This window comes from Quercus robur, chromosome 10 (genome assembly GCF_932294415.1).
Source record: "Quercus robur chromosome 10, dhQueRobu3.1, whole genome shotgun sequence".
Taxonomy (NCBI): Eukaryota; Viridiplantae; Streptophyta; class Magnoliopsida; order Fagales; family Fagaceae; genus Quercus; species Quercus robur.
Window position 1 is genome coordinate 12,951,416 of NC_065543.1, and position 60,948 is coordinate 13,012,363.

General features: G+C 34.8%; 2 protein-coding genes across 5 annotated transcripts in view; both read right to left on the reverse strand.

Moving 5' to 3' along the window:
• The window catches only part of LOC126701922 (uncharacterized), a 13,926-nt gene extending 7,849 nt beyond the window's left edge, over positions 1 to 6,077 (reverse strand). The window contains exons 1-2 of the mRNA XM_050400371.1: positions 4,890 to 6,077; positions 1,425 to 1,689 (exon numbers count right to left, since the gene is read on the reverse strand). Of these exons, the coding sequence (XP_050256328.1) occupies positions 1,425 to 1,689; positions 4,890 to 5,964 (1,340 nt within the window). The 5' untranslated portion in view covers positions 5,965 to 6,077. The remainder of the gene's footprint in view (positions 1 to 1,424; positions 1,690 to 4,889) is intronic.
• A 20,328-nt stretch (positions 6,078 to 26,405) lies between these two features.
• On the reverse strand, positions 26,406 to 47,580 carry LOC126701366 (PTI1-like tyrosine-protein kinase 3). Of its 4 annotated transcripts, XM_050399417.1 has the most exons (9): positions 32,149 to 32,390; positions 31,789 to 31,821; positions 30,594 to 30,771; positions 29,439 to 29,692; positions 29,193 to 29,319; positions 28,656 to 28,929; positions 27,189 to 27,321; positions 26,982 to 27,068; positions 26,406 to 26,851 (listed from the first exon to the last, which is right to left on the reverse strand). In XM_050399417.1, exons 3-9 carry the CDS (start codon positions 30,685 to 30,687, stop codon positions 26,732 to 26,734), a joined length of 1,089 nt encoding a protein of 362 aa, XP_050255374.1. In that variant the 5' UTR covers positions 30,688 to 30,771; positions 31,789 to 31,821; positions 32,149 to 32,390; the 3' UTR covers positions 26,406 to 26,731. The 4 variants fall into 4 exon arrangements, with proteins under 4 accessions (XP_050255374.1, XP_050255372.1, XP_050255373.1 ...); XM_050399415.1 differs by lacking the exons at positions 31,789 to 31,821; positions 32,149 to 32,390 and adding an exon at positions 47,561 to 47,580; XM_050399416.1 differs by lacking the exon at positions 31,789 to 31,821.
• Positions 47,581 to 60,948: the final 13,368 nt, after the last annotated feature.

A 60,948-nucleotide genomic window follows, 5' to 3' on the forward strand; every position in this document is an offset into this window, starting at 1 on the left:
TTATGCCACATAAGGTTATTCAATTGTTTGAGTCTTGACGGGGTAAGTTTAGGCGACATTGCAATATAGACTTTTGGAGACTTGTGCCGCAATGCTTGATGTGGTGTATATGGCGTGAAAGGAATGTTAGAAGTTTTGAGGGATGTGAACATTCTATGCTAGAGATTAAGTTTTTTTTTTTTTTTTTTTTTTTTTTTTTCCGCAAACTCTCCTTGATTGGAGTGTAGCTTTGTCTCATTCTTCTTGTTTTTCCTTCCCTGTTCTACTTGATTATTGTAATTTTGGTTCCTAATTTTTGCTCCCACAGTACATCTCCAATGTACTCAGGTTGGCTACCTTTTTAATAATATTTTACATTGCCTATCAAAAGAAAAAATTCCAAATGAGAGACCCCTTATCATTTACAAGAATCCACCCAAAGACTAACACTGAATCTGAATTCCTTTGCTAACTAACTAGCTCTCGACATACTTCTCCATACACCGCAGCCATAGATTTTCAAATAAGAACAGTATCTTAAACCTCAACCACTTATGCCATATTAAGCTACAATTCTAGATATTGAATATCTCACTTGACCCTCATCAAGAACCAACATCTTTCTCCAAGCAATTGCATTTATTTATTAATGTATGTATGTACACAGGGGTTTCCTATCCTCCCCCCACCTTCAGGTGAATGATAGAAGGCTTCCCACTTTGTTTTGGCTAAATAAGTCCCTGACTTCTAAAGCTAAAATTTGTAGCTTGATAAAATGAAAAGGTAGCAACATGTAGCCCCTTCAGCTCCCCTCAAGCCTCCCTTCCTTCTCTGGCCTCCTTTCTGGACTAAGGTTTTTAATAAGGTAAATGGCTCATGACTCGTTAGAAATAGCAATCTCCCATTTCCTACACTAGCATCAGGAAGGATTTGTAAAAAAATTTCATTTGGATTTGATCTTATATGAGATCTGGGAGGAAGCATCCACCACTGGAATAAATTGCAGCTAACGCATATAAAGATTATGATTTTAATATTTCCTACCTTCGTATTTAACCATGAACAGAAAAGGAAAGAAAGAAATACCCAATTCCCCTAAAGAGCAAAAACAAAATTGAAAATACTCCAATTCCTCCTATTCCAAACACAACGAGAGGTAGAGAGACTGAGAGAGAGAGAGAGAGAGAAAGAGAGAGAGACTGAAAATATTTGGATGTGTGTGACTTTTTCAGAATCAACTTGGCGCATCTGCTAATATGAGGCCAAATTTGGAACGTATCTTGCCATGTGGTGCAGAAATATAGCACACGCCAAATAATGCAGGGCCCACTTTTGACCACAACCACAGACCAGCTCCACATCAATGCTCAGGTATCAGCCTTGATTTACTTTTCAAAGAAAAAGAGTCTATTGAGAAAAAATACAAAGAAAGAGAGAGAATCTACCTGACACGCCTGAGATATTCTAATCCATCTTCTGGAGGACCAGAATCGAAATCGGGTTCTCCTTCAACCAAAAAGGCAGGTTTCTGAATGCTTGCATAATCTTCATCACTGTCATCATCTTCACTGCACTCTTCTTCTGGACCTGTGTAGCCATCTTCACCACTAACTATGTGACTACATGCAGGATCCAAAGGAGACAGACTTTCTGTTTCCATATTCTCCATCTTTTTAATATCACTATCCATATTTTCAGGACATGCTTCCCCTGAAAGCATCATAAAATTTTAGCAATGTCACATAGTCCTGAAAACCAAAATGTCTTGTCTAGAGGAAATACAGGGAAATGAAGTGTTCAACTCTTGACATTTATGCAACTAACAGTGAACAGGTAAATAATCTGCAATTCATCTATGAATTAGACAAACAATTGAGCTCACTTTATTACTTTTCCTTTACAAAAGAATGTAACATATTATCATCCACATGACCAAAGTATGTTTTCTAGAAACCAAAACCTAAATCTTCCAATATCAATGTACAAGACTGTACACAAGCAGTATACTACAACCATAATGTTCCCAAATGTACAAATCAAGGGATCTATGTGGGAAATGTTGTATGTTGCACATAAGGTCTTCTGCAGATTCCTGTAGGCCATTCTTCAAAGCACGAAGATGTGATTTGTTCCCCTTGCAGCAACCACGCCTGTGCACAATAGAATTAGAACCATCAAATCGACACAATTAGGGCCAACTACCAAGTGAGAAAGGGTGAATGAAGAAAAGCTCTTAGAAATGTCTATGACTCTCAACATGTTTTTAAGAGGGAAAAAAATACTGACAGTGTCTTTCAGGAAAGAGGAAAATCTCAGAGAAAGACTAACTTTCTTAGCATACGCAGACCAAAAACAAGCTGGTTATGCACAATAAATGGTGTGCGAGCAATTGCATAATTAAGAGAATGGGATACAAGAATGGAAAGAGAAGGGGATTGTTCATAAAAATATAAAATCACCATGACATTGTCATGATCAAAGAAAAAATAAATGTCAAAGATCCTAAACAGTAACCTGCTTTTTTTTTTTTTTTTTTAAAGTGAAAACAGAACCCAAAAGATATTTTGAGAAATGAACCAATTACAAAACTTGAGCAGCAGCAAGAAGTAAATGCAAAAATGAAGCCACTAGAAACCCTAATAAAGATCCAAATACTTTGACAAAGACCTCTGGAATTAGCACATCAATTTGGCTACACTTTATGGATTAAATCAAGCAGAAGGTAGATTCAAAACATGAACAATGCAGCTTTTGGTTCCAGTCTCACAATGAGCACTCCATGGCTCACCTGACAAGGTGAAGTAAATCCAGTTCACCTTAAACTCAACCTCCCCCCACCCCCCCCCCCCCCAAAAAAAAAAAAAGAAAAAGAAAAAGAAAAAGGGCAGCCAGTTCTAAAACTTGTTTTGAACACCTAAGTACTTCAATTTATACCTCTGTTTTGATGGAAAACATTTTTCTGGAAAATGACTTGTTTTCCTATATTCAGTCATAACCTTGAAAATAAGGCAGGAAACATTTCTTGTTGTTTGGCACGCATGGAAAACCGTTCATATTTTTTGTAATCCAATATCCAATTAACTATCTGAACAAAGACTTTCATCCAAAAATAAGAAGAGAGAGACTCCAAACAGGAAAAAAAAAAAAAAGCTTCTTTTATTTTTGGGAGCCTCAAGCCAACACACCACCCCTCCCCCCCCTCCCCCCCCAAAAAAAAAAAAAATCTACAGGAAAATTTAAGTAGGGAAGCAATTAGTTTGAGCAAAAAAAGGTTATTTGGGGAAAAATCAGTTGTCGGTCAACGACGGTCAAGGATCAGACCATGGAGAGAAAGGGTGCAAAGATAAGAGAGACCACACATCCTTTGAAGAGCTTTTTTGCGGAGTGTAGTTTATTCATGGGGGCCCATTGAGTATATACCATTCCATAAAACGTTTTAAGTCCTAAAAAGTATTTTTACCGTCGATTTGAATTTTTTCATCATACTAAACACCAAAAGAATGTGGAATTTCTGCCAAAACAAATGGAGTGTGTGTTACCAAGAAGACATATCATTGTGGAAGGTAGAATGGAACTGGTTACCAGTTATATGGTACACCAATTACCCAGAACACAATCTGATGGAGAATGCTGCTTACATCTCTTATGGATAGCCAAATTAGAAGGTAGAATGTTGATTACAGATAACATGCATAACAGCCCATTTGATTGCAATTCTCAAAATATACTCTCTTCTTGAAATAAGCCAGGAAAAAAATTGCTACGTGATTAATTGAAATATATAATGATGACTAATTAAAAGACAAAATGAACTGGAGGTAGAAGGGATTTAAAATAAAAAATAAAAAATCCATAGGACAACAAAACTAATAAAAAAGAAAGGGATTTGAAAGCAATCAAACACAAACTACACAGGTATGTTTTTACTCAAACAAAAGGATGCCCAATGCAATCAAACAGATTGCATACAAGGGGCTTAAACTTCCAGCATGTTCAGGATACAAGGGGCCCAAACTTCTACATGTTTCATAGATCCCTTGCCTAAGCATCGTGTTGAAACCAACTACACAAGCAAAAGTAAATATAGGACCACTGGATGGCCTCAAAACCAGGTGATATTCCTTTGCATCAATTTAATATCACAACAGATTTAATTTAGAATAAAGGTTTTCCAAGAAAATTAAAGGCAATGCAGGAAATTCTTTTAACATCAAATGGAAACTAATATATTAGTATACCTTACAACAATACAGTAGAGAACGATATCTAAGAATATTTAGAAGGAAAAAAAAAACTTAGGCCTTCAAGAGCAAGCTATGTTCCTTTACATTACATAGAGAAGAAAGATTATCTCATGCATGCTTTTTTTAAATTAACTGTGTTCCCAATTTTGAGCAACCATTAGATTTTAGACATCTAAGGTCATCTCTTGAACATGGCTTGTAATGCTTTTATCAGTATAGAAAGAAAAGAAGAACCAAGTGCACATTCTTGATGCTGCCATGAATAAATTTTCTTTTAAAAGTGTGCTGCCAGGAATACATTATATCGCATATATTTACTTTAACCTCTAAATGTTTTTAGACAATTAATCACAAACTGTACCACAATCTGGTACAACTCTTCAAGCTAGTGAATTTTCACTGACATGATTATATTGCATGGAAACCACAATCCTCGCAATTCTTCAAGCCAGCAAAATTGGCAATGATGGCATAGACTCTTCCAAACAATAAAGACTTCAAATGACACAAGATACAAGAAAGGAATTCTATGATTTATTGGGGAATTAATACAAAGATCCACATCAAAAAGTTCATTCATCATGGTTTGCACCAATCAAATAAAATTCTATGAACTAAAAATCCATAAGTAACAACAAAGAAAGTGAAAGAAATAACAAAACTTACTGAGAATAGGAGAAGCCCCTGCCTTCATCCCGAGGCGGTTTCGAGGATCAAAATTCACGCGGACATGCTTAGAGCTGGCCAGGTCTTCATACTCCCTTGCCACGACAGCCCCAAGCCCATTGTATATCTCTTTCCAAATCTTGCGCTGCTCTGCAATGTTTGCAAACCTCAAGGCCTCCATTTCCTTCCTCGAGTATACCTTCTTGGTTCCATCACCACTCTTCTTTGTTTCACCACTCACAAGAACATTCTTAGGCCTCCCTCCTCCATTCATCTCCAAAGCCTTTTTCGCCCTTCTACGTGACCGCTTCGCCTTCTTTCCATCCATTTCTTGCTTCCCATTCTTGTTCCCTTTCTTCTCTGCAGCACATTGATCATTCACTTCAATCAATGCCGTTTCATCAATCACTTCAATCTTCAAAGAACCCTCAAAATCAGAGACCTTTTCAGCATTGGTTTTATCTTCAGCCATCAACGCAACTTCAAGCTCCTTCAAAAGTTTCTTCTTTTTCACTTCCAAGAGACTTTCAGGTTCCAATTTTTTCCCCAACTTATCTTCATTCCCTTCAATAGCAAAGTCCTTCTCTTCTTTGCCGGCAGAACCAGAAACCAAGATTCCATCGTCAATCTTTTCAACAAAATCAAACTTTTCTTGCTTGGCCTCGCCATCAGAGACAACACCCACCTCGCAATTCTCATTCTTTGGCTCTTCTTGGCCAAAATCCTCAACCTTTCTCACAAAAGAGCCACACCCAGAAGGCAAAGAATCCAACACATTTGGACTAGTTTCAGCAGCGGAAGAAAAACCCAGTTCTTGATTTTGTTCATTGATTATTATCTCAGAAGAAGGAGCTTCAGAATGAGAAGAACACTTGGGTTTCTTGGAGTCGGAGAGGAAACTCAAGTTGTTGGTGTTGTTGTCGTTGTCGTTGTCAGATACATGTTGCTCAAGTTCTTCCACTTCCTTGGGATTGGTACAGGGTTTTGGCGGTGACTGTGGTGGAGGTACACTCTGTTGTTTGTCTCCAGTATCAGAGATTCTTCGTTTGAATCCAACGCAAGTATCAGAATCCATATCAAAATGCCAAAACTGTAACACAGAGAGAGAGAGAGAGAGAGAGAGAGAAAGAGAGAGATAGACAGAGAGAGACAGAGCTTTTGGTTTGTTTTCAATGTCTAGAGTCTTGAAGGGGTTTTGCTTTAACCCCTTTATATACAAGCTCTGAATGATCGCACCTGACACGTTTGGCTTGCACGTGCGGGTGATTGCGCACTACGGGTGTGGAGTTTGAACGGTAGAGTTTTTTTTTTTTTTTTTAATTGCAAATGATCAATTTGAACATTAATTTTCCTTTTAAAATAGACTAAATAATAACAGGTCATGATCAAAAGGAGTTCTAGAATTTGAACATCCTGTAATATTTTATAGTTTTTTTTTTTTGGGTAAATATAGGACAAAAAAATAAAATTTAAACTTTATTGATACTTATTTTCGCAACACATTTTCTACCAATCCGATTTAACCGAGTTTGACCTATGGACCCAATTCATGTATCATCTATTTATATCTATACTACTATTTAAGGGACATTTTCTATTTTGACTCCTAATTTTGTATATCCAAAATACCCTCAAATTTTTTCCTGTTTGGACTCGTAATAGGGTTAGATATGTAAAATAATATCTTAAAAACTCCTAAATTTTAGCTAAATTGAAAAAAAAAATTACAATTTCACGTTTTATACTTTAGATTTGGTCCTAAATTTTAGATTTTCAAAAAAAAAAAAAAACGGCCCAAACTTTCCACTAAGACACATTCTAAAAAAAGACTTTCCACTAAGACACGATTTTTTTTTCTTTTTCAAGACTTACGGATTCCTTTTATTTTTTCTTTTTCTTTTTTTCTATTAATATATCTAAATTTCAAAATTTTGACACTTTCTTTTTTTCTAACAATTAGTGTATACACAACCGACTCATCTTTTTCCTAAAAATTAGCATACACCATATTTATTTAAATATTTGGCACATGTATCTTTTTAGTTTCTTAGCATACACCATATTTTTCTGGATTGTCTCAACTTTTTGCTCACTTCATCATCATTTCCAATTTCAAAAAGGTTTGTTTCCTTTGACATGTTGAAATTATTATTGTAAGGGTTTGGCTTAGGTATAAACAGGTTGTTATCTTCTACTAGCCTCTAAGCAGTGCACATTGTGTCTGCTCATAAACCTTTTTTTTTTTTTTTTTTATAAAAGTTAATAATTTGCATCTATTATAATTTGAAAAAAAAAATTTCAAACAAATAAAAATGATAAACTTTAGAGTTAGGCAGTAACTTTAATTTCTTTTTTGAATTGTGTTTGAAAGTGGTATAATGGTATAGAGAAAAGTTTGGGTAGGAAAAATATGATCAGCGTGGGGTGAAAAAAAGCTAAATGTAAGGACTTCTCTTAGTTTTTTTTTTTTTTTTTTTTTTTTTTTAAAGAGAAGTTTTCTCAGTTTTTTTTTAATATACAAAATAGAGATTCTACTCTAATCAAATTCAAAGGTGTGTTTGTTTGAAGGTAAAACAAGGTGGATGGAAAGTTTTGGAGAGAAAATGAGAAGGAAAACATTTTTAAAGTGTGTTTGGTTAGGTGGAGAGGAAGGAAAATAAATAGTGGAGTTCAGGTATTTTCTCCCTAGGCCTACCAAAATGTTTTCTCTCCAAAATAGGGAGAAAATTGAGTGGGGATGCATTTTTTTTCTTGATTGACAAAAATACCCATGTACATGTGCATATTATAGGCTTCATTAGTTGCCTCTCTTTTTTTCTTTTTTCTTTTTTTTCTAGGCAGTAACATTGCCTCTTTTTTTTCTATACTTTTTTTTTCTTTTGATTTTCTAGGGTCTGGGCATGCCTCTTTTATTTTTTTTCCTGGGCAGTAATGTTGCCTTTTTCGTCAATTCTTTCTTCTTCTTCTTCTTCTTCTTCTTCTTCTTTTTATTTATTTTTTATTTTTTTTATTGCTTTTGATTTTCTCTGGCCTAGGCATGATATTTATTAAAAAAAAAAAAACTAGACTTGATTTTTTTTTTAGACATGATTTTTATTTTTTTTTAATAAATTTAAGTGATTGCTCTTTTTTTTTTTTTTGGTTATTTGTCACTTTTTTGTTTTAATTTGGCATCATTCTTTAATGAGGGTATATGAGTAAACTTATTTAAACTCATTTTTTTCCATTCCTCCACTTTTCCACTCTCAACCAAATAAAAATGAGAGAAATTAAAATATTTTCTATCTGCCCACTTTTCCATTCTCTAACCATTTTCTATCCTCCCACTTTTCCACCCTTCCAACCAAACGAACCCTCCCTCCTAGAGACTTGAACCATGACTCTTACCTCCATACCCCTCAAGCATTTATACTTATAGAGGACCATCATGACAAGGGTGTGCTTTTTTTTTCTTTTTCTTTTTTAATTGGGGGTGTTTTATTTTTATTCAAATAAAAAAAGGAAAAAAAATGCTAAATTTAAGAGATATTAAAAACATGAACATGAAGGGAAAAAAATCTTAAATTTTAGGAGTTCTATTTTTAGATTCAAAATGAAATTTTTTATCTGACGTTTATGACTCTATTTCTAAGAAAAGTTACTCACCATTAATAAGGGTATTTTTAAACCACATAAAAATCTAGTTCAAAGAGAGAAATCATCTTATGAACAGTATAGATATTGGAGTACTATTTAAAGGACTTCCTATTTTTGGACTCCTAATTTTGTATGCCCAAAATAACCATGTTTAAACTCTTAATAGAGTTAGATATGTAAAATTAACAATTTGAAAACTCTTAAAGTTTAGCTAAATTAAATAAATAAATTGCAATTCCACGTTTACACATTAGATTTGGTCCTAAATTTTATATTTGGTTTTTAGAAACGTCAGTAGTGTTTTTTTTTTTGGTGTATAAATCTACTACTGGGAGTTTTTGTAATGTGAGGACTGAGGTGTTTTGTTCCCAAAAATTTTGAATTTAATTTTTTTTTTGATAAAAAAATGTTGAATTTTGAACAAAAACAAAAGTAACATGTGGTAAGTATTATTATTATTTATTTTTTTATAAAAACTTTGTATTTATCTATTGTGAAGAGTTTTTATTTGTAGGTTTCTTGTTTTGATTTTTTGTTAATTTACTGTTTTAAATTTTTGTTAATTAAACTGGAAAAATTTTGGTAAGTTAAAAAATTAGTTTAAGTTTTTTTTTTTTTTTTTTTTTTTTTTTTTTTTTAAGAAAATATATTGAAGTTTGGATAAGTTTTTAAAAAATTAAACCTAAAATTTTGGTAAGAAAAAAAGACATATTAATTAGAGATTTTTTTTTTTTTTTGAGAAATAATTACAACATGCTGCTAATCTCGCAGCTTGAACCATTTTCCCCTTAAACCCTCAAACACTTTGTGCATAGGGAGGTGCCAAGTCAGCTACAAGGCCGTTGGCAATTAGAGAAAATATTAAACACACATCAAACTGACCAAATAAAAGAAAAGAAAATATTAAAAAAGAAAAGAAAAGGTAAGATAAGATAATAATAGGAGATTCTAGCCTTTTGCCCTTAATTTTAAAAAAATTTAGCAATATGCCCCTATTTCGAAACTATATAGGGATATGCCCCTGTTTCGATACTCGATTACCTTAAAATCGAGTTTCAATGAAATACTCGATTTGTAGAAAATCAAGTTATGCCCGATCAAACTTAAAAAAAAAAAAAAAAAAAAAAAAAAAAAAAAAAAAAATGCACGGAACTCGATTTTATGGAAGTCTAGTTCCAAAACGCCGCTATAGGGCTTTAAAATGTCACTAAAGGGCTCCTTGAACCATGTATGGGGAGTTATAAAAAAATTTTGCAGAAAAACGCCGCTATAGGGCTTTAAAACGTCACTATAGGTCCTAAAAACGTCACCATAGGGCTCCCTGAATAGAGGCAATGACACTCGTAAAAAATTTTGCAGGAAAACGCCGCTATAGGGCTTTAAAACGTCACTATAGAGCTTAAAAACGCCACTATAGGGCTCCCTGAATATGGGGTGAAAAACTTTTACATTGAACTCAATTTCCTGAAGCTCAAGTTCCATGTAAATTTTTTTTTTTTTTTTTTAAATTTGATCGAGCATAACTCGATTTTCTATGAATCGAGTATTTAATTGAACTCGATTTTAGGGTAATCGAGTATCGAAACAGGGGCACGCTCCTATACAGTTTTAAAACAGGGGCATATTTCCAATTTTTTTTTAAAATCAAGGGTAAAATGCTAGAATCTCCGATAATAATATGAAAAAGATAATGATAACAAAGTAAGGAAACCAAATATAAACCAACTACAGAAAAAAAAAAATATACTAAATGGAAACTCATAAAAGCAAACATAATTGAATGGCAACTCATAAAAGCAAATGTAATTTGCTGTAATATAGAGAACCTAGCACGCATGAGGCATCTAAATAGAGGTCATCAAAGATACTTACATTTTTACCATTGACTACACTTCCAAAGTCCAAATAGTCCATTGGAGTTGGAGGACAAAGCACACAAAATCTTGAAGATCCACACTCCATTGCACATTCTTTGAAGTTTAGATACAAAAATCTTAAAGATAGACTCCTCAATGCATGTTCCTTGAAGAAATATACCCCAGTCCTTGAAGAAATATATGAAAGAAATGACCCAATGCATGTTCCTTGAAGAAATATGTGAAAGAAATTAAAGGTGAGGTTTAAATAGAAGGTCTATTTTACACAAATATTTGATTTGTTTCTAAAATATAAGAAGTTGTTGATGAATTGGAAAACCAAAATAGAAAAGACCAATGTGCATTGAAATACACATTTTTGAGCAGTAGCAAATTTGAGCAGAGCAAATAGAAAAAACGATGATAATGGTGAAAAGAAGATTAACACATAATTGAGAGAATTGGAGTACTGAAAAAGAAGCAATTTGAATTTAAAAACCAATATGAGTGTACTGAGAGTGTGGTCCTATTTTATAGATAGTGTTTTACGTGGGAGTTAAAGAAGCTGATAATTTTTAGACCCCTTAAACAATTTATTAAACCTAGGTAATTAGCCAAGTTGTTACTTAGTCCAATTAAACAAGTCTAGGTTATCACAATAATAAAGATCAAATCATGCAAAGCAGCGGAAAATAAATAACACAAAATATGATCACCCAGGAAACCAAACCGGTAAAAAACCTGGAGAGGATTTGACCTAGCTATCCTCAAGGTAAACTTGAATCCATTATCTTGAAAGAATCGAAGTTCATACAATAAGACTTACAAACCCCCACGCTCGACTTCTTATTGCTACCAACTAGTAGAACTTACTGACACGACCACGTGCAAGCTCTGAATCCACGGACTCCTTCTTTCTTGGATTCACCACCAGATACAAGCACACCCGCTTGTGTTTTCTTTAAGCTTCAATGGCAGCAACTGAATTGATCATCAAGGTATAGATAAATCTTCTCCTTGAAAACCCTAAATTTGTGTAAAGGAAAGCTCCTCTAGATCTCACAAGAGATTTACACAAACCGCAATTATGAGCAACACTAAAACGTGGTTAGGATTTGCCTTTTATACTTAGGACAAATAAGAAACCCTAAAAACGTTTTAAAACACTTAGGGCTGAGTTGGACGAATCTGCAGAAAAACATTCTGCCCAAGCTTCGATCGATCGAGCCTGTCTATTGATCGATCGAGCCAGGCCGAAAGGCACAATGCTTCCTGCTTTAACTCAATTCCAACTTTACATAAAATCACAACTTTGAGCTAGACTAAAAACACTTCTAAAACATTGTTTTGATCATAGTTTGCCAACACTACAAATTAGAGTTCTAAATACATAAAATCCTAAGACTTTAGAACCTAATAAACTCCCCCTTTGGCAATCCGTGACAAAACACAACTAGAAGCTCAAAGTTTACAAAAATAAAAAGCCCTTTACAAAATAATGCTCATAAAACAAATTCAATCCTAACTACTATCCATCAGTTGCAAGTATAGACAGCAGCTCAATTGAATCAACCTGTATATTTCTTGAAACACTAAACAAAATGCATAACCGCATGTGTGGAAACAATACAAGTAAACAAAATAACTTCTTGATTTCAAACAACACACAAATAAAGACATATATCAATGAATAGCTCATAAATATAAATCAATAAGCAGTTTGAAACAAAAAACATATAAAGTACCAACAAAACATAAAACTCGCCCTAACATGAATATCCCATAAAAAACATGGCACGAGCTAAAAATGTAAAGAACAAAGTGAAGCACCTAGATACAATCTAAACTCCACAAGGTCCAACTAAAATAAATAAAACTCCCCCTGAAAGCAAAAATTCTACAAAGTACTCCCCCTTTTTGTGACGGAATGCCAAAGGGCAAACAGAATCCATCATTAAAAGGGAAGTGGTCTAAACTACGCCAACTCCGCACGCAAGGCATGGATCTCATCGAGCATGTCCACCAAAATCTGTCCATGAGCCGCCTAAACGGTCAAGACATGATCCAACGTACGACGAATGTCTGAATCATCCGTAGCAGTCGGTGGAGGAACATCATCATCAGCAGCAGCAGCACTTGATGTCTCGACAGCATCAACACCTGTAGAAGAGGGAGGAGGGGGAACACCACTAGATGACGCACCTTTAGGACGAGAAGGAGCAACTCTCAAGTGAGCAGCCCTCTGACGAAGAAAGGTGGCACCTATGGGAGCAACAACATGAACAGACTCACCCGACGGAAAACCATCTAGACCTAAAAAGAGCAAAATCCTATGAATGAAAATAGGATGAATTAGCGCATGCTCTACGGCAGAACTCCTATGAACCCCGTTCAAAGAACGAAAGAACAAGTGAGGAAAATTGATAGACGCTCCAGAAACAAAGGCATACAAAAACACACATCGCTCTAAAGGGATGGTGTGGAAGTGAGAAATAGGCCACAAGGAATGACATGCTATCCTAAAGAAAAGATAGGCCGTTTTAGTAAGCTCAGCGGACGTGATCCGAGGATCAGAACCCCACTAGATAGATGACCCAGTGATGTATGACATGACAACATCTAATGAGGGTGACTCATCATAGGGATAGTCAGGCTCCCGAACAACCGGAACTCCAAGAGCCTCAGCCACTACCCTAGGGGTAATGGTGAACTCAACACCTCGTATCCAACTCCTAACAAGGGTGTTGGAATCATAGACGTGGCAAGAGAGATTCAAGAAGAACTCTCTAATCAGGGCGGTCGAGGGTGGATGATCTATCTCTAAGAGAGGCAACCAACCTCTAGACTCAAAATTGGCCATAATGGTCGGATCAAGCTCATCTAAGACCACAGCTCGCTCAGCCCATATCTTACGCTTACGGTTCAAATTCTCAAAGGCCTCTCGACACTTCTCATTCCTAAACTCCTCAACCCTAGAGGGAGACACAAAGGAAGTGGAAGGGGTCCTATTGGCTCTAGTTTTCCTAGGCATGGTGCTAAGATAAGGACCAAAACATAGAGCAAAAGAACAAAAACACAAAACCAAGGACAGACTGCAAGTTAGCACAAAAAAATATAGAAATAAAATCTATATGATGCATGACAAATTTAAATGGTATGATGCATGTTCTAATGCAGTGAATTAAGTCCAAAAAGTTCAAATTCACAAAATTGACTTGAACATTGAGATATTAACACAAAAACCCCAAAATTTGGAAAACCACTTGATCAATTTGAAAAATATTGACGAATTGATCATCACACATGATAGAATTACAAAAATAATGACCAAATACATCAATTTGACAAGCCATTTTCATCAATTTAAGCCAATTAGACAAAAATCCCCAATTCGGAACAATTTCAAACCCTAGAATTTCCAATTTTTCAAAAACCACAAAATTGGTCAAATTAAACTACAAGAATCATCATTATAGCATCCTAGGACAAAAACCCATTGATAAATTTCACCAAAACAGGTTTGAATCATCAAAAACCCCCCCAATATATTGAAAGTGCTGAAAATACCCACACCAATGCATGAAAAAAGCATGAAAACATGAAATAAAATGCAAAAGGAAGGGCAAAAGAGACTTACCGGCCTTCAAGGACAAGAACCTTGCAAAAATCTTGGAGGAAAACGACAAAAAATTGATGGTGGAGCCTTTAGCCAAGTCGGAGAGAGAGAAAAGTTGAAAAACTTTTTGAAAAAGTGACTTTGAAAAGTCCAATCTGGCTTTTTAAAAAACATGTTTCACGAGTTTCAATCGATCGAAAAACAGCCTCGATCGATCGAAACAGACAGAGACTCTATAAAAACAATTTGAAACAAGTTCGATCGATCGAAAATCAGTTTCGATCGATCGAAACAGACAGAGGCTCTCTCTATCAAATTTAAAAAATTTTCGATCGATCGAAAAACAGAATGGATCGATTGAAATAGGCAGAGGCTCACCAAATTTTGAGAAAAAAACACAGTTTTTGAAAAACATTTAGAATTAACTCAAAGCATTAAAATTTAAGAACAAAAATGCATGAGTATGTGATGATATGATTTTCAAAATAAGAATTTTAAGCCCAAATTCCCAAAACAAAATTTCTTGCATTCTCCACAAATTTTCAAGCAACAAATTAATTTTGCACAAAATTCAAAGTATTTGCAAAACTTGGTTGGTCAGACCATAAACACACACAATAACATGTACAATGTTTAGCAAAAAGTAACTCGTGTAGTATGTGCAACTAGTAAAAACTTGAGATACATGTGAGGTGATATGTGAATAGAAATCAATCACAAAGTCTACAAAATTCATCACAAAGAATTTAAAAGAGACTATCATGAAAAGAGTTACATCATATAACTCCCACATCTCCTAGATCATAAGCTTGCAATCATGTAAGTTTCTTGTATTTATGCCTCATAATATACATACCAATTTTAAGTTATGTAAGTTTGGCATTAAGCCTAATAGTACACACCAATTTTGATTTTAAGAATTAAGCAATTTAACCCGAGGCTTCACCTTATGTTCTTTTTGTGCATGTGCTACACTTTCTCGAGCACAAAATCTTATGATATGCACTAAGGTGTTCATGATTGGCTAGTGAACAGTGGTGAGATGGTTATTTATATCTTTCTCTAAAAGTTCAAGTCAAACATTTAAAAACATGTGACTTCAAGATTAAGACATAGTAATCAAAAAACCATAAACATCTTTCCTACACAATATGCACTACAAAGTTTCAACTAGTAAAGTGTAATAAATAAGCTCATCAAAGTTAAGCAAGATACAAAAGACATGTTATGTGAAAATAAATTGACCAACTTTGTTCTCAAAAACCAAGAAGAATAGTACAAAACAAAATGTGCTTCCTTTTTCTTCCTTTTTTTTTATTTTAAAAAAAAATTAAAAAAAAAAAAAAACCTAGAATGAAATGCATGAATGTTATGTTATGCAAATCCTAGAAAAACAAAAAAAAACAAAAACAAAAACAAAACCAAAGAACAATAGTCACAAAAGGTAGAGTAATGAAGCACAAGGACCAAGAAGATCAAGACAAATCAGGGACACAGAATCACACCAATTACTTGACGAAGAGTCTCAAACTTACTTTTATCAAGAGGTTTGGTGAAAATGTTGGCATTCTGACGTTCAGTAGGAATATACTCAAGACACACAATCTTTCTTTCAACAAAATCCCTAATGAAGTGATATCTAATCTCTATGTGCTTAGTCTTAGAATGTTGAACAGGGTTCTTAGATATGTCAATAGCACTAAAGTTATCACAGTAAACCACCATGGTATCTTGGGATATCCCATAATCAGTTAAAACATTTTTCATCCAAAGAAGTTGTGAGCAACAACTTCCAGCAGCAATATATTCTGCCTCGGCAATTGACAAGAACACAGAATTTTGCTTTTTGCTCATCCAAGCAACAAGATTAGCACCAACATAAAAACATCCACCAGTGGTGCTTTTTCTATCATCAGCATTACCAGTCCAATCAGAATCAGAAAAACCAGCAAGAGATAGATTAGACTCTTTACTATAAAATAATCCATAATCACAAGTTCCAGCAACATATTTAATTATACTTTTGACAGCATTTAAGTGTGAAAATTTAGGATTAGATTGAAATCTAGAACAAACACCAACACTAAATGCAATATCAGGCCGACTAGTAGTCAAATATAACAAACATCCAATCATACTTCTGTATAATGTAACATCAACAGACTCACCTGATGGATCATTTGTTAATTTTGCATTAGCGGCCATTGGTGTTCTAGCATGGGCAGCATTGTCCAGTCCAAATCTCTTGACTAGATTCTTTGCATATTTTGCTTGGTTGATGTAGATCCCTGAATCCGTTTGCTTCACCTGTAATTCCAAGAAATAAGTTAGTTCGCCAACCATACTCATTTCAAATATCGCCTTCATTTCATCTGCAAAAGAATGAGCAAGAGAGTCATTAGTAGCACCAAAAACAATATCATCTCCATAAATTTGAATTACAACAAAACTGTTCTTATCCTTTCTTATGAAGAGAGTAGTGTCTGCAAATCCCCTTTTGAAGCCATGCTCAGTAAGATATGCAGTCAATCTATCATACCAAGCCCGTGGAGCTTGTTTCAAACCATACAGTGCTCTCTTCAACTTATACACATCATCCGATCTGTGAGGGTCAACAAATCCTTTAGGTTGTTCAACATATACTTCTTCTTGCAGCATTCCATTCAAGAAAGCACTTTTAACATCCATTTGATATAGCTTGAAGTTCAGATGACTAGCTATAGCCAACAATATCCTAATGGATTCCAATCTTGCTACCGGAGCAAAGGTCTCATCAAAGTCAATCCCTTCCACTTGTGTGTAGCCTTGAGCAACAAGTCTTGATTTATTTATGATAACAGTGCCATGTTCATCTGACTTGTTCTTGAAGATCCATTTAGTTCCAATTACATTTACACCCTTTGGTCTAGGAACTAATTCCCACACATTATTCCGAATAAATTGATGAAGTTATTTATGCATAGAGTTTACCTAATCAGCATCTTGAAGTGCCTCATCTACCTTTTTCGGTTCAAATTGGGACAGATAGCATGAGTGTGTAATTACACTTAAGGCTTTTGACCTTAATCTCATGTTGTCATTCAGACTTCCCAATATATTTGAAGAGGGATGATTAAGCCTTACTCTAGAGGTAGGACCTTTAACTAGAGATATGGATGTACTTCTCTGTTTTGATGAAGGACTAAACTCATGTTGAACCTGTTGAGTCTCATGAACTGGAGTGGATGGTTCAGGACTTGATGGCACAGAAATTGCATCATTCAACACCATTAGCTCTTCATCACTATGTTTCCCAACATAATCAACAGGAAGAGAGTCATTAACCTCCATAGGCTTGTCTTGAACCTGAGTAGTACTTTCTGAATGTGCTTCTGGACATACTTCATCATTGATCACAACATTTGACGATTCCATGACAGTTTTGGTTCTCAGATTATACACTCTATATGCTCTACTAGTAGAGGAGTACCCTAGAAAATATCCCTTGTCACTCTTTGCATCAAATTTCTCTAGGTGCTCTTTATCACGTAGAATGTAACAATCACTGCCAAATATCCTAAAATACTTAACGACCGACTTCTTTTCTCTCCAAAGTTTATAAGGAGTCTTCTTGGAATCAGGTCTGAAATACACCCGGTTGAGTGTATGGCAAGTAGTGTTAACTGCTTCTCCCCAGAAAGATTTTGGCAATTTTTTATTGTGCAACATGACACGTGCCATCTCTTGAACGACCCTATTTTTCCGTTCAACTATTCCATTTTGTTATGGTGTCTTGGGTGATGAAAATTCTTGATGTGTGCCTTGTTCATTGCAGAAGGTAGCTAACTTGGTATTCTCAAATTCTCTTCCATGGTCACTTCTGATTCTGGCTACCACTGTATCTTTTTCAATCTGCAATTTCTTACACAAATGTATCATCTTCTCAAGAGCCTCAGCTTTATCTTTCAAAAGCATAACCCAAGTATATCTGGTAAAGTTATCCACAACCACTAGAATATACTTCTTTCCTCCTAAACTCTGAACTCGAGCAGGACCCATAAGATCAATGTGCAGTAACTCCAGAGGTCTTGAAGTTTGAACACTAGCCACAGACGGATGTTTAGACTTTATCTGTTTACTTATCTGACATGGTCCACATATTGTACTTATCTATCTTCTCAAACTTAGGTAAACCAACAACAGCATCACATTTGGAAATCTTTTCTAACTGCTTATGACTTGTATGCCCCAACCATTGATGCCACAAATCAACTTGATCAATCTTTGCACTAAAACACTTGTTGCTTATGCTTGGTGTCAATCCATAACAGTTGTCCGCTGTCCTTACACCAACACACATACAGTCACCTCCTCCATCAAGTATCTCACATTCATACTTAGTGAAGAGAACATTTAGTCCATTGTCACAAATCTGACTGATGCTGAGTAAATTTGTCTTCAATCCATCAACATACCAAACATCTTTAAAGACCGGTAAACCTGGGATGTCTACAGTTCCAATGCCTCTGATGACAGATTTGCTTCCATCTCCAAAAGTGACTGTCCCAATCTTTCCTTCAAAGAGGATCTTGAATAATCCTTTGTTTCCTGTCATATGCCTGGAACAACCACTATCCAAATACCAAAGACAAGAATCACATGCCTTTAAGGCGGTTAAGGCAGTATAACACAAATAATTATTACCACATATGACAAGACCAAGACGTTCAAGGAAAGATTTAACAAACTCAACAAGAGACACATACACAAAGTAAGCAAGTTGATGAATAAGCAGAAAGAATTTCCAAGAGTCCATAACAAAGGGGTCAAGGATCAGCTCAGTGATCAAAAGATCAACAACAAAAGAGCTATCCGCTCTAATACCCCTTGATAGTTTTTAGACCCCTTAAACAATTTATTAAACCTAGGTAATTAGCCAAGTTGTTACTTAGTCCAATTAAACAAGTCTAGGTTATCACAATAATAAAGATCAAATTATGCAAAGCAGCGGAAAATAAATAACACAAGATATGATCACCTAGGAAACCAAACCGTTAAAAAACCTGGGAAGGATTTGACCTAGCTATCCTCAAGGTAAACTTGAATCCACTATCTTGAAAGAATCGAAGTTCATACAATAAGACTTACAAACCCCCACGCTCGACTTCTTATTACTACCAACCAGTAGAACTTACTGACACGACCACGTGCAAGTTCCGAATCCACGGACTCCTTCTTTTTTAGATTCACTACCAGATACAAGCACACCCGCTTGTGTTTTCTTTAAACTTCAATGGCAGCAACTGAATTGATCATCAAGGCATAGATAAATCTTCTCCTTGAAAACCCTAAGTTTGTGTAAAGGAAAGCTCCTCTAGATTTCACAAGAGATTTACACAAACCGCAATTATGAGCAACACTAAAACGTGGCTAGGGTTTGCCTTTTATACTTAAGACAAATAAGAAACCCTAAAAACGTTTTAAAACACTTAGGGCTGAGTTGGACGAATTTGCAGAAAAACATTCTGCCCGAGTTTCGATCGATCGAGCTTGTCTTTCGATCGATCGAGCCAGGCCGAAAGGCACAATGCTTCCTGCTTTAACTCAATTCCAACTTTACATAAAATCACAACTTTGAGCTAGACTAAAAACACTTCTAAAACATTGTTTTGATAATGGTTTGCCAACACTACAAATTAGAGTTCTAAATACATAAAATCCTAAGACTTTAGAATCTAACAGAAGCATTTTTACCAAATTTTGCCCCTGCTTAAATGGAAGCCCCTTAAATAGTAGTATAGAAGAGGATTCCTTTTTTTGAGCTGGAATTTTATTTGGTTAAAAAATACTCTCGTTAATGAAAGAAAGCTTCTCTAAGAAATAGGGTCATAAATGTTAAATAGCAAAATTCATTTTAAAATAAAAAAGAGAACTCCTAATTTTTTATTTTTTTTCCATTCACGTTCATCTTTTTATCCTTCACGTTCATCTTTTTATTCCCTAAAATTTAGCATTTTTTATTCCTTTATCATCATAATAAAAGTAAAACACTCCCAATTTAGAAAATAAAAAACTAAGAGAACTCCTAAAATTTAGCCTTCTTTCCTCTCATGTTCTTCTTATTTTTCAGACCCAAACTTTTCTCTATATCACTACGTTAGGACATATGTGATTCACTTGTTAGGAACATATGTCACTATTTTATGTAATTGGTTTATCATTTGACAAAACGCACTTTACTTGTATTTGGATAGATTTAGGATGTATTTAAATACTTCAAGAAACCATATTTCAAGATCAAGTGTTGAAGCCTTTAAGTCTGTTCAAGAAAACAAGCTGAAAGTGCAGAATTACTAAAACTCGACAGCTAACTCAATAGCTAGCATGTGCCAAGGTTTAAGAAGCTGTTTCAGCCCCGTGGCTCGACAGCTAGCTCGACAGATGCTCGACAGCTTCTATCTGTCGAGGTTCACAAAAACAGAAATTTTGATATGTTTTTATTGGGATCCGTAGATGTGTCTTTGGGCCTCCTTTTCTCCTAACCCTAAACATATAAAAGGATTGTTTTAAGGGTCATCAAAGTGTTCACAAGTTGCACAAGCATTAAGCAAACTCTGTTCAAGCAAATTGTGATCGGAGACTAAGTTCTTGCCTTAGTTCATCTCTTTCTCTTGAAGAAGTTGCTGTGTATGTGCATCGTAGGGTTTTGTGACCAAACATCTTCTTGATTTTCATCATGTAGATGAACTGAATAATTTTGCAGCCAACAATCTTCTTAGTTGGTGATTGAAGTCGCGTACTAGGATTCGCGCAATTAGTTAATCACGTACTTGGGAGCTGTGCATTAAAAGGAGGAACTATCACTGCAGAACAAGTCCAATTGGGTATTGGGGTAAATGTTCAACTGTAGGTTGGTAAGGTACTTGGGATTCCTTTACTTGTAACCACTTGTTTTAATAATAGTAGAGTTTCAGGAGTGGTGACCTGAAAATCACCCAGTGAGGTTTTTACCGTGTAGGTTTTCCCCGTTCATAAACAAATCACCGTGTTATTTATTTTCCGCTGCATAATTAGTTATTTGGTGATTTGTTTGTACTACCACGCATTTGTATGTTAATTAACTTAATTAATTCACTTGGTTAAATTAATTGGTTAATTTATTATAAGGAGTCAATTCGTTTTTGACCTATCACACTACACCACTTTTAAACACACATTCAAAAAAGAAATAACAGTTACTGCTTGTCTCTAAAATTTATCATTTTTATTTGTTTGAAAAATAAATAAATTTTTTTTTTCAAATTATAATATATACAAGTTATTAACTTTTACATAAAAAAAAGAAAAGAAAAAAAGAAAAGAAAAGAAGAGCTGTTGCACATGTTTAGACGCTAGTTTTCTATACTACTATTTAAGAGGCTTCCTATTTTTGGACTCCTAATTTTGTATGCCTAAAGTACCCTTAAATTCTCCCATGTTTGAACTCCTAATAGAGTTAGATATCTAAAATTAATAATTTAAAAATCCTAAATTTTAGCTAAATTAAAAAAATTGCAATTCCACGTTTTACCCTTTAGAATTGATTCGAAATTTTAGATTTAAAAAAAAAAAAAAAAAGTTTGATTTACCTCCAATATTTTTTTATTTAGAAATGTCATTTTGTTTTAAATATACAATAGTAAGTGGTGGTGGGTTTTAATATCCACATTTTATTTAGTTAGCGGGTGACGTGGCAATTTCTCATTAAAATAAAAGGAGATTTTAGTTAAAAAAAGTACTGGAAGTAAGCCAAAAAAAAAAAAAAAAAAAAAAAAAAATACCAGGCCCTAACTTCCTACTAAGACACGATTTTATTTTTCTTTTTTTCTTTTCAAAACTTAATGGTTCCTTTTTTTTTTCCTATTAATATATCTAAATTTTAAAACTTTAACACATTTTTTTTCCTAACAATTAGTGTATACACATATGACTCATCTTTTTCCTAAAAATTTGTACACATCATCTATACTATATATAAGAGAATTCTCCTCTTTCAATTAGACTTTTATGTGATTCAAAAATACCCTCATTAATGAAGGATAACTTCATTTAGAAATAAGGTCATAAATGTCAAATAACAAATTTCATTTTGTATTTAAAAAGAGAACTCCTAAAATTTAAGATTTTTTCCCTTCACGATCAAAAAGAAATTACAGTTACTACTTATCTCTAAAGTTTATCATTTTTATTATTTGAAATATATATATATATATTTCTAAATTATAATATATACAAATTATTAACCTTTACCCAAAAAAATAGAAAAACTTCTAAACACACGTATAAGCGCATGCTCAGAGACTTGTACTATATATAAGAGGATTCCTCTCTTTTAATTGGACTTTTATGTGGTTCAAAAAATACTCTCATTTGAAGGGTAATTTCATTTAGAAATAGCGTCATAAATGTTAAATAACAAATTTTATTTTGAATTCAAAAATAGAATTCCTAAATTTTTTTAGAATTTTTTTCCCTTCACATTCAAAAAAGAAATTACAATTTCTGCTTAGCTCTAAAATTTATCATTTTTTATTTTTTTGAAAAATAAAAAAAAATTATATTTTTAAATTATAGTAGATGCAAATTATTAACTTTTACTCAAAAAAATAGAAGAGCATCTAAGTACGCGCATGCTAAGAGGTTAGTCTATACTATATATAAGAAGATTCACCTCTTTCAATTGGATTTTTATGTGGTTAAAAAATACATTCATTAATAAATGGTAACTTCATTTAGAAATAGGGTCATAAATGTCAAATAACAAATTTTATTTTGTATTTAAAAAGAGAACTCCTAAAATTTAGGATTTTTTTCCCTTCACGTTCAAAAAAGAAATTACAATTACTACTTATCTCTAAAGTTTATACTTTTTATTTTTTGAAAAAAAAAATTATAAATTATAATTGAAACAAATTATTAACCTTTACCCCAAAAAAATAAAAAAAGCATCTGAACACGTGTGTGAGTGCATGCTTAGAGGCTTGTACTATATATAAGAGTATTCCTCTCTTTCAACTGGATTTTTATGTGGTTCAAAAAGACTCTCATTTGAAGGGTAATTTCATTTAGAAATAAGATCATAAATGTTAAATAACAAAATTTATTTTGAATTCAAAAAGAAAATTCCTAAAATTTTTTAGAATTTTTTTTTCCTTCACATTCAAAAAAGAAATTACAGTTTCTGCTTAGTTCTAAAATTTATCCTTTTTATTTTTTTGAAAAATTAAAAAAATTATATTTTTAAATTATAATAGATGCAAATTATTAACTTTTACTCAAAAAAATAAAAAAGCCTCTAAGTATGCGCGCACGTGCTCAAAGGCTAGTCTATACTATATATAAGAGGATTCACCTCTTTCAACTGGACTTTTATGTGGTTCAAAAATACTCTCATTAATAAAAGTAACTTCATTTAGAAATAGGGTCATAAATGTTAAATAACAAATTTCATTTTGAACTTAAAAAGAGAACTTCTAAAATTTAGGATTTTTTCCCTTCATTATAAAAAAGAAATTGCAGTTACTTCTTATCTCTAAAGTTTATCTATTTTTATTCGTTTAAAAAATAAAAATATATATATTCCTAAATTATAATATATGTAAATTATTAATATTTACCAAAAAAAAAATAAGATGTCCTCTGAGCACGTGCGTGAGCGTGTGCTCAAAGGGTAATATCTATATAAATATATCCACATGTATCCTTTTAGTTTCTTTGCATAGACGTTTTTTAGATTGTCTCAACTTTTTACTCATTTCATCACCTTCTCCAATTTCAAAAAGGTTTGTTTCCATTGACACATTGAAATTATTATTGTAAGGGTTTAGGCTAGATATAGGCAGGTTGTTATCTTCCATTCTTTTGGTTATATTTCATTTTATTAGGGTTTTTTTAGAAGTCATTCTATTAGTTGTTTTGGTTCGAAAGTGTACTTTTGTCTTCTACACAGTTTTAAAGTTAAATATAGAGGAGAAATCATAACCAGCAATGTGATTGTTTTTATATTTAGGAGAAGAATCATTACCATCAATGTGATTGTATTTATATTTAGGTACGTCTTTCCTTTTAAGAACTCGGTTTATACACCTTTACAATTTGGGTGGAACCATGGGAGAGTGTTATTTTTGCAATAAATGGTTAATGTGGATTTTGCATTGAATTAAAAGAGAAAAATGAATATAAAATTATAACACTAAATCAAAAAATAAAAAATAAAAAGTCACATCGCATGTGCGAAGTGCATTTGATAAGGCTAGTATTTTATTTTATTTTTTTAAGCATGACCCAAGCCCATGTAACATATTAGGGAATTGAGGGAGTGTGGTTTGGAAGGTATTGGTCAGTTTTTTTTTTTTTTTTCTTTAGACTTTTTGCATGAATAAAGTCCATGTGTGCCACCAAGTAGCAAGGGATGTTGGTAGCACTTCAAGCTCATGGAGGAGGGCTTGTGCCTAAAATTTCCACCTCAAATGAGATCTTATGCTCCTGCTGTTTGTAACCCAAGTTTTCAGCACTAACATTTTTTGCCTCTAAAACATGGTTGACTTTCATTGGCCAACTTTAGCTGCTAGCCCTTACGGTGAGCATTCTAATACTTTGAAATGGCTAATTTAAATCAACCAAAGAGAGCAAACCATTTTATTTCCCAAATTATGTAAAAAAACATGCTAACTCTCTTACCCATTTAAAGCAAATCTAACAATAACCTATTTAATTGATACATTTGGGGTTCAAAGCCTCTTCTATTGACAAAAAATCAATCACTAAGAGCACCCCAAATTCAATACAAAATGCCCTAATCAGATTCAAAACAAGCAAATCATGCTTTTACCCTCGGAGCTGAAACTTTAGAGTAAAAGTACACTCAACTAGCAGACATTTTCACAATTCTAAAGCTTGTGGTGGAAATATTGGTATAGAGGAACCCTCCTCTCTCTCACGACCTCTCTCAATTTCCTCTTCTTGCTGTCCATGGGTCAAAGTTTCAAACTTATTGGTTTTAGGTATTTTCCTACATTTTTGCCATTGGTATTTCAATTTTCTCTATTGTTAAAACATCATTAGTCTTTGTTCATCATACATTTGGGATTTTGGGCTTGACTTTCCACAATCACTTATAATGAACCCAAGGAGAGATTTTGGCCGTTCTTGCATATTTGGCCCTTGTCACAAAACATCATCAACAAACTCATATTTAAAAAGGCTAGTTTAATTGTTTATTTTGGCCATCTTTTTATTTTATTTTTATTTTTATGACATATGGGAACTTCACTTACGTTAGTTGCACGTCATAGAATATACTGTACAACAATCCTAATTCCTAACTATTAATCAAACTCTTACGGGCAACTGACCCCACCCGGTAAAAAAATATTATTACTATAAGGTTATCGCTTGAACCCTCATAGACATTGAAGTTGATCCTATAGTTTAAGGGGCAAAATGCAAATTAATCCAATATATTTTTATTCTATACTTTTGTTTCCCAAACCATTATAAAGGTAAGAATTTACGAAACTGTATTGATCAAAGATCCAGTACACCAGGGGTGTACACGGGTAACAATACATTAAATTCTTAAATTACAAAGGTCAAGTATTTCTAAAAAATTAGAACATGGGAAAAAGATTAAAAACCAAACTCCAAGTCAACAAGGTGTGGAGCAAGAAAGATTTATGGACCCGTTTGATACGTGTGTTTAAAGAATAGTTTTCAATTTTTTTAAAAACACGTGTGGATAAAAAAGTGTAAAAATACGTGTAATATGTTTAAAAACTAAAAACATTTGTTTAAATTTAGAACCGAATTTCCAAAATAGACCATTCCTTCCCCTCAAAACATCCAGAGGTAAGTTATATATATAAAATTTCCTTTTTCTTTTTTCTTTTATTGAAGACGATTGCAATAGCTTTAATTAATGGACCTGCCAGGTCATGAGGGTTTATCTGGAGAAACTGTATATGATTATCTGAACGGGATGGAAACTAAAATAAGATTTCTAAGCAGAAAGAGTAAAAAAATTCGCTGCTAAGACCTGCCTCGGTTCACGTGCTTACATAAATCATGTTCAAGAGAAAGTCTCAGGGACAGTAACTTATAAGCATATATAACTGCTAAATGAGGCTCTTAAACCATCACATAGGAATATAGGATTCGTTTATACATATATAACTGCTTTACATTAATTATGCTTTAGAGCACATTTTGGTAGCTATTTGCACCGGGCGTTCTGACACTAGCAACTGGTTCATTTTTTAAACATACATTTCAGATCCAATGTGTTCTTGTAGTCAAGATATAGAAGTGAGAAATAAGCAAAGACTGTTAATATGAATAGTTCAACTGGAATCGAGCCTAGACTCCAACCATATTCCTGTATAGGATAACAAATACTTGCAAGGAGAGCCCATTTATACCACAAATATGAACAGGCAGCTAATAATATCCAGTGAGAAACACATCTTCCACACCCAACCCCATAGTCAATTTATGACTACATAGACTTCAAAACCCAGGTGCATACCAGCAACAGACAGCAGTTAGTAATGGCACGAAGGAACAAGTCCAATCCTACACATCCAATCTCATATACGAGAAATTATAACAAGAAAAAAAAAAAGATAAATATAGAATTTGATGAAATCAGAAAACAAATGAAACCAAACTGTGCACAGGCAGAAAATTCCAACACAAGGGAAAAAACTGAATCGATTTGTTCAAGTTTCTGGAGCTGGGGCAATCGGCTTCAGAAGTGGCTGGAGAGCCTTGACAACAATGCTCATATTTGGCCGGAACTCAGCTTCATACTGCACGCACAATGCTGCCACAGCTGCCAACTGCATTCCCAAACAAAAAGCATGACCACATTTGTAAGCTACTACTTATTAATGAAAATTAGATTTGAGTTTAGATGTGTGTGCATGTGTGAAGAGAGAGAGAGAGAGAGAGAGAGAGAGAGAGAGAGACCTTAGCAACTCCTTTAGGAGGATATTCTCCCTTCAGTTTTGGATCCACACACTGTTTAACTTTGTCTTCACTCAACCTTGGAGTAGCCTATAAAAAAGAGTTGCATGATAAAACCATACCAAATTTGAAAGAGCAGGTAGACAAAAGACATACCAGAGAAACAGAATAAAAATAATCACACTGAAAGAACAAGGCAGACAAACTCACCCAAGTCACAAGACTCTGTTGTCCACGAGGCATGGTATGATCAACAGGTTTCCTCCCAGTCAGAAGCTCAAGAAGAACAACCCCAAAGCTGTACACATCACTCTTCTGAGTCAACTGTCCAGTCATTGCATACCTGCAAAATCATTTTAAGAGGACAAATTATACAAAATCTTTCCTAGCCAATATTATCTCTCTAATAAACAACGAAAAGCAGCCATCAATTTACGTCATAAACAATTCTACCTCCACGTATTGCCTTTAAAGAAGTAATCTGCATGGTGATCATACTAATATACTAAGAATGCCTAAAAATATCATTGTGGTGTAGAAAAGCAGCTGCTTCATACACTTTAGAACAATTGAAGGGCTAAAACTTTGCCAAAACTAACAATTAGATCCGTGATGAGAGATATATTTATTAGAAAAATATAGCCTTCCAGCTTGTGCAAGTATCTAACACAATGTCAGTGTGCTGAATATGACTATTACGACAGTATAAAGTCTATAAGATAAATGCCCCGTCTGGACTACTGAAAGCCATTCAAAACATTCTTAAAATTAACTTATGCTACATAACACCATCAAGTGATTGGGCTCTTTTAATATGGCGACCAAATTGATTTTGAATAAGTGTCATCATAATGTAAACTACCAATTGAAGATCCAAAGAATTCTCTCAAGATAATTTCAAAAAAAGCTTTAGCATTACCTATATTTGATATATGTTTGTTTGCTTATTGGAATAAAAACAAAGTAGATTATTATAAATATTGATGTATTATTTATTTTGTTCTTTTGGATTGTGCTCCTCAGCAAAAAGGAAGCCAGGGAGATATTAACAAGTGACCCCATAAGCGTGGTCCTAAGGTGCACTCAACCAACAAAATTTGATCCCTTGTAAATTGCCTTCTATTAGAATATTCTGCTGGGCTAAAAGACTGTCCTATTCCTTAGATGTTTCAAAGGCACTTGCCATCGCACCGATGCTCAACTTGCTTTTCAAGGTAACAGCTGTACTGGCATTAATTCAGGACAAGCATTACCTAAATGGTTCATGTTTCAGAAAATATTTCCCAACCTAACAGTTCTTTCCTTTTTTTTTTTTTTTTAATTGGTAAGTTACACCAACACTCGGTGGTCATGAACCCAAGATCTTACCATTCACCTTTTTCTAACAAGAAGAGAAGGTGCCATTTAAGATAAGAGCTCATTGGCATTAGTTAGAGCATTTAAAATGAAAAAATTAAAACAAAAAAGAGGAAAGAAAATAATAATAGCTGTAATAGTATGGTTTAAGTCTGATGAAACATTGAAAACTGATCCTTCACAAGTATGTTGGGGTTGCATCAATCAGTAAAATGTACACAAAAACCATATAACCAAAGCATTAAACTATCTAAACAATAATTTCATGGAAAATAACAATGAAAGTATAAGCACAAGAGAATGGAGTTTTAGAAACATTACTCTGGAGCATGATAACCAAAGGTTCCCAAAACTCGAGTAGAATGGAGGCGAGCAGCATTGTCTGGAGCCTGATTTGAAAGGTTAAAATCTGCAACCTTGGCTTTGAAGTCTTCAAAGAGAAGCACATTGCTAGATCTGATATCCCTGTGTATTATGGAGGGTTGAACCTTCTCGTGTAAATATTCCAATCCCCTTGCTGCATCAACTGCAATTCTAACCCGCTGCATCCAGTCAAGTGTCGGACCAGGTTGTGCCCCTTGAACTCCCTTCCTACCTGTAATTTTTGTACACAGTCATAATTAATTTTATTAAAAAATGGGGGGGAGTACTCTTAAAGGATAGAGTCTCCTAATGAATTCAAAATTAAAATGTAAAGAGATCCATAAAATCTACTAAGGAAGTAGATGATACCCTCACCCCCTCCCTACCTGTAATTTTTTAATACCAATCATATCAAAATCACACTTTCTACAATAATAATTCAGGCGAGTGAAAGCCAATTGTAGATTTGAAATAGGAAAAGCTGGCTTTGCCTACCGTGCAATATGTCATGTAAAGATCCCATGGTTGCAAACTCATATGCAAGCACACGAAGATTTCCCTCCACACAGTAACCAAGGAGCTCAACAAGATTTTCGTGCTTCAATCTTGAAACCACGGAAACCTATCAAGAATATCAATGCAGCCAGATATGTCAACAAACTAAAAGGAAAATAAAATATCAAACTAAATTGCTTTACTAATAAAGATAAGATACTGGTTCTATATTTATGTTAGAGACACCTGTGTCAAAAAATCAGAATCTGTGTCGGGCTCAGATGAAACATCAAGCTTTTTAACTGCCACAGCTTTTCCATTACTCAAGTTTGCAAAATATACTCTTCCATATGAACCTTCACCAATCAAGGCCTTTGATCCAAAATTATCAGTCTTTTCTTTCAGTTCATCCAGAGACAATGCAGGCACTTCAATTGTTGGTGCTGGCTTTTGCACTTCAGGTTTGACAGGAGCTGCCACCCTAGAGGCTTTTAGGTGCCCTAAATCAAAGAAGATGAGATACAAGTGGTAAAGAACATAAGATTACATATTATTTACTGATCTGTCAAAAGTGAGTATGCATGGCAGAGACTAGAAATTATTACAGATGAATTTATATCTCATTCCACATAAAATTCATAATATTGCACATCAATCTATACAAGTTACTTCACTATTGAAAATACTAATGATGAAGTCAAGCAATTTATCAAAGAGGGAGTTCAGCTCCCATAACAATCACGTTGATATAGGACGTGAACACCCTCTTTGCTAAATTTTTTAAATAAAAAATTATTAGTTTCAAATTCAAAGTACAAACAGGAAGATATTTTAATTCCTATACTACATTCAGATTTCTCACGTAACTGACGTAAGTATTCCAAAAAGGTCTTAATCTAGAAGGGAACGGGAAATTAACAAACTTAGAAGGGAAGTTACATGAATAAATCCTCGCTAAAAAAAAAAAAAGAAGAAAACAATGTCTAGCTGTAGAGCAATGATTTGACAAAGGTGGCATGGCACAGTCAGTATGGCATTCAAATAATGCAACTAGCAGTTATAACGGTGACAGAAGCTGTGTGGTGGCTGTGGCTGTGGCCTAGAGAGCATAAATGCATTATTAGTTCTATATATTAAAGCTTCTAGGTAGCCCCACCAACTTTACAATTCTCAAAATTCAGATCAATATTTCAGGCCTCCAGTTTCTACTTACTGTTGGGAAGAGAAACATATCTACACATGTTACAATTAATAGGATATACGAAGACATTTCAGATGGAACCAATAATTAATTTACTTCTTAACTTCTATTACTATAACCAAATCAGTACACATATATTGTTTTACTTTTCCATTGGTCAAATTTACACAAGCATAGAGTGAGAGTCAAAAACAATATACCATCTGCATAATTTTTGGGGCTCTTCAAACGCTCATTTTCGGTTGATTGGTAAGCCTCCTCTGATTGACAAGTACAACAGAGCCACCTACGCATTCTGACTCTCTTCCTCAAATCTAGACTCTCTTGAGCACTAGTGGTATCCAGTCGAACAAAGTAACCAGGAGGAGGCGCATGTGCCTGCATGGTGCCACAAATAGTCACTGAACATTTAACATCTTAATTTAACAATCAAATTGTAAAACAAATATGCAAATGATATTGAACAATATGCCAACGGGATGCTAGAATGGTGATAAAGGATAAAGGCCAGTAATTTACGATGTTGTATGCAGTGTCGGCTTACAACTGCTGAATTATTTAATCCAAAAAACTGGGTTATTAGCTTGGAAAGCAGAAAACCTAAAAAATATAAATTCAAAAGAGAATAAGTTCCATGCAAACAACCTATCTTACAGCATTTGTGTTAGAACCTCATTCCCTCTCCCTTATATGTGTGTGTGTTTGTTTGTTTTTCCAAAAAAAAAAAAAAAAAAAAAAAAAATAGATGAATCCACCTTGGTTTTGTAAACATTCATTTATTATTAAAAACAATAATTTAACAAAATACAGGAAATAGCCAATATGCAATCTTCCACAATTACAATACAAAAATAACCCCCAAAAAAAAAAAAAAATTTTAATGTTCTCACACAGTCTTCAAGTTGTTTTTGTTAAAAGCAGATATTATCACATAGAGACAACTAACACATCCAAGGCAGAAGAAATAATAATTTGAATATCATAAAAAAACAAAAATAATAATACAAAAAAAAAAGTTATATAACATGAGAAAGCAGAGCAATAATGTGCTTAATCTGGAAAACCCAGAAATGATTAGGAATTAATTATTAATCATATTAATTTTATTTTATGTAAATCCGGTCAATTATTGAACTAGCTAGGATTTAATCATAGGATTTGTTACCATAATAAAGAAAAAAAAAAAAAAAGGAAAGCAAAACAAAAACAAAAGTGAAAATTTCCAAAAACATAACCCAAGATAAGGAAACAACTCCCACATCAATGCAAATTACGCAAGTCATTCACAACCCAGAAATTTGAACACAGAATCAAAATCCCAAAAAAAGCAACATAGAATCTCAAAATTCCTAATCTCCTAGAAAGAAAAACAAAGAGAGACCCATTAATCCTTACCACTAAACCACGTCGACGTTGAAAATCTCCACGCTCCATAAACCAAAACCCACAATCAAATTTCAAAATTTTAATAATGCCTCCCCAAAATTATAAGCAAAATAAGCAAAACCCAGATCCCAAATTTGATGAATTACTCAACAAATTTGGGAAAAAAAAGAAGAGAAATATTAAACAAAATTAGCAAAAGATATATAGGGAATAAATTGAATCCTGGGAATGAAAGGATAAAATAGAGAAATTAATGGCGAAGAGAATTGACAGATTGGTAAAAAAAAAAACAGGACCCAAATTAGGCTTTAGATCAGAACCCGAAATTACAGGACTGAATAAAAAAAAACAACAACAATAAATATATACCTTTTTTTTGTTTCTCTCTCTGTCTCTGTCTCTCTCTGTGTCTTTGTCTCTCCAGCTATAGATTGCGTTTTTAGAAAACAACAACAACAGCAGCAGCAACAACAACAACAACAGCAGAGAGAGAAGTTGTTTTTATCTTTTGGTTACGAGTGTTAGGACTTTTGGGAGAGAAAGAAAACCAAAAACTTATGTAAAGAGGAAAAAGACAGAGAGGCAACGCGGGGTGGCTCTCTGTTTTTTCCTTTTTACATTTCCTTTTATTGGCATCCGGTTTAAATTACTTATACCACACACAACACACACGTTTTCTCTCTACGTCTTAAAATAGAGTATATTAATTTTTCCACTCCGGTAAATCCTTTTTTAACTCGTTACGTGGCGAATCACGGAGATATTTAGGCAAAAATACAAATTACAACAATTAGGTTTGGTTAATTTTCATTCTCGTTCTTTAAGTTTTGTTTGTGGTATTTTGGTCTTTGCATTTTTTTCTATTATAAATTGATAAATTTCTAAGACTAAAAAATTTATTAAAATTTCCACTTAAAAAAAAAAAAAGCAATCTTTCTTAATGATAATATTTTTAACGAAATGAAGGACAAACTAACACCGACATGAAATGAAATCTTATTGAGCCAAAATAATAAACATGGAACTTAAAGGACTAAAATGACAAATGATCGAACCTAATTGATGTAATTTGCATTTTCACACGTATTAGTTAAATATAAATCATCTGACTTATCAAGTAAATCATGACTAAAAATAGACGTGGATGATTTAGTAAGTTGACATTTTTTAAAAATTAGTAATATATTCTATTTTTGTTTTTTAGATTTGTTGGGAGGAAATAAAAAGAAGAGGAGAAGGTAAAAAGAAAGTGGTGTTATCTGTTTGGGTATCTGCTGGTTTTAGAATAAAGGAATGCTTTGTCGGCACTTTTTCTCGATCATTTCAGAGTGCCTTGCACTGCTGGCCTCCTTCCTTCTTTTTGCTCTTCTAATTATTATTCTCTTTTGTCCGTCAACGTATATCTTGCCATTACATGATTTGGCAGTACATTGTGGGTCAAAATACCCTCTTTAAAAAAAAAAGAAAAAAAGAAAAAAAAAGAGAGGAAAACTCAATGAATCATTAAAAGAAAGTGTAGGTTCCAGTTAGCTCAACTAGTAAAGTCTCTGATGATTGAATGAGCGGATGCCATAGATTGAAACTCTCTAAAAAAAAATCATTAAAAGAAAGTTTATGAATGATTATAGTTTTTGAAATTTAAAATGATAAAATTAGTGTAAAAAAAAAATTTCAATAAATTGCTTTTACTCTTCAATAAATTTGATCTTAGTTCCTAATAAATTATAGTGGTCGTTTTTGTTCCTATAAAATGATGTATTAATTTTTAGTTTAATCAAGTTATATAATGGACTAAAATGGTTCATTGGCTAAATTTTAAGGATTGACAATAAATTTAAACTTATACTATTTTTAAAAAATAAAATAAAATAAAGTTATAACGTTTTGTCAATTGTTCAAAATATATTAAACAAATATTGTGAGTAGTTTAAATCATGATGCACAAGCATGATCAATGACGTTCACAAACCACATCTTATAGCTCAACATTTATTCATTTAAAAAAAAAAAAAATCAACAAAACTCATTACCTAAAAGCATCGCATGCCAGTTGAACTTGAAAACCAATAAAGAAGGGTTAAAGGGATAGTCCAATCGTATTAGAATCATTTGGAAATTGGAAATTGGTCTCTGTAGTTCGATCTCCCTACTATTTGTTTATAATAAAAAAAATGCCTACGTAAAGCTATCATTTTAGCTCCAGTGCTAAAAAGGTTTAAAAAATTATGGATTTTGATGGTTGCAAAATGAGGTGACTACAATTGTACTAAACTACACTGTTACCCTTCTATCTAGAATCTATATTGATTCTTGGGAAGTCTTTCTTCACTAGTTTGTCCTTCAAGTCGTTTGTTCTACAACAAGACCATAAGAGCATTAATGACCCATGCTAGTTGGTTTTCATTTATTGTTATTCAAAGATATGTAAGATCCTAAATTGATCTTTCTAGGTTCAAGCACTTGTTTCATTTTCCAACTTCTGGAGTGTCTCACAATCGAGCAACGTACATAGCAAACATCTTCTTGGGTGGTATATTTTTCTTAGCTCATAAAATACCTTTTTTTAAAAATGTTGAAATTCACTTTACACCCTCTAGGTTTAGGGTCACTTATAAATCAGTTCCTCAACTTTCATACCTTGCAACTTACACTATATATTGGCTATTATATCTTGACATTAACTCATCCATAAACGACGTCATTTTGGACAAAAAGTTGACATCATTGTAAATTGAAACCATTGAAGTTAAGCAACCGATTTTGAAGTGGCCCTAAACTTAGAAGGTATAAAGAGTATTTTTGTCTTTAAAAAAATTAGACAAAAAGAAACTTGCATCTAGGATTCACAATCATGCACGCATTCACACCACACATTCTCTTCTTCAAAAGAACAAAGGAAAGGAGGGAAAGTCCCCGTTGCCTCCTTTTGCTCATTTGCACGTTGATGTCACGGGTGGTCGACCGTTTCCCATATCAATGAGAGGGTATTGACAGTGTTGATTATACATACATACATATATATATATATATATATATATTGTTTATGCACATGTGCATTCATGTTGAGAGGGAGAGAATGCTTACCAAATCTAAAGGTGCTTCATAAGATGCCTTTCGTAACATACAAATAAACACATTCCAAAATGAAAAGCAAGTTTTATTTTTTTGTACTGTATAACGGCACGATAACCTGAGTCACTATGATTCATATAAATGCTCATGCAATGATGGAAACTATGTAAAACACACATTCCAAATTTCTCTAAATTTGTTTCTCTTGTTAAATGCTGGCCATTAATAACTTCATTTCTATAGCAAATATGAAATTTGGATAAAACGTTATGAGTTATCAAGTTTTGAGAGATGAGGAAACAAGACTAGAACTAAAGAAAGGAAGGATGGAAAGTGGTAAAGACAGGGTCTATAGTTTGCACTTCAATGTCTTGTCCATTGATTCACTCCTACTTTGAAAAATACCTTATGTTTAAGTTAGATTCAGAATGATAATTAAGGATGTTGTGAAGATAGCACGTCAGGACTCAAATCAATAACAGTAAATAAGCGGAAATTAAATAACAAGCACACACAAAGAACACAAGAATTTACGTGGTTCAACAAACTGTCTACCTCCACGGAGACGATGGAGAAATTTCACTATAAAAAATAGGGAGATACAATAGTGCACAAAAACACTCTTAAGAAACCCAAATCCCAATACACCCTAACTCTCTCTCACCCACAAGACAAGAAAATACTATTCTTCTTCTAATGCGGCTGCTGCTAGGTTATAGGAATTCTCTCTTATTTTTCTCAATCAACTTTGTTGCATCTAATCACATATATATAGATACATATGTTAAGTCGGCTAATGAGATTCCTATTACAATTGGGATTCTATCAACTTACGTTGACTTGGGCTTGGCAAGTCAAGCCACACGACCCACATCAACAAATCTCCACCTTGGCTTGAATTGATCAAGATACATGAGCAAACTCCTCCATCACCTCCACCTTAGCCCTTAAGGGCTCACAAGATGCTATCACCAACCAAGTCCAAGTAACTCTTGAACTTATTTGTTGGAACTGACTTTGTTAACATACTAGAGGATTCTCAAGTCTTATTCTTCTGTAGTGACCCCATCTCTTCTACATCCCTGTAAGACAATGGATCTCCACTGCTAGTTATGAGAGCAAAGCTAACCATGTCTTCAAAGCCATATCTCTGTGGTGCTTTGTGAACCCGCTTCTCTCTACCTTTAGCAATTGAATAAGACTCTTCTTGTTGCTGCTGTGGATCAATCTCAACATCACCCTTATCACTGGGTGAACTATTCTCGTCAAACTCCACCTCAACAGTTAATTTCTCCTGTGGACTATCATCACATGTCTCTGCTTCATTCTGTTTCAACATAAAGGCTTCATCAAATATGACATCTTTGCTAGTCATCGTTTTCTTTGAGATTGGATCCCAAAGCCTGTAGCCTTTAACACCTTTCTCAAAACCAAGAAATACACATTTTCTTGACTTCGAATCCAATTTAGAACGCTCTCCACTCTGCACATGCACATAAGCTAGACAACCAAAGATTTTTAAATTTGAATAATCAACTGGTTTACCTGACCAAACCTCTTCTGGAATCTTGAAATCTATGGCTGATGATGGAGATCTATTAATAATGAAGCTTGTTGTGTTAACTGTCTCTGCCCAGAACACCTTAGGCAACCCTGCATTCAATCTCATGCATCTGGCTCTTTCTACTAAGGTTTTATTCATTCTCTCTGCAACCCCATTCTGTTGTGGAGTTCCTTTAACTGTGAAGTGACGAGTAAGATCTGGAACATGTTTGACATTACTAAGAACTCTCACAACTCCATTAAACATCTTGATCTTTATGGTACCAATTCCAATAACCGTGCATGTAGCATCATTACCCATTTGGACCATACCACCGTTGTAAGACTTATACATGTCAAACCAATCTTTCTTTGGAGTCATATGATATGAGCATGTTGAATCTAAAACCCAAGATTCCAGTAGAACATTGTTACCTGATGAGACTAAAAGTAAATCTGCACCAACTTCACTGTCATCTGATATTTCTTCAGCAACACTAGCTGATTCTAGGGGATTCTTTCCATTATTCTTCTCCTCTAAATGCTCTTTCAACTCTTTACATTGATTCTTGTAGTGCCATTTATTGTGACAATAAAAGCACTCTACATCTTTCTTTGCACGTGATTTAGACTGCGATCTGTTCCTGTTTGAGTTTCGTCCTCTTGACCTACTTCTGCCTCTATTGCTTGACTCAGACTTTACAATAAGTCCATCAGCCTGAGAACCATCACCATCTTTCTTCATCTTTATGTGTGACAAGAGAGCACTAGTCACCTCCTCGAGTACTAAAGTCTCTTTTCCGTACATCAACGTAGTCACTAGATGATCAAAAGAAGTAGGAAGCGATGCTAATAAGAGTAACGCCTTATCTTCGTCCTTATAATTTACCCCAAAACTTGACAGTTGGGTGTTCAACATGTTAAACGTGTTGAGATGCTCTAACAGATCACAACCTTCCTTCGTATGCAAACTATACAATTGCTTTTTCACATACAACTTGTTCGACAGATTCTTTCTCATATAAAGACCTTCTAGTTTTTCCCAAACCTCCTTTGTGGTCTTTGCTTCTAGGATGTTGTGAATGACCTCATCACCTAGGTTGAGACGAATAGTGCTAGCTGCTTTCTTATCCATCTCTACCCATTCTACATCCTTCATCGTTTTCGGTTTCTTCTCCTTCCTAAGTAAAGCCTTGTGAACTTCTTGTTGAATTAGGAGATCCTTCATCCGCCTTTGCCAAAGAGAAAATTTTCCCTTACCACAAAATTTCTCTACATCATACTTTGTGCTTGACATCTTTACTATATTCAAAGGATTGAATCCTAACCTGGCTCTGATACCACTTGTGGTGCAGATAGGACCCCAGGACTCAAATCAATAACAGTAAATAAGTGGAAATTAAATAACAAGCATACACAAAGAACACAAGAATTTACGTGGTTCGTCAAACTGCATACCTCCACGGAGACGATGGAGAAATTTCACTATAAAAAATAGGGAGATATAATAGTGCACAAGAATACTCTCAAGAAACCCAAATCCCAATACATCTTAACTCTCTCTCACCCACAAGATAAGAAAATACTATTCTTCTTCTTATGCGGCTACTGCTAGGTTATAGGAATTCTCTCTTATTTTTCTCAATCAACTTTGCCGCACCTAATTACACATATATATATAGATACATATGTTAAGTCGGCTAATGGATTCCTATTACAATTGGGATTCTATCAACTTACGTTGACTTGGGCTTGGCAATTCAAGCCACACGGCCCACATCAACAAAGGATTTAACTCTTATCTCTTATATAAAATTGAAAATTGAATGATTTGACACCTTTGAGATAAAATCAGTATTTAATCTATAAATTGATTGATACTCAATATATATATATATATATATATATATATTAAATAAGTGTGTATAATAATAATGACCTTTTAGAAGTATGAGTAGTTTTATGTTAAAAAGCTTACAATTTGAGTAATGCCTCTTAGCTAGGGTCACAAAATTTAAAAATTATTGCTATGTTAATGCGCTTTTTTTTTTTTTTTTTTTTCAAAAGAACCATGTATATTCATACAAGTCCCATAATTTTCAAGTTGATGTTTGAAAATTGATAAACCAATAATCACAATATGTTACGTCCAAGAACCTATTTTTAAAGATTTTGAAAGAAAATATATTGTTAACAGAAAATTGTTATTTGAGTGTATAGAGTTCAAATCATCCTACTAAACATATTTATGAAAAGACAAAGTATTTAATCAAACTTATTAGCAGGAGATACTGCTTGAAATCTTTTGTTTATGCAGAGGAGAGCTTATAAAAAAATAAAGTTCTTTCAATTTATGATGAGACATTTTATTTTAAGCCAATAAAAATACTTGACTTAATCATTTAAAAATCTATGACTTCGAATTGGAGTATAAATGTATTAATTCAATGCTTAAACCAGAAAATGTTATATTAGTAAACCATTCACCCAAACAAAGTTATTTTTTATTGTAGAGTTGTTTAAAATTTTCATGTACAATAGAAAAATATAGATCGTAAGTTGAGTGTGTTGATTCCAAGTCTCAATCAGGCCACCACTAAATGATGACTCTAGTCTCTTTGTTTGTGCTCTCGCTCTCAAGTGTGTGAGTGTTCACCCTTATTTGTTTGCACTTTGCACTACTTGTGCTAACTTGGGGGCTAGTGACCATGTGTTGGAGATGAAATAAAGTGAATGAAGTGGTCTACAAGCATTGAGATTTCTAAGATGTGATTAGTCACTATGATTTGATTGGTTTTAACTTTTAACTTATGGTCAAGTTTCAAGGATAGTGATAACTTAGGATAAGTGAAATCATATCTTGAATAAAAAATAAAAGTTCGAGACTTTTGTTACTTGTGAAAAATGTGTTAAATACCTTATAATTTTTATGAAATGTATCTTTTTATGATTATCCCTTGTAATGCAGATGCTATGCTGCGCAATATAAACAAGCACAATTTATATATTAAATTGTGAGCGGCATATATTTGATACTGTTGGTTTTTTTTTTTTTTTTTAAATATTTAAAGAAAGGATGACGTCTTTGAAGTTTGAACCTATGTAGGAGCTGCCTTGTAATAAGTGTGATCTTCATCATTGATCTATGGCATGAGTTTCTTGTTCTATTTTTTATTCGATATCATTGCAAAACACGAAAAAAGAATCAGTGACTGTTGGCATCAAAACAGTATATCTCAAGGATGCTGACTTGGCTATCACAAAGAAATGGTGGAAAGGATCGAACCATGAATACAAGGAACTAGCAAGAACAACAAAGAATTCTTCGAACATGGCTTATACTGTCGAAATTGTATGATCCATATGAATGTGACCAATTGTCAAGACCCAAGTCCATATCTTTGTGGACCAAACACTAACTTGTGAAACATATACAAAACTATTCCATAAACATATCTCAAATAATAATATACTACTAGTTCGTGAGGTTTGGACTGATTTTTGCTTGATTGGGTAGTAGCAATAGTGAGATGAATAGAGCAATGGTGATAGCGGTAGTGGTCTTGTGGTTTTGTAGTCTAGAGACTCTAATAGCGTGGCGACAGAGATACACATGAAGGATGGAGTAGTGGTTCTAAGAAATATAAAAAAACATAGTGGGCTTAAAGCCCAATGGGCTTATACATACTCTAAACCCCAATCCAGCTTGTCCTCATTGTTAGCAGCATAGAGAATGGTATAGCTATTAGAATCATCAGAGGATCCCATAGATAGTTCCTATTAACACGATTAATGGAGTATTAAGTAAATTAGAAGGTAGTGCAACAAATTGCACAATAGGACAGTTCCATGATTAGCCGAGTAAGTGGATTGGATTGGATTACGACAGTTCTACCAGCCAAGGATAGAAGCCTAGCTTTCCACCTTGCCAACCAGCATGCCTTATAGGAAATCCTAAATATCTACCCAAGTTAGGAGTAATACTGAACCCCCCCAAAATATCACAGAAAGAGTCACTCCTATCTCTATCCACATTCAGAGAGAAATAACTTTGAACCTCCTTGACACTTCCAGGGAGGGGCCGGGGGGGGCCATGGCCCCCTGGTGGTATCTATCTCTGTTGGTCTGTTTTGGCCCTTTTGAGTTTCTGTGGTTAGTTTAGGATTTTATGTTTAGTTGTTTATTGACTACTTTATTGATATTTGTAATATATTGATATATTTTATTATGTTTATTATATGTACAGAGTGGTTAACAGCTACCATCATTTATAATTTACAATTTGTATTTTATTTTTTAAATTTCATAATGGTGGCTGGCTTGTTATGGTTTATTTGATAAAATGGTTTGAGTATTTGTATATATATAATTATATTTGAACAAGTAGCAGTATAATTATTTTATAGATACGAATTTAAACTTTAATTGTTTGGTTTTGTCTGACTGCACATAAAGAGATTACTAAAAAACACTTTAGAATCAATTATAAATTGTCAAAAGTCTTATAGTTCAATAAATATTTGTTGGTGTTTTCAATATAGTCAAAGCTCTTGTCCCCAACTATCGAATTATCAAATTATAAAGAATCAATTATAAATTATTTTGGTATAGCACCTGTAGGGTGACGAATTTGGGGCTCAGGCCCAACAGGTGGGAGATTCTGGCCCAAAGGTCCCTCAACAATGAATTTGTAGAGAGCAGGTTATAGAACTAGGTCTTTGACAGGAGAAACGAAGTTACGACCAAGCCATGCAACCAGTTGGATGTAGGGATATTCCTTCGAGCTTTTGGAGTAACGGTCCCTGAGGCTGTTCCTGCTACTTCTCTCTCTTTTCTCCTTCTTTATCCTTTCTTCTTTCTGCTTGCGATCCCCTGTCCATGGGGATCTCCTTCCCTTATATAGCATCCTTCCTGAGATCATGTCCCTACACTTGTCAGTCATCCGATCCTCCACTCGAGTGCCTGTCCCGTAGGTCATCCTCCCTCCTTTCTGTGAGTTGCACTGGCCAAGATGATTCTGCGTTCCTGTCCCTTCCACATTAATGCGGCTGGAAAAGTAGTTCCTGGACATTTAATGCGGCAGTTGTGATTGTCCCCCCCCCCCTTCCTGAGTGTCACGCACTGTTTCTTCGTATTGGGTGAACTTTCGCCAGGTATGGGGTGCAAATTGGACACTTGCTTGGTGAGTCCGAGGAGGTGTTCCTCCTCGGACGCCCCTTATCAGGCCCGGCCCATCATGATTGGGACGGGATATTCTACGCTCATGCCTTTTCTTTTTTATCGTGATTGGGCTTGGTACATGAGCTACGGCCCAACATCAACTGACAGACTTTACCCACCACAATAGCCCCTCAAAATGCCGGCATTTTTTGAGTCCGAGGAGAAAAGGCGGGATTTTGATACCCACTAGATGGCTCGTGGCGAACCACTGCTTCACACGTGGAAGGGGGAAGGCACGCCTTTACGTGCTTCATTAATGCTATGGGCAGTTGGTGACTCAGGGGGAAGTAACCGCAGCTTTTGAGGTTTTACACTCGCTCAATCCAACGGTTGGAGGCAGGATCTACGGTGGACAGCGTCTCGCATGCCTTAGACGCGAGCGCGTCTGTTCGACTTCTACCGAGTATAATAGGTCTTGAGGGCGTTCGTCTCTCATTTTTGACGAGCTTTCCAATATTCAGAACTTCTCAGAGCCTATTCCTTCAGTCTGTTCTTGCTTCTGCTGCCATTCTCTTGAAGACTCCTTCGAACCTCTTACCCGTAAGTTCGCGCTTCTTCTCCATTATTCTTCATTAATCATACTGCCTTCAAGTTGTTTTTAGGATTAGAGGGGATGGGTAGGCTTGAGAAACTGGTAGATTCTCCGGCCGGTATGGCGGGCTTCAGGGCGAAGTATCGTATCCCACCGGAGGTAGGGTTAGAGTACTGTCATCTGGAGGACATTTTGATGAAACGGAGAACAGAAGAAGTCGCAATTCCAATGATAGCCTTCGTGGAAGGAGGAATGACTATTCCGATGGGGAGAATAACTAGGGACTATCTGCGTGGTCATAGGTTGGCCCCCCACCAATGCACCGCTAATGTATTCCGGATCCTGGGGTGTGTCGAAACCCTGAACGATCAGATGAACCTCGGCCTCTCATGGCACGACGTGGTTCATCTTTACGAATGCCATAAGCTCGGCGACACATACTATCTAAAGTCTAGGGTTGACGCAGTGAGGTTGATATCTTGCCTTTCGAAGTCTAGCAAAGGCTTGAAGGACGACCATTTGATCGTCTCCGGGCCATGGTCTGACGGCCCTCACTGTCCGACTAGGGAGGGAAAGCCAGGTGGGGTGTCGTAGAATTAGATGCCGTGGGGAGGATTTTGGTTTCAAGCTCCTCCACCCCTTTTTCTTTTACTTGCTTTAGATTTGTTGGTTTGATTGCATGTCTCCTCGGACTAACATAAATCGTTTGATGGCCTTTGCAGACAAGAAGCTAACCACTCCTCGGCTGAGCCTAGTCAATGTCCCGGCTCTAAATTACCTCCTGAGGTCCGAGATTTTTGTTAGCAGTGACGGACAACTACGGTCGGCTCCTTTAATTTTGGATTATACTCCGCTCACTCGAGCCCAGGTAGAAGCCGGACAAGCTATAAGGGCCGGTAGTCCGAGATTAGCACGGATTGACGTGTCCATACCAGGGTTCCTCGCTGATACAGACTTGCCTCCAATTCAGTTACCCCCCCAACACGTTTTTCCCCCAGTAGTTATCCCAGAGGTGGAGTCCGGCTCTTCGCATTCATCCTTAGAGGATCAGATAGACCGGTTCCAATTTACTGAGGAAGGGGAGGTTTCGGTTAGAGTAGTAGAGATCTCCGACTCTGACGCTGATTTGGACCGTGCCTCAGCGGCTCCTGGTACTGGTTTGGTCATCGCACAGCCTGATCTTAGCGAGGACACAGAGGAAGAAGAAGGAATGGATCTCCAGCCGAGAACTGGCCTCAGGGGTCTCTTATCCAACAGGTCCAAAGGGCAGACCTCTAAGGAGATCTTAAAAGGACAGGTCGTCTCCAAAGCCCCCGTTCTTCCTCCCCCTCCCTCGTCGGGCGCGGCGCTGAAGCCTATGCCTAATCTAAAGCGAAAAAGGCCTGTAGAAGAGGCAGAGGAGGGAGAGGTTGCCCGCGAGAAGGTTGGGCCTAAAAAGAAGAGTAAGGAAACGAAAGAGCCCCGGGAAAAAAGAACAAGGTCCACTGAGAGCCGAGATGAGGCGGTCACTCAGAGGGGACCTCGGACATGGTCTCCTCAGATCGAGCTAGATGGCGCTCCAATCCTCTGGGATGCGACCCTATGGGAGACCCAGCGTGAGCCAGCTTCGTTCTTGGCTGAAGCGTTGCAGCAACCTCTTCTCTTGCCCCGTGATATGGAAGGCCTCAGGAAGATTCGTCAACCAGAGCTTTTCATGTCACTGAAGAGGGACATGGCTGTGGTAAGTGGAATCTTCTATCTTATCTTTGTGTTGAGAACCTTCTTATCGTTTTATCTTGGTATCGTCTTCATTTCCGTCTGAGTGCAGGTCACCCAACAAATTTATGTTGCTGAGGAATGGGCTAAACAAGCTCGTGAGGATGTGCATAGGGAGGCTCAGTCCCGTGCTACAGCTGAGAGGGCCGCGAGCGATCTCAAACGTGATCTTGATCGTCAGGATCATGAGTTAAAAGAGGTGAAGAAGGCCAATGCGAGTGCAGAGGCTGGCCTGAAGACTGCTGAAAAGCAAACCGAAGAGCTGCGCAAGCAGCTCCGACACTCTGAGGAAAAATTGTCAGCGGAGCAACAAGCGGTTTCGGAGCTTAAGGCTGAGCTTGCAAGGGCTAAGGAGGAAGCCAGCTTGTCCAGGGAGGTTGCCGAGAAGGCTGTGGCGGCTTCGTATGAACGTGGGGTTCACGATACTGAGGAAAGGTTGACTGAGGAAATCGCCACTGTCTGTAGGGATTATGTCACCTCGACCTGGGGGTTGGCCATGGATAGGGCAGCCGTCCCCGCAGATTCTGATCTCAGGAAAGCTGAGAACATCTTTTACCCTGCGGAGATACGTGAGACTCCTGGAGAGGTCGTTTCCACTGAACCTCTTCCATCAGATTCCCCCATTCTCGAGACTGGAGGCATGGAGCAAGCTACGCAGGGACAGTCACCCGAGGACAGTCTTCGCATCAGCGAGATCCTTGCCCAGGCCCAGGAGATCGCCCCGGAGAACCCAGCAGTGGATGATCAGCCCGCCCCAACTCAGGGCCCTTAGGGACGTAGAATAGGAATTCGTCTGTCCCGCTTTTGTACTTTGTTTTGTTTGATCCTTGATAGTATTTCTAAACTGAATAACTTTGAACATTGTAGGGTGACGAATTTGGGGCTCAGGCCCAACAGGTGGGAGATTCTGGCCCAAAGGTCCCTCAACAATGAATTTGTAGAGAGCAGGTTATAGAACTAGGTCTTTGACAGGAGAAACGAAGTTACGACCAAGCCATGCAACCAGTTGGACGTAGGGATATTCCTTCGAGCTTTTGGAGTAACGGTCCCTGAGGCTGTTCCTGCTACTTCTCTCTCTTTTCTCCTTCTTTATCCTTTCTTCTTTCTGCTTGCGATCCCCTGTCCATGGGGATCTCCTTCCCTTATATAGCATCCTTCCTGAGATCATGTCCCTACACTTGTCAGTCATCCGATCCTCCACTCGAGTGCCTGTCCCGTAGGTCATCCTCCCTCCTTTCTGTGAGTTGCACTGGCCAAGATGATTCTGCGTTCCTGTCCCTTCCACATTAATGCGGCTGGAAAAGTAGTTCCTGGGCATTTAATGCGGCAGTTGTGATTGTCCCCCCCCCCTTCCTGAGTGTCACACACTGTTTCTTCGTATTGGGTGAACTTTCGCCAGGTATGGGGTGCAAATTGGACACTTGCTTGGTGAGTCCGAGGAGGTGTTCCTCCTCGGACGCCCCTTATCAGGCCCGGCCCATCATGATTGGGACGGGATATTCTACGCTCATGCCTTTTCTTTTTTATCGTGATTGGGCTTGGTACATGAGCTACGGCCCAACATCAACTGACAGACTTTACCCACCACAGCACCCAAAAACATAAGCCAAAACTTTAGAGTTAATGTTAATTTCTGAATAAAACTTTTTTTTAGTTATGAAACTTTTTTCCATACTTAGCTTGGCTCTTCCTGAGAAAAATTCCTGACTCCGCCATTGCTTTGGGTACATTAGCCATAACTAACACTTTTTTTTGGTTGCTAAACAGCCATAACCAACACTTAAAAGAGCTTTATTGTTGCTTGTGCTTGGGGGCTGTATTTTACGTGACTAGTCCAATTTAGAGGATGGTTTTGGCCTTCAGTGGATATGTGAAAAATGGTTTAATTGAACCTCTTTGTTAATCAACACGCCTGCTTTCAACACAATATGAGTAATAAAAACAATTAATGTTAACTGTTTATTTTCTGCTGTCTGAACACTCAATAGTCAATACTTACGCACTTATCAAATTATCTATTAACATTCATGACTGGCTACTTCCATCAGGTTGTAGGACCTTTGGGATATGTAACTCCTATATATGTTCAAATTGGACATCTCACATCCAAGAGTTTTATGAACTCATCAAGGCCAAAAATAAGAAAAGAATTGTAGATTTGAGAAGTGGAGAAAGCAGTTGGTTTGTTTGTTTGTGGACTCTAGAGCTTCTGAGGACATACTGATCACAGTAGCTTTCAGCTAACCTGTAGGGTTGTTTATGTGTGCATTTAGATTACTTTGAAGTTGGATGATGAGCTTCTTTGAACATGATATGTAGAAAGTAGCTCGTGTAAAACTAATATGGTGATGCAGTGCCTTGGGGAAAAAGAGGATTAAGCTAGTCCTTTATGTCACTTGGGAAACTCATAACTAAGAGATTTTGTGAATTTCTTTCTGAATGTAAACAGTTTAATTCATGTTTAGTATCATTTGAAATATGTACTGCATCGAAAACATTTTCTCAAATTTTGCACCTTTCTGTATAATGCGTAACCTTGTGATTTTTATTTATAGCACTGTAGGTAATGCTAAAAGATGTTGGCATTAAATGGAGGGGTTTATATATATATTTATTTATTTTATTATTATCTTTGGTGTGCTTAATGCTACAAATTAGCATTTAACACATCCAATGCTAGTGCTCTTAGTTTCTTCATCTAGTAGTTCGAGCAAGGTCAGGGGTTTATGTTCTACAACATTAACTGCTAAACATGGACCATAGTCTTTTGGCCCAATGTGAGCTTTGCTACTCTTTTTTTATGGAGGCTTCAGGAATCAAGCATTGGGATTTAGTGTGGCCGAGCTTGCCACATCAGTATAGATAGAAATCACATAAGAGTGGCTGAGCAACATCAATTCCAACTTTAATTAGGCTTTAAATGAACCAAACCGTTCATAAATAGCTCAGGCTTGGTTTAATAAAAACTCATTAATATTTGTTTATTTATAATTTAGTGAAACTTAAGCCTTAAACTTAGGCTTGTTTAATAAATGAGTTGAGCTCAGGAAATAAAAAAGGTTCATGAACGAGCTCATGAATAATAGGGCTTGATAAAAAATTGCCGAGCCAATGCTAGTTTATGGGCTTAGTAATATAATTGATTTGAGCTTGGAAAAAAAACAAATATCTTACTAAGCCTTTTAATTAATTGGAAGTTGGGACTTGGGACTACTTGTCTAAATTAAATGGGCTTAATAATGTACTTGTATTGTATTTTGAGCTAAAAAACTTCATGTAAAGCTTCAGTTTAAGTTCGACTTGACTAATGAATCAAGTCAAGCCAAAACCAAGTCGAGCTCAAGTTTTTGGACTATTAGGCAAGCTAAACCTCAAACATAGTTTGTAGGCTTGGTTCAAGTTCAAGCCAAGCTTGAACATTTTATATTTATTGTTGAACTAAACTTGAACATTCAATACTCGACAAAACTTGACTCGTTTACAACCCGGCAATTTTCCCAATCCACAAACCCACCATTTGAATTATCTATTTCTAAATATCTACCTACAATGTTACCAATTTTAATAGCATTTTCAGGGGACTTCCAATCAAATATGGTAAGTTGTAGACTTGGATCCAAAATTCAGAAATAGAGAAGTCAATATCACAAAAAGGCATACCTGAAGAGCATTCTTTGAGATCAAATGATGGCCATCAGTAGTCCTAGGACCAAGTCCAAGAGCCTTCTTTCGATTATCTTTGGCATTGAAAGTAGCACCATGGATGGAATATAATGCCTTTGCTAAGATGGCTTTTACTTTTTTTTTATGAACAAAAAAATAGGTAGAGGGGGGCGAACTGAGTTGGTATACTCTATCTGGACTTGACCATAGTGACAATCTACCCACTGAACCTGGGCCTGCGAGAGCAGGGGATCTGGATGAGCTATTGGCTTTTACTTTATATTTGTGTAAGTATGGATCTGCCATGGGAGAAAGTAAGGAGAAGTAGATGTGGGTGTGAAGAGGAAGATGGAAAGAACTAAGGAGGTCTGAGGAATGGTGAAGAGAAGACACAACTAAGGTGAAGGCGTTGTAGACGAGGCAACCGGAGACTCTACAAAGGAGGAGAATGCATGATGCTCAGTTCAAACATACTTCGTACATGCATATACATATATATATATATATATATATATATATATATATATATTTTTAGTCATCGGTTTGTGTTTTTTTTTTCTTTTAAATATTTACAGGAGTTTACATATATATTGTTATACTGACACAACAAATTTTACAATATTTTCACAATTATTGAGATATCAATTTCTTATAGATCAAAATAAAATATGAGACTGTAACTAACCACAATTGAAAATAAATATTTTGTAAAAATATTGTAAAACTTGTTGCGTAAGTGTGTAAAAGCTACAATACTTTTTGGTTTGTTCAAAATGTACTCTTCATCACTTCATTGGTTTTTTTTTTTTTTTTTTTTTAATATTTATATGAGCTAGCATATATATTATTATATTGATACAACAATTTTTTTTTTTTCAATCATCAGTTTGTACTTTTTTTTTCTTTTAAATATTTATATGAGCTGGCATATATATTGTTATACTGACAAAACAAAATTTTTTTTTCAGTCATCAGTTTGTGCTTTTTTTTTCTTTTAAATATTTATAAGAGTTGACATATATATTGTTATACTAACACAACAAATTTCACAATTATTGAGGTGTCAATTTCTTATAGGTTGAAATAAAATAATAAAATATGAGACTGTGACCAATCACAACTGAAAATAAATGTTTTGTGAAAATTTTGTAATACTTGTTGTGTGAATGTGTAAAAGCTATGGTACGTTTTGGTTTGTTCAATATGTTCTGCTCATCACTTCATTGGCTTTTTTTTAAATAATTTTTTTATCAGTTTGTGCTCCTTTTTTCTTTTTTTTTAATATTTATATGAGCTGGCATATATATTGTTATACTGACACAACAAATTTCACAATTATTGAGGTGTTAATTTCTTAATGGTCGAAATAAAATATGAGATTGTGACCAACCGCAACTGAAAATAAATGTTTTGTGAATATGTTGTAACACTTGTTATTATCACAATATTTTCACAATTGTTGAGGTCTCAGTTTCTATAGATCAAATAAAAAAAAATTCTAAGTTCAAAACATTTTCACATTAATTTCACAAAAAATTATAGGTAAGCTAGTATTGATGGATAAAAAATTGATATCAATTGTAGGTCCATTTTAAAATCAGTAACAACTTGCCATTTATAATTTGTTATAAAAATATTATAGAGATAGCATTTCTATCAAATAAATAATAATATATCAGACCGAAACTTACCACGGCTGAAAATAAAGGTATTGTGAAAATATTGTGACATTTTGTTGTGTTCCTAGACTTCTTTTTTGGTTTAGTCATATTCAAATTTGGTGAGCAAAAATTCATTGTTTCAAGCAGAATTTTCTTCTATTGGTTTTTTGTTTGTTGTTGTTTTTTTTTTAATGCATAGTTTAAAGTGGTTGTCCCAATTAAAAACCAATAACAATTTACCACCTAGAATTTGTTGTGAAAATATTGTGTATGTAGCATTACTCTAAAATAAAATTATAAAATATCATACTAGAGCCCACCATATGTCACAGTAAAATTATAAAATGGTTGTAGGTATTTAATTTGATGAAAAGTTTCAATTTTAGCATATGTCATCATTTATTGCTAAAATTTAAATATTATGACAATGTTCTATTAAAATTTAGTTGTTTATTGTTGAAAGATGACGACATTTGTTATCATTCTTAGTAGATTTTTTTTTTTTTTTTTGTGAGTAAATACTGTTTGTAGTAAATAGGTTCTAAGAAATGAAAAAGTGTTTTGCATCAAATGATACCACGCCATCCATATCAAAATCCAATAAATAAGAGATATGTTTACAAATAAAACTACCCACTAACACATGTCTTTCAATTGTTAGTGTATTAGTTATTTTTTGCTGACATGTCTCACACTTATTGGATTTTGATACCGCTAACATGGTGTCATTTGATACCAAATACATTTTCCTAAGAAATTATCATGCTAAATAGATAGCTATATGTTAAATAACTATTTTAAATTTAAAAATACTTAGTTTAATACTACAAAAAACAATTCTATCTTAAATTTTCTCACTCAATGGGCAACAAGTGCCTTGCACGTGCAACCCCTACTAGTATATATAAAAAGAGCTAATCCTTATAGCTACAGTGTATTTGGTTTATTCAACTCGCACCGCTCATTGGCCTCCTTCTTTTTTTTTTTTCGTATTAATTAACATTGTCAGTTGAACTTTTTTGTTTTTAAATTTTTTTATAGACATATGAACTGTTAGTTAGTAGTTACCCGGTTTATATATAATAAGTTAGTAACACAATATATTGTCATAATATTTTCACAATCATTGAGGTGTTAATTCCTTATAGGTCAAAATAAAATATCATACCGGAATCAACCACAACTAAAAATAAAGGTATTATAAAAAAAAAAAATGATACAACAACAACATTTCCTTATAGCTACAGTGTATTTGATTTATTCAACTTGCACTGTTCATTGGCCCTTTTTTTTTTTTTCTCTCATAGTAACATCGTCAGTTGAACTTTTTTGTTTTTAAATTTTTTTATGGACAGATGAACTGTTAGTTAGTAGTTACCCGGTTTATATATAATAAATTAGTAACACAACAAATTGTCACAATATTTTCACAATTGTCGAGGTGTTAATTCCTTATAGGTCAAAATAAAATATCATACTGGAACTAGCCACAACTAAAAATAAAGGTATTATGAGAGAAAAATGATACAACAACAACATTTTTCACAACACAAGTGAATGAGAAAAGCTATGGTAGCTTCGCTATAGTAGTTTTGGTTTGTTCAATTTTCACAGTTTCGTTGGCTGCTTTTTTTTTTTTTTTTTTTGGTGAATGTGTAAAGCTTAAATAGATTTGTTATATTATTTTTGGTTTGTCCAATTATATTAACACAACAAATTGGCACAATATTTTCACAATTGATGATGTGTTAATTCATTATAGGTCAAAATAAAATAAAAATATATTATACTAGAACCAACCACAACTAAAAATAAAGGTATTGTAAAAAAATAAGTGCTACATTCATAATATTTTTCACAACACTTTTATAATAAATAATAGGTAGTAAATTGTTATTAGTTTTAATTTAAACTTACCAATAAAACTACTTTTTTGCCCACCAATAACAACCTGTAGCAACCTACTATTTATGATTTGTTGTGAAAATATTATAGACATAGCATTTTTTGTGTGAAAATGTTAAGACATCTTGTTATCATCATAATATTTTCAAAACTACTGAGCTGTCAAATCTTTATAAGTCAAAATAAAATATAACAAAATTATAAAGGTATAATGAAAATGTTGTGCCATTCTGTTGTGTTTTTAGAAATTTTTTGTTGGTTTAATTAGTTTTTTTGAGCCAAAAATTCACTATTTTCATGTATAATTTTCTTGAGTTGACTTTTTGTATTTTTTTTTCTTTACACACAATTTTACACACAAAAACTTAGGAAAAAAAACACTTTTCATCCTTTATGTTTGGGGTAGTTTGTGATTCCTTTTTAGACTTTAAAATCAAGCAATTTTTCCTTTAATATTTTAGAAAATAGCAAATATGTCATATTGTTATTCTCTTAGTTAAACTCTAATGAAAGCTTACGATTCTTAAAATATTTTATTGTGTAATGTCTAAATTACTCCCACTAAATTTTAACATTCCAAAAATTTTCTTCATATATTTTAAGTTTTAGATGGTGGATATATTGCCTTTAACAAATAGGTACTAAAAAACTATTAGAGTAAAATAGATATTTATATGTTAAATAGCTACTTTAATTTTGTGGTTGATCAAAATTCTTATACGAATGAAATTAACTTTTTATGACTTAATTATCAAAATTCTTAAAATTAATATTTTTTTTTATTAATGTAATTCTCTGTGTACTTTAAAAATCAAATGATTTATTTATTTAGTGATACAAATAAAATCTAAAATTGACTTTAATCACTGCTTTTTTTTTTTTTTCCACGGCTTCCTTAACTAATATATATATATATATATTCTAATATTAGACAAAGTCAGGATTCATAAATAAATATATTAGATGGATACAAAGGTATCAACTTTGATGTATATATATTCTCAAAAAAGAAAAAAAAAACTTTGTTGTGTATATATTTTCTATTAATTTTTAAAGAGAACTTATTATTTTTTAAACTTTAATGAGTATATATACAAAGTTGTCTAGTTTGTTTTAAATATATACAAAAAAAAAAAAAAAAAAAACTTATTATCTCTTATGAAAGTTATGTTAGATGACAATCTTTTCATATAAATTAGTAAGGATAGTGAAATTCTTAAAATTTTTATTTTTAATATCGATTTACAGAATTGCCTACCTGAATGGATAAAAAAGAATGGAACCAATGAGTCTTCAGCACCACAAATGGTCTAAAACATTAAGGGATATAATAGCAAATTTAACAATAAAAAATGAAATCAAGAAAAAAAAATTGCAATCTTGAATCTATAACCACTTAGTCAATGGATCAATTTTTATTTTTATTTAGGAATGCTTTTCCAAATATTTAATAATTATAAATAGTTTTTTTTTTTTTTTTTTTTTTTTTTTTTTTTTTTTTTTTTTTTTTTAAAGTTTGAACGTAGTTCCCCCCTGACTTCAAAGGACAAAAATTGTTAGCAATAAGTCAAACCATACAATAGCCAAATAAAACAAGAACCAAGAAAAACATATTATTATGCAGAACAGCAGAACAAATAAACTGCTAAAAATTGGGAGTAGAACATGATGATGCATGCGATATGTCTCAAGTCATTCTTGGAAAGATTGAATTCGAACTAAGCCTGAACTATGCATGCATATTACAAAGACTTGGAATGAAATTCAGTGAAATTCCCAAGTTATTCTGAACAATGTTTTTTCTGAACTGTTAGTTGCTAAAACCAGTAGTACATATGGGTAGCACAGAAAAATCACGGTGCACAAGCATTATAAAAGACGTTAACAAACCAAATCTTATAGCTCAACACTTATTCATAACTAAAAAAAGGAAGACGATGAACATAAATCATTACCTAAAACCATCAGATGTCGATGGAACTGGAAACCTAGGTTCCTTTCAAATGGCACCATATCAAACCCACAAGGATATTGTCGAGAGAGGACTTCAAGTGATAGACTTAGCATTATTTGTGGTTATTGATTCAAGAGCAAGAGAGAGATATTCTGAAGATAAACCAATGAATTTTCGACTCTAAGCAAGAATTGTGCTTGCTAATGATCGTGCACGGTATAGTGAGAAGTATCTTTCATCAAAAGGGACAATTAAATAAGTCATGCGTTCGAGTTTGGGAACCAACTTCTCCCAAAAAAAGGGGTAAGACAAACCACTTCTCCAAAATCCCACAAAGTTAAGAGTCTTTTTTTTTTTGGTACGCTAAGTACGGCATTTTTAACTCTACTTTAAATGCATTTCCTCGGTGTCTTACTTAGTAATTATTAATGGCACAGCATATGGGAACATTATACCCACTAGAGGGCTTCGACAAGGCGACCCGCTTTCTCCGTACTTGTTCCTCTTATGCGCAGAAGGTTTCTCTGCCCTTATTCATGATGCTGCCCGAAACAATCAGCTCCATGGCATCTCCATCTGTAGGGGGGCTCCAAAAATTACTCATCTTTTCTTCGCGGATGACAGCCTTCTCTTTTGTAAGGCAAACAGTAATGAATGCAGCAAGCTAAAAGAAATTATTAGTATGTACGAGTCAGCCTCGGGGCAGAAGATCAACGTTGATAAATCCTCTATTTTTTTCAGCCCAAATACCTCACAAGAGCTTAAGGATGAGATTATCAACATTCTCGGGTCAATGCATGACTCAAATCATACAAAGTATCTTGGCCTTCCTTCCCTCATTGGCCGATCCAAGAAGCTTATGTTTGCGGAAATTAAAGAGAAGGTTGGCAAGAAACTTGCGGGCTAGAAGGGTAAGCTACTCTCAGCTGGGGGCAAAGAAGTTCTTATCAAAGCAGTGGCCCAAGCCATTCCTACTTACACAATGAGCTGCTTCCAGCTTCCAAAAAGTCTATGTGAAGATCTTGAAAGGTTGATGAGAAGTTTTTGGTGGGGGCAGAAACATCAAGAGACAAAAATGGCCTGGGTTGGGTGGAGGACAATGTGCAAACCCAAATCTCAAGGGGGAATGGGCTTTAGAAACTTGCAGGCTTTTAATCTTGCTTTGCTCGCAAAACAAGCCTGGAGAGTTCTTACAAATCCGGGTTCCCTTGTGGCTCGTATCCTCAAAGCAAAATACTTTCCTTTTTGTGATATTCTCCATGCCAATCTTGGTAGCAGCCCCTCCTACACGTGGCGGAGTATTTTCAATAGTTTAGAGGTTCTAAGATGTGGTACAAGATGGAGTGTGGGAAATGGTCGGCTTATTCACATTTGGGATGACAAATGGATCCCAAACCCCACAACTTACAAAGTCATCTCCCCTCCCCGCTTTTTTGAAGACTATCCAATGGTCTCTTCCCTCATTGATCCGGTGACTAGATGGTGGAAACCGGGGACTGTCCGAGCTCTCTTCCTCCCTTTTGAGGCTGATATGATTTTGAAAATTCCCCTTTGTTACAATCTGCCTGAGGACAAACTCATCTGGTTAGGGAATAAAAGAGGGGTCTTCACAGTAAAAAGTGCTTATTTTATTGCAGCCAAAATCCTTGACACGAGAGTTGATGGGGAATGCTCGCTTGGTGATCCAAATGCTCGGATTTGGAGGAAAATCTGGTCTCTAAAGCTTCCTGGAAAAATCAAAATTTTCTCTTGGCGTGCCTATGTAAACTGCCTTCCTGTGCTCACAAATGTGGCTGCAAAGGGCATTCAAACCTCCTGCACCTGCCCAGTCTGTGATGAGGAGTTTGAAGACCTTGTACACGCATTGATCTCTTGTGATTTTGCTCTCTCAGTTTGGTCCCTTTGGCAGGACTGCCCAATGGATCTGCTTCTCAGGACAAAGAACTTCAATGATTTAGTATTCCAATTATGCTCCTTCTCATCAGCCCTGAACTTTGAATTATTCTTTGCCATTTCTTGGTCAATTTGGCTTAACAGGAACAAACTTCTACATGGGGAGAATGGGCTGCGTCCTCTTCAAACTCTAGAATTGGCCAAGAGCTTGGTTGAGGATTACAGGGAGGCGTTCTTGTTGGACATTCCTCCTCGACCGGTCCCCCAAAGCAGCTGGACTGCTCCTCCCCCCAACTACTTCAAGGTAAATGTTGATGGTGCTTCCTCCATTGATGGCAGTGGAATCTCTAATATTGGAGTCCTCATTAGAGATGAAATGGGAAGGGTCATAGCTGCTCTCTGTAAAGCTCTCCCTGAGCACTACCCAGCTGAATTAACAGAGTTTTTTGCCTTGGAACACGGGGTTCTCTTAGCTCAAGAGATGAGCATCTCAAGGGTGATTTTTGAGTCAGACGCTTCCTCTGTCATTTCTGCTGTTTCTCAAGCTTGTTTTGGTGGTGTTGTGGGTCACTTGGTGCAGAGCATTCATTCTGCAAAGTCAGTCTTCTCCTGCTGCTCTTTCATTCATGTGAGAAGAGATTACAACAGGGCTGCTCACGAGCTAGCCCAATTTGCTAAATGGAACCAAGCATCCAATCTTTGGAAAGGGGTTGTTCCGCCCTTCCTAGCTCATTTAGTTGCTTAATGGCCTAGGATGATCTGCTGTTGTACCTTTAGCTCCAGCTCTCTGTTGTACTCTGTTTTCTTCTCTTAATGAAATTAAGTTTTCTTCTAAAAAAAAAAAAAGTATTCTAGGATATTTTGCCTTCATTTGATCCAGGAATAATTTGAGCCAACCACTGTTTTTGTATCTAACTTGAGTCTGAAATTATTTTTTTGCATACTAGTAACAATATTTCACCTAGAATTATTATGAAAATATTATAAATATAATATTTCACTTTCATCTAGCCAATTAAAACACAGCGGCGTGGTGCAAGGATGACACAATTGATCCCGAGTATTGAATAATTCCTCCTCAATATGTATCCCAATTCCCTTTAAGCTTAATAAAAAAATCACAATAAGGTTACAGAACGTTTTTATAAATAAATAAAAAAAAATTTACATTGTTATGATTTTTGGTCATTTGCCATTTTATGATTAGATACAAAATAAACACAACAGCGAAATGTTCGAAATTTTCTAAATTTCATGCAGCCATAGAACTTTGACTTCCATACTAACTAATAACTATTGCTTTTCTAAGCATGTATCCGTAAAATATATTCTACTCTTATCTTCCAGTAATATACGCAGAACAATATATAAAGCCAGCTTCTTCCACTAATTTACGTTTTCTCTTAATTCATTGTTCCTGCTGAAAAAAAAAAAAGTAAATTGCAAATTAAACCCTAAAATTTGGGGTATTTGGATTTTACACCCTGACGTTTTAGAATTTGGATTTTATACCCTCAAATTTTAGAGATAAAATCTAAATTCTGAAATGTCAGGGTGTAAAATCCAAACTTCATGGGGGTAAAATCTAAATTCTGAAACTTGAAGGTGTAAAATCCAATTACTCCCAAACTTTAGGAATGTAATATGATTTAGGAATGTAAGATGCAATTTACCCACACAAAAAAAAAAAAAAAAAAAATTTGTCTTTCTCCATATTAATTTGCTAACCCAATGCTTGCCAATACATATATAGGATGTCACGACCCAAATCCATGGAACATGAATTTAGATGCATGACTAACTTGCTGAACTTATAACACTCAAAAAACATGATTAATTTAAACATAATTCAAAACTCCAAATAAACAATGCTATTGATAAATCTCTTACAATAACTAAAATCCACAAATTTAGAATAATCTCCAAAATACAATGAAATCTAAAGCGAAATAAAAAAAAATATAACTAATAATCTTTTAAGACTTCCAGTATTATTGACTTCGCCTAAAACTCCCACGCTCTACCTTGCACCTTACGAAGCAATCCAAAGGTTTTGTTCCCCAACTAAACTTTAATCTGAAAAATTGTAATTGATGGGGTGAGCCACACATCCAGTAAGTAATTATACAGAATTCACAACGGAATAGAGTCAAGCCAAGCACGAGTATTTTGATTTTTTACAAACTCATTCAATGATATCAAAAATAATTATTCCAAAACATATAATGAATCACTTAATACAATTGTAATCACATCTTAAAATCATTAGAAAACACATACATATAATTGATCAGAGCACAGTGTCACATATACACATCACATATTCTCACATACAATCCTGTGAGCGGATACCAACATCTAACCCCTGCTGGTGAGGGATTAACACATATTCTCACATACAATCCTGTGAGCAGATTTACACATATCTGATATATCTGATCAATTCTAAAAACACTTATTTTTGAGTCACATATCACAAAAGTAAAGTTTATACAAAATATAATAATTTACTTGATATTAACAATTATTCCAAATACCGAGGCATATCAAATGTCACAATATTGAATTGAACATAAATCAAAGGATGCTTGACTCTCTTAGGAAATGAATAAGAACTGAAGAGTTTATATAAATATTTTTACAATTCTTGAGTAAGTTTGAAAACCCAATTTGCTAAAAGAAACATCTTAAATACCATTTGAAAAATAAGAATATGACTTTGAAATCACTTGGTTTTAAACAAACTTAAAAAACAAGAACCTTTTTAGAAAACTTACATTGAAACTCAATTATTTTCGGAAAATAGTTTAGTTTATAAATCATCTTTTAAATGAGATTTGGACATTCAAAACTTATTTAAAATTCGAAGTATCTCTTTATTTAATAGTCAAAATTTCTTTTTCAATGATACAGAAATACTTTTGAAAAACTTTAGAAAATATAAGTTTGAAATACAAAACTTTTGAAAACTTTTAACTTCTAAGAACCTAATGGACAAAGCTTGTGCATATTATGTATAATTTCTTACAGCACTTGAATCACTCTGACAGTCTAGCTGAAACACCCTCCAAAAAGCCTCAAAACACTCTTAAATAGGACCTATCATCAATCATAAAAATTACTTAATATCCTCCACAAAATATAAAGCTTATCGAACTATACGAATGGACTCACTAGGATTACACTTTGCTGAACTAATAACACTTTCAACACTAAATTAACGTTTCTCTACCCAAGAATATGTTTCCTTGAATTTATCACAACTTCGGGGCAGCAGCTAATACTTTAGGATTTAAGTTAATATACATAACCCCAAAAACGTTAAAGCCACCTAATATATATATAACCACAATAGAAAAGGTGAAAACCTCATGACTGAAGATTTGATCCATGACTTGTTCATGGATATGCACGGTGGCCAATTCTAGAATTTAGTGTATATATATATATATATATATATATATATATATATATATATATATAAATATAAACCAATGAAGACGTAAAGCTATATAAATGGATTGAGTCTCGTAATCCGTGGCTTTGTACGTTCTAAAAAAAACTCACAGTGGCTACCTACGATTTAGTATACATATAATCACAAGAAGATGTAAAGCCATAAACAAAATCTTTCTCAATGCACGGCTTGCACTAGAATGCACACAGTGGGCAACTTGGGGTTTAATACATATTAACCCTAATGAAAACGTGAAAGTCCTATTCATATATTAAGATTGTAATCCATGATAAATTCTAAACCTTTGATTCTTTGATTCTAACGGTGAGAAGTCATACCTTGAAAAAAATATGATTGCCTCTTCACTGGTATGCGCTCTAGACTCCAAGGAAAACACCTCTTAGCCTCTTTGATAAAACCCTAGCCTCCTTAGTGATGAAACCCTTCTTATCCCAAACAGGGGCAGAGCTAAGGGGGATCGAGAGGGGGCAAATGCCCCCCCTGACCTTCCCCCAAACTCTTTTAATATAGCAGCCCAATGCTTATTTCCACCCCCCCCCCCCCGCCCCCCTTACTAGATTTTTTGATTAGTTTGATATTTTTAACTAAGAGTCAAGAGATAAGTGTCACAATTTTTTTTGATAAGAAAAGATAAGTTTTACATATTATTTGAAAGGAAAAAAAAAAAAAAAAACTAATAACTTAATTATGGACTCACGATAGTTTTTTTTTTCTTTCTTTTCTAATTATTATTAGAAGTCTTACGAAACTTTTTGTGTTTTAATTTAATTGAAAATAAATAATTTTGAGGGAATCTCAGCTAGCTAATCCATGGGTTTTATGGGTCAACAAGTTGCTATTGCAGCAAAGTTTCAAAAGTTGGGATAAATACTCTGTTTTAAAGTCATGAAACAGGGGAGTTTCACGCTAGCTCCCTTGGCTCTCTAAACTTTTGAATTTAAAGTGTCTAGAGGAAATCCTAACTAGTTTTTAAAATGTGCTTAAAGTTGCATCATTTTCAAAGGTGTTTTATAACTTTTGTTAGTTCTAAGTAACCAAAGTCATTTATAGCCAAGGTTTGTTTTGACGTTTTTGCAATTATAATTGAAAATCATGAACACGATTTCAGCTGTGTTTCATTTACATAATATGTAACTATCGCTATTCTTTTTAATCTTGCCCCCCCTAAACTAAAATCCTAGCTCCGCCACTGATCCCAAAACCCTAATTATCTTTTCCTCCAACTTATATTTTAACACAAAAGAGATGTGGGCTTGGTAGGGTAGTGGGCTGGATTTTAAAACCCACTTGAACTTATCTCTTTATTTTGCAAGGAGCCCATAAAACATCTTCCTCTTTTCCTTTTTATTTATTTATTTTAATTGCCTCACTAAATCGTATACACTAAGACTTTAATTTTCTCATCTATTTGTAGCACCACAAAATTGTCTACTCCCATCTTACTGTGCACACACATATGGTACCTCAACTCTATATTAAAATTGACAAGGTACAGTGATAATCATAAAAATCAAAATTTGGGGTATTACATCCATCATCCTCAACTATTTTCCTCAGCACAAGATTGTCACGGGTGGACAATATATTGTGGCAAGCTCTCCACCCAAACACTTTTATTTTATTTGGCACATGAAGCTTCCATAGTTTAGACCATACCTAACTTCCTTTCGGTCCAGAGGAGCTTTCCGCCCAATCCTCTGTTTTGAAAACTTGTCTCGCCACATGATAGCCTGATTTTACAGAGTATACTCCCTTTTTATTGTGTAACCAAACTATGGCGTCTGGGGCATGTCTGTGACTCAAGGGTAATCGCAATATAGCATCCGCATCATCCTTGTGAAAATGTGTAGTGATAAGATCTCTTCTCCACCATTTCAGGTCCGGGTCAATAAGTTCAGAAAAATACCAGTCCCTTCCTATCTCGTCTAGAGGTGAATCACTCCATTTGTTGGGTGTTTAGGGATCCACTTGTTGATAGAACCTTGATGTTAACTCCATCACCAACCCTCCAACAGCACCCTTTGTTTAAGATCAGCTTTGCTGCCATAATACTCTTCTACACATAGGAGTTATTTGGTGAGTCCGAGGCTTCCATGAACTGACATCGTGGGAAATATCAGGCCTTAAAACACTGATACATCAGTGACTCGTGTTCTTGTATAAGTCTCCACCCTTGCTTTGCCAACATGGCTAAATTGAAGGAACGTAGGTCTCGAAAACCCATTCCCCCCATCTTCTTGGATTCGGTGAGTTTGCTCTAGCTCCTTCAAAGAATTTTTCTTTCATTCCCCACTTGTCCCTACCAAAATCTGGCACACATTGCATCCAATTCTTCAAATAGTCTTATGGGTAGTTGGAACACCCCTATGGCGTATGTGGGAATAGATTGAGCCACTGCCTTTATTAACACTTCCTTGCTTGCTCTAGATAGCATTTTGCCCTTCCATCCCTGGAGCTTTTTCCAAACTCTATCTTAAATTTAGGAGAATGTGTG

Excerpts from the sequence above, each read along its gene's own strand:
- LOC126701366 (XM_050399415.1), bottom strand. The coding sequence starts at position 30,687 with ATGCGTAGGTGGCTCTGTTGTACTTGTCAATCAGAGGAGGCTTACCAA. Across the intron at positions 29,693-30,593 it reads CCCCAAAAATTATGCAGATG|GGCACCTAAAAGCCTCTAGG; the intron begins GTATATTGTTTT and ends TCTTTGATTTAG. Across the intron at positions 28,930-29,192 it reads TTTACATGACATATTGCACG|GTAGGAAGGGAGTTCAAGGG; the intron begins GTAGGCAAAGCC and ends CAAAAATTACAG.